Source organism: Mus musculus, chromosome X, assembly GCF_000001635.26.
Source record: "Mus musculus strain C57BL/6J chromosome X, GRCm38.p6 C57BL/6J".
Classification (NCBI taxonomy): domain Eukaryota; kingdom Metazoa; phylum Chordata; class Mammalia; order Rodentia; family Muridae; genus Mus; species Mus musculus.
The window spans coordinates 74,789,879-74,861,739 of NC_000086.7; the positions used below are offsets into that span (position 1 = coordinate 74,789,879).

The 71,861-nt window shown below is 46.7% G+C and overlaps 1 protein-coding gene, 1 long non-coding RNA gene and 3 pseudogenes across 3 annotated transcripts; 2 read left to right on the forward strand and 3 right to left on the reverse strand.

Moving 5' to 3' along the window:
- The window catches only part of Gm8617 (predicted gene 8617), a 2,537-nt pseudogene extending 121 nt beyond the window's left edge, over positions 1-2,416 (reverse strand).
- Positions 14,039-15,740, forward strand: Spin2-ps3 (annotated as a pseudogene).
- On the reverse strand, positions 32,651-42,739 carry Xlr5e-ps (X-linked lymphocyte-regulated 5E, pseudogene; annotated as a pseudogene).
- Gm5936 (predicted gene 5936) lies at positions 46,963-53,491 on the forward strand. Of its 2 annotated transcripts, none has more exons than XM_006528140.4 (4): positions 46,963-47,199; positions 47,490-47,582; positions 48,874-49,038; positions 50,933-53,482. In XM_006528140.4, the coding sequence occupies exon 4, from the start codon at positions 51,118-51,120 to the stop codon at positions 53,302-53,304; it is 2,187 nt and encodes a 728-aa protein (XP_006528203.1). In that variant the 5' UTR covers positions 46,963-47,199; positions 47,490-47,582; positions 48,874-49,038; positions 50,933-51,117; the 3' UTR covers positions 53,305-53,482. The 2 variants fall into 2 exon arrangements, with proteins under 2 accessions (XP_006528203.1, NP_001075139.1); NM_001081670.2 differs by lacking the exon at positions 46,963-47,199 and adding an exon at positions 47,318-47,371 and having other exon boundaries at positions 50,933-53,491.
- A 13,068-nt stretch (positions 53,492-66,559) lies between these two features.
- Gm39521 lies at positions 66,560-70,299 on the reverse strand. Its single transcript, XR_878128.2, has 3 exons — positions 69,816-70,299; positions 69,517-69,715; positions 66,560-66,616 (listed from the first exon to the last, which is right to left on the reverse strand). It is a non-coding gene; the product is annotated as a predicted gene, 39521 (long non-coding RNA).
- Between the last annotated feature and the right edge of the window lie 1,562 nt (positions 70,300-71,861).

A 71,861-nucleotide genomic window follows, 5' to 3' on the forward strand; every position in this document is an offset into this window, starting at 1 on the left:
TTCCTGTCTCCTGTCTTGGGAGCCTCAGGGGTGACAGCTGAAAGGAGGACGATCCCTTCTAAGGAGTGGGCACAGGAGGGTCCCTGGCAGCCCGAATCCTGGCTGCTGACCTCTTCCTGGCCGCCTTTAAGATGGTCTTGTCGAAAAGCACTTTCTCACGGTAGTGCACGGGTGGGCCACGCAGGTACTTCTCTTCTGCCTCCTTGTAGCTGAGCTCATCCAGGGCAGCGATGGAGTAGATGATGGCTTCTGGAAAAAGAACTTCCATGGTAAACCTCACTTTGTCTCCTCTTGCCAGCGAGAGCAGGGCCTCGTCTGCTTCCTTGGCCACTTCTTGCAAATGTCTGGCCACGAGATGCAGCTGGTCATCGTCCTCCAGGTAGGTCTCAATGCAGAAGACTTCCCTCTTTGATTTCCAAAGATCGTCCAGCCACCTGGAGGGTTTTCTGCCCTTCACGATGTCCAGCAGGTGCTGGTCGGCCCCCTTTCTCTTCACGATGAAGTCCATGAGCTTCTGGTTGGCTCTGTCCCAAGCGGCCCTCATGCGGTCGGGCAGGAGTTTCTTGTAGGGCCCCTTCCCACCCAGGGCGGTCTCCTCCTCCCAATCTTCCAATTCAGCATAGCTCACCTTGGGGAAATCGATGTGCAGGTCACCCTCCTGGACGGCTCTCCTTAGCGGGTAACTGGCTTGGGTGGTGTAGTAGTCCATAAAGGAGCCCAGTAAGGAGCCACAGGAGAGGCCCTCTCTGTAGTGGTCGATCACTGAGAAGCACCAGTTGATGCCCTGGGCGTACAGTCTGCTGGCTCTCCTCACAAGTGATACTTTCTCCCCACAGTCCAGGTGCTTCAACTTGCGGAGAGGGACACGGATACCCCTGCGCTCAAACTGCATGTTGCCCTCGATCAACAGCACCCTCGCCATCTTGTCGATTTTGCTGACACTCTTGACCACTGCTGGCCAGAAAGGAAGGTCCTGAAATTTGAACCAGACCAGCATTCCTCGATCAATGGTGCTGGGCTCCTGGCAGAAACCACGTTGGTAGCTTTGGCATCTTTTTGAACTCGGGGCCCTCTCCTCTTGAATCTGGTGTTGGTCACCTTTGAGTGCACTTGGGGTTCCCATTCTGGGAGCCCACACAGGGCACACAGCACATGGGTCTTCTTTTTCCTACTAGCTATGCAGAGTGACCTGCATAGCCTCAGGACTGGAGGCACGCAGGCTGCAGATGCCCCCTTTGAGTCTGGCTTCGGGGTCCCCGGGCCAGGATGGTCCTTGTTCTCTGGGAGGGCGGTCTTCCTTTGGGCTCCAGTTGCCCGGATCTCTAAGCCAGAACACTGAACTCGTTGTTTGAGAGCTTTAGGTGAGATAGAGATGTGCCTCAGTGGCCCAGAGGCAGCCTGCTGTTCATTTTTAGCCCGGGTAGCCTCCCTGGAGCCTGGGGCACTCAAAGACATGAGCTTTCTCTTCCCTGTGCCTGGCTTTCTCTTCCCTAAATTACCGCCAGCTTTTCCCAAGGGTGTCTTCTTCGAGTAACTTGGCCACACTCTGGTGCCTCTTAACACATCCCCTTGCATTTCAGAGCACTGGAGGCCTACAGCAGTGTGGGCCTGGGCTTTCCCCAATCGCACTGAAGGCACATTCTCTGAGCCTATCATCACAGGACCTGAATCCCGGCGGACCTGCTTCCCAGGACTCCTCTGGGAGAGCCCTTGGCCTTTCTGGTTGCACCCCTGGAGGCACAGGTGCAGGTGCAGGTGCAGGTGGAGGTGCAGGTGCAGGCGTAGGCGCAGGCGCAGGCCCAGGCGCAGGTGTAGGTGCAGGCGCTGGCACAGGCTCAGGGGCAGAAGCTGGCGCAGGCGCAGGCGCAGGCGCTGGCCTAGGCTGGAGCTGCTGGAGCTGGCCTGCTGTTTTGGACCGTTTGGAGCCATGGTGCTGGTTCTTCGGTCACCTGCTCTTCCTCCTTGAAATGAGCTGCTTCCCTCACCCAGACCATCCAGGGCCACCTTGAGGGCTCTCCTGGATGCCCTGGTCTGCCCTGGCGAGCCCCTGCCCCATGAATCCTTTCCTGCCAAGGAGGTGATGCTTATGATTTCAGACTTGGATAGGGGCTTCACCTCGGAGCTCCTCAGTCTCCTCTTCTCACCCTCAGGCAGTATTTGGACCTCCAGGAAGGGCACCCCTCTCCTCTTACTATGGGCTGGGGTCCTGGGTCTGGACAACACCCTTGCAGGCCACAGCTGGCCCTTCCAGCCACAGAGTACATACTCTGCAGAGTCCATGGCGATTGGACTCTGGGGCTGTGCTGATCAGGACAGGGTGACTCCTTTGGTTGTTCTGGGCACTGTTGTGACTGCCCGCCGGTCCTCTCTGGCTCTGCTCTCCTGCCTGTGGCGCTGCTCTCCCTCCAGAATCTGGTAGAAAAGTTTGAACTGACTGAAGTCATTCAGGGTGGTGCGCGCTTATCCTGTAGGGTGGGAGAGGGAAGCAGAGCTGCATTAGGAAGGAGATCGCCTTTAGTGGACAAGGAAGCAGCACTTCAGTGAGGCAAGGCATGAGAAATCAAGGGAGCTGACAGAGTCTGTTCTACAGAATGGAGAATGTGGGAGAAGGTATGGAAAGTTCCAGAACATCTGTGGGAGACAGTCACAACAATTTTGTTCCTCGACCTGAGGCTGGGGTGGCGAACATCCTCCCAGAGAGATGGGTGTCTTTACAAGGCTTGTGGTTTTCTTGCCCACCCAGTCAGTGTCTTGGGGCTCACTGGGATTCCCTGGGGGTGGGGGAGCCATCCTCACTGTTTTCTTTCCTAGGGAGTTAGCCCTGTGCTGCTGACACCAGGAGCCCTTGGACTCCTAGGGAACTTGCCTTCCAGGCCAGTGTGTTAGCAGGTTAAAGAGCAATGGGGCTGGGGAAATGTTCATGGTGATTTGCAAGTAAGGGTGGCTGCTGTCATAGCTGCTGGCTTCCTTCTGTCCCAGTCCCTGACCCCAATCCCCACCCCTGTGGCGCCAATCTTTTGGACAGAGCTCTTGTTCCCTACTCCAGCATGGACCTCACTATGGGATCAAGTGTTCGCAGGGCACACCCGGGGAGAGCCCCAAATGTGGGAAGCCGCCCTCACATTCGCCGTTGCAAGATGGCGCTGACAACCTGTGTTCTAAGTGGTAAACAAATAATCTGCGCATGTGCCAAGGGTAGTTCTCCACCCCATGTGCTCTGCCTTCCCTGTGATGACAACTCGGCCAATGGGCTGCAGCCAATCAGGGAGTGACACGTCCTAGGCGGAGGATAATTCTCCTTAAAAGGGACTGGGTTTCACCATTCTCTCTCTTGCTCTCTTGCTCTCTTGCTCTCTTGCTCTCTGGCTCCTAAAGATGTAAGAATAAAGCTTTTGCTGCAGAAGATTCCGGTTTGTTGCGTCTTTCCTGGCCGGTTGAGAACGCGTGTAAGACCCAAAGAGAAAGCACTTCATTGTGGAGAAATGCTTACTAATTGGCATTCTCAGCAGTATCAGGTGGAGCTCAACAGAATAAGCCAGTGCCTCTGTTGGAATCGTGCACCCGCATGCTGCAACCTCAAGTCTGCAGGAGACCCTGCACATCCCTATCTGCCTGTGATGGGCACTGTTCTAACAAGAGACCCCAGACCACAGAACTCTCTTGCACATGAGCTCTGTGGCCTAATCTTAATCCACATGGTCTTAAACATAGGAAATTTATGGCCTGGATGGTACCTTGCCCATCCCTAAGTACATCTGTGCGGTCATATTTATACTCCTTCGTCCCAGGTCCTATCACGTGTTTGCCATATGAAAACATCCTTTCACCTGTGTCTGCTTCAGGAAAACATTCTTCCCTGTGACTGTAGGACCACGAATGGCAGCCTGGTGCCTGTCTGAGCCAAGGCTAGAAACCCCAGTGACCCTAAAAGGGATGGGAGGCATTTTCATCCAGCTCCCAGGGAACCAGGCTCCTGGCACAAGGCTTTCTGTCATAAGGGCAACACCCTGAGCCCCTCCATAGCCTCAAGATAGATCTTCATTTTCATGAGGTACCTAAAGGCCTGGAGGCTTAGCCAATAAACTCTCCTTCCAGACATTCCTCCCTGCAAAAGATATTTAACCTCAGGCTTGCCCTGAGAAATGGGGTACAGTCTTACTCATCCACTTTCCTCCATGACAATTAATGCCTTAAAACCACTGACTGTCTGTCTCTTTTCATCAGAATCTGCCATGGTAAGCCATGGAGAAGGCCTTTACTTCAAGAGCTGCTGTCTAATCTCCAGTAGAACGCCTCTCTGCACTCCCAGCCACAGCAGCCAGCCACCAAGCCCAAGCCAAGCCAGCAGCCTGCCAATGAGCCAAAGACTCTCCTGGAGGGATCCAGCCAGCTGCCAGCTACCATCCTGAGCTCTCCCCTCTTTTGATTCTCTAGATCCAGCCCAAGTGGGGGAGGGGAGAGGAGAGAGGGATGTCACTCCATCCTCAGCTCTTCCACTGCATCTACCAGTGCCTGGGTCTCCCAGAGCCTGAGAACCAGATGGCCCCAGCCTCCTTGCAGGCCTGAGGGGCACCCGTGCCAGCTCTGTCTGTCCTGTGCCTCAGACTGCACTCTGTCACCCCCAGACAGTGTGGGGTAAGCACAGTCAAAACTCCCATGTGCATCCTGCCTCCCCAGGTGGCTGAGCTTGCTGGTGGAGCAGACACAGGACCCTGTGCTTTTAGCAAGACGTCATTTCACCTGTGTGCCCCAGCAAAACATCATTGGACATAACTAACTGTCTAAAGAAACTAGAAGTTTCCACTTCAGGGAGATATGTTTTGCCCCTTTTAATTTGGTTTTTATTATTTAATCTTCAATTGATTTAAAAAAAAAAAAGAAGAAGAGAGGTGTAAAGGCCGTGTATTTGAGACAGTTTATTTTACACAGAGAAGACATTACTGACTATTCCAAAAATATTAAATATTGGCATCTTGTCATCTCTCATATGAAAAGAAAAACAGGGGAATGAAGGGCCCTAAGGGATTTGCCAGCCTTAACACTCCCCTACCTCTACAGCTTCTCTTCCCTCCTGGGATCAAGGCTAGGCCAAGTTCCATTCTTCACCCAGTTCTTGGGAGGAGGTGGAATATTCTTGAGAAAAACTGCAGAATGTACTGACTGATAGTCACCTGACCCTCTGGCAAGTCCCAGGTAGAGTTCAAATGCATGTCATGTTTTGCCCATGCTTGCTTGCCAATAGATTTAAAGGTCAATATACTTAGCCAATAAGTCCAAACCTTGCTGATGTAACCTGTGCCCCTAAAAAGTATAAAAACTGCTTGTACTAGCCATTTGGGGTCGCTTTCTAGTCACTTGTCTTGGGGAACTAATTGAAGGTCGATTCCGACCACCAGAAAATAAACCTCTTGCTTTTGCATCGATCTGTTGCTCTGCTCTTGGTGTCTCAGTTGGGGACATCTCAAAGTAAGTTCCCTGACTGACTGAGGGTCGAGTTCTTACAATAGCAGTGTCAGAGGAGATTTTAAAACAGCCTAGAATTGACTCTGTTGTATAGCTAGTAATAGTCACCCTTTCACTGATTAGTAATGAAAAGGAATGTGCTGAACGAGAAAAAATACAAAATGTGCAGTTTGAGAAGAAAAAGAACTTTCAGGAAATAGAGCTAAATCCTCAAGGAGATAAGAAGTTTAAAGAAAAAGCTGATCCTGGATGGATCAAAGGACTAGTGACCTCAGGGCAAGACTCCACCCAGCTAAGCTTCCAACTTGTGAAGAGGAATTCTTAAGTAGTAAAATCTGATGTAGATGTGATATAAAGAGGAGGCCATGTTCCAGTGTAAGACTCTGTTGAGCCTTAGCTTACTGGGGACTCACTGAATGAACAATGCAAAGCTGGAAATCGATGCAAAAAGCAAGAGAAATTTATTTTTCCAACATGTTGGGGTCGCCTTGCACATGGAGAGAGAGAACAACCATGTGCAGCCCATCCATTTTTCCTTTATAAAGTTCTCCAGGCAGCAGCCATTAGGCACAATGTGATTGGTATGAAATACATTCGTAGATTTTGGTTACTGGTCTAGCCTTTCCATTCTAAAGCAGTTAGAAGCTGACACATTTAAAGTGATTTTAAAAACGGGGGAAAGGAAATGTTACTGTAAATATCCCTGACCTTGCCCTATGACACACTAATCAGTTTGCTGTACTGGAAAAAATAGGACAGGTCATCACTATGCTTGGTTTCTAGTGATCTGTATCAACAATGATTTCCAATGCAATTTCTGGCCTGGATGCAGCTAGGTCAAAACCCATATCCAGGCCAGAAATCGCAACAGAAATCAAGGTCATCTACACATGTGTGTTATACCATATTAAAATTGTGAATGTGAAGGAATAGTCACACATTAAGCTGATCCAATTCTCTGAAGATTTTCGTAACTTTCCAAAAGGACACACAGAACTAGAAATGTTATATGTAGAATGGCAGTTTGAAAATGATACATTTGGGAATCCTTCCAGTCGGAGCCAATGCAGGGCCACCTTGGATTCAAGCTTGGCGAAAAGTCCCAAGGTCCCAAGAGGACTCTCCATTCCCCAGGCACCCTAGCATGCCCAGGATCTTAGGATCACTGGTGAGTGGAATGCAACATCTGTTCCAACACAATTGGGAGTGCCTGGAGCCAACAGGAGCAGGGACACAGGAGCCCCCCTCTCCCCCAACCAGTGGTTTGAGTTCCTTCTGGAAAGCTCTGGACTACATTGGTTTGGAACTCAGCAGTCAGCTCCATGGTCCCCAGAGGAGGTACCACTTCCAGGCACTCTAACAAACCCAGGATTGTAGGACCCCAGGATCCCAGGGGCTTGGTCACACCAGGATCTCAGAGGAATCTTGACTGCCAAGAAATTTGACATACCCAGAATCTCAGGATCAAAGAATCCCGGAATGACAGGATCACAAAGAAAGCTGGCATCTGAGGAGTTCTGACTCAACCAGGATTACAGGAAGGACAGGCTCCAATCAGATATACCAAGGGCAGGAAGCACATGAGGAAATCAGATGGCTGGAGACAAGTGTACTAAAAGAAGCAACAGAAAACAAGGTTACTTGGCATTATCACAATCCAACTCTCTCACCATAGCAAGTGATGGATACGACATCACACCAGAAAAGCAAGATATGGATCTAAAGTCACTTCTCATGGTGATGATGGAGGACTATAAAAAGGACATAACTCTCTTAAAGAAATACAGGAGAACACATGTAAACAGGTAAACAGGTAGAAACCCTTAAGGAGGAAACACAAAAATGCGTTAAAGAATTACAGGAAAACACATACAAAAAGGTGAAAGAATTGAACAAAACCATCCAGCATCTAAAAGTGGAAGTAGAAACAATAAAGAAATCACAAAGGGAGACAACTCTGGAGATGGAAAATCTAGGAAAGAAGTCATGATCCATAGATGCAAGCATCAGAAACAGAATGCAAGAGATAGAAGAGTAAATCTTCGGTCCAGAAGATACTATAGAAAACATTGACACAACAATCAAAGAAAATGCGAAATGCAAAAATATCCTAACCCAAAACATCCAGGAAATCCAGGACACAATGAGAAAACCAAACCTAAAGATAATAGGTATAGACTAGAAGGAAGATTTGCAACATAAAGGCTCAGTAAATATCTTCAACAAAATTATAGAAGAAAATTTCCCCAACCTAAAGAAAGAAATGTCCATGAACATACAAGAAGCCTACAGAACTCCAAATAGGTTGGACAAGAAATGAAATTCCTCTTCTCACATAAAAATCAAAACACAAAGCACACAAAACAAAGAATATTAAAAGCAGTAAGGGGAAAAGGTCAAGTAATATATAAAGAAAGACCTATCAGAATTGCATCTGATTCCACCACCCCGCCCCCAGAGACTATGAAAGCGAGAAGATCCTGGACAGATGTCATACAGAACCTACGAGAACACAAATGCCAGCCCAGGCTACTAAACCCAGCAAAACTCTCAATTAACATAGTTGGACCAAGATATTCCATGACAAAACAAAATGTATACAATATCTTTCCACAAATCCAGCCCTGCAAAGGATAATAAAGGGAAAACTCCAACACAAGGAGGGAAACTACACCTTAGAAAAAGCAAGAAAGTAATCTTTCAACAAACCTAAAAGAGGATAACCACATGAATAGAATTCCAACTCTAACAAAAAAAAAAAAAAACAGGAAAAATCAATGCTTCTTCCTTAATATCTCAATTCCCCAGTAAAAAGACATAGACTAAGAGACTGGTTAGGTAAAAAGGACCCAATATTTTGCTGCATACAGGAAACCTGCCTCAGTGACAATGACAGACACCACCTCAGACTAAAAGGCTAGAAAACAAGTTTCCAAGCAAATGGTCTGTCAGTTAGGGTTTTACTGCTGTGAACGGACACCATGACCAAGACAAGTCTTATAAAAAAAAACAGCATTTACTTGGGGCTGGATTACAGGTTTAGAAGTTCAGTCAATTATCATCATGGTGGGACCATGGCAGTATCCAGGCAGGCATGGCACAGGCAAAGCTGAGAGTTCTATGTCTTCATCCAAAAGCTGCTATTGTAAGACTGACTTCCAGGTAACTAGCGTGAGGATCTTATACCCACACCCAAAGTGACACACCTACTCCAACAAGGTCACACCTATTCCAACAAGGCCACACGTCCACATGGTGCCACTCCCTGGTCCAAGAACATTCAAACCATCACATAGTCGAAAGAAACAAGCTGGAGTAGCCATTCTAATATCGAATAAAATCAACCTAAAGTTATCCAAAATGATAAGGAGGGAAACTTCATACTCATCAAAGGTAAAATTTATGAAGATGAACTCTCAATTGTGAACATCTATGCTCCATAAAGCTCAAAACACACATAGCACCAAACACAATAATAATGGGAGATTTCAACACCTCACTCTCATCAATGGACAGATCCTGGAAACAGAAACTGAACAGAGATAGAGTGAAACTAACAGAAGTTACGAAACAAATGGATTTATCAGATATCTATAGAACATTTTTTCCTAAAACAAAAGGATATACTTTCTTCTCAGCACTTCATGGTACATTCTCTACAAAATTGACCATATAATAGGTCACAAAAAGGGCCTCAACAGATATAAGAAGATTGAAATAATTCCATGCATCCTATCAGATCACCATGGACTAAGGCTGATCTTCATTAACAACATAAATAATAGAAAGCCCACATACACGTGGAAACTGAACAACACTGTAATCAATGATAACTTGGCCAAAGAAGAAATAAAGAAATTAAAGACTTTCTAGAGTTTAATGAAAATGAAGACACAACAAAGGTAAAATTTATGAAGATGAACATACCCAAACTTATGGGATACCTTGAAAGCTGTCCTAAGAAGAAAGCTCATAGCTCTGAGTACCTCCAAAAAGAAACTAGAGAGAGCATACAATAGTGGCTTGACATCACACCTGGAAGCTCTAGAACAAAAAGAAACAAATTCACCCAAGAGGAGTAGACATCAGGAAATAAACAAATTCAGGGCTGAAATCAACCAAGTGTAAACAAAAAGAACTATAGAAAGAATCACCCACACCAAGAGCTGTTTTTTTGAGAAAATTAACAAAATAGACAAACTTTTAGCCAGACTAACTAGAAGGCACGGAGATAGCATCTTAATTAACAAAATCAGAAATGAAAGGGGAGTCATAACAAAAGAAACTGAGGAAATCTAAAAAATCATTAGACCCTACTATAAAAGCCTATATTCAACAAAACTGGAAAACCTGCACGAAATGGACACTTTTCCAGACAGATACCAGGTACCAAAGTTCAATCAGGATCAGATTAATGATTTATACAGTCCCATATCCCCTAAAGAAATAGAAACTGTCATTAATAGTCTCCCAACCAAAAAAAGCCCAGGACCTGATTGGATTATTGGAGAGTTCTATCAAAAATTCAAAGAAGACCTAATACCATTATTCCTCAAACTGTTCCACAAAATAGAACAGAAGGTACTCTACCCAATTCGTTCTATGAAGCCACAATTACTCTAATACCTAAACCACACAAAGACCCCCCAAAAGAACGGGAACTTCAGACCAATTTCCCTTATGAATATTAATGAAAAATACTCAATAAAATTCTCACTATCCAAATCAAAGAACACATCAAAATTATCATCCATCATGTTCAAGTAGGCTTCCTCCCAGGGAAGCAGGGATGGTTCAATATACCGAAATCCATGAACGTAATCCAATATATAAACAAACTCAAAGACAAAAACTACATGATCATCTCATTAGATACTGAGAAAGCATTTGACAAAATCCAACACCCATTCATGATAATTGTCTTGGAAAGATTAGGAATTCAAGGCCCATACCTAAACATTGTAAAAGCAATATACAGCAAACCAGTTGCCAACATCAAACTAAATGGAGAGAAACTTGAAGCAATCCCACTAAAATCAGGAACTTGGCAAGGCTGCCCACTCTCTCCCTACCTATTCAGTATAGTGCTTGAAGTCCTAGCCAGAGCAATTAGACAACAAAAGGAGATCAAAGGGATACAAATTGGAAAGGAAGACGTCAAAGTAACACAATTTGCAGATGATATTGTAGTGTACTTAAGAGACTTTAAACATTTCACCCTAAAACTCCTAAACCTGATAAACAAGTTCAGCAAAGTGACTGTATATAAGATTAATTTAAACAAATCAGTGACCTTCCTCTACACAAACGATAAAAAGGCTGAGAAAGAAATTAGGGAAACAACACTTTTCACAATCATTAAAAATAATATAAAATATCTTGGTGTGAATCTAAGCAAGTGAAAGATCTGTATGATAGAACTTCAAGTCTCTAAAGAAAAAAATCGGAGAAGGTCTCTGAAGATGGAAAGATCTCCCATGCTGATGGATTGGAAGGATTATTATACTCCAAATGGCGATCTTGCCGAAAGCAATCTACAGATTCAATGCAATCCCCATCAAAATTCTAACTTCATTCTTCAAAGAGCTTGAAAGGGCAATTTAACCCAACTTCCTTCCCAGGATTGCAAGCTGGTACAACCACTCTGGAAATCAGTCTGGTGTTTCCTCAGAAAATTGGACATAGTACTACTGGAAGATCCAGCAATACCTCTCCCGGGCATATACACAGAAGATGTTCCAACTGGTAATAAGAACACATGCTCCAAATATGTTCATAGCAGCCTTTTTAATACTAGCCAGAAGCTGGAAAGAACCCAGATGTCCCTCAATAGTGGAATGGATACAGAAAATTTGGTACATTTACACGATGGAGTACTACTCAGCTATTAAAAAGAATGAATTTATGAAATTCCTAGGCAAATGGATGGATCTGGAGGCTATCCTCCTGAGTGATGTAACCCAATCACAAAATAATACACATGATATGCACTCACTGATGGGTGGATATTAGCCCAGAAACTTAGAATACCCAAAATACAATTTGTAAAACACATGAAAATCAAAACGGAAGATCGAAGTGAGAATACTTCATTCCTTCTTAGAATAGGGAACAAAATACCCATGGAAGGAATTGCAGAGACAAAATTCAGAGCAGAGCCTGAAGGAATTTCCATCCAGAGACTGCCCACTTGGGGATCCACCCCATAAACAACCACCGAACCCAGTCACTAGGCAGATGCCAACAAGAGCCTGCTGACAGGACCCTGATACAGCTCTCTCCTGCAAAGCTCTGCCAGTGCATGGCAAATACAGACGTGGATGATCATAAATTAAACAAAGCACAAGGTCCCCAATGAAGGTGCCAGATAAATACCCAGTGAGCTGAAGGGGACTAACGCCCCATAGAGGAATATCAATATGAATTAACCAGTAACCCCAGAGCTCCTTGGAGCTATACTACCAATCAAAGAAATCACATGGTAGAACTTGTGGCTCTAGCTATATATGTAGCAGAGGATGGCCTACTTGGTCATCGATGGGAGGAGAGGACCTTGGTCTTGTTAAGGCTTTATACCCCAATAGAGGGGAATTCTAGGACCAGGAATGGGAGTGGTTGAGTTGGGGAGCCGAGGGACTGGGGAGGGGATAGGGGATTTTCCGTGCGGAAACTAGGAAAGGGAATAACATTTAAAATGTAAATTAAAAATGTCTAATAAAAAATTACAAAAGAAAGACACATTCACAGGCACAATGCATACCATACTCAACAGAAACACACATTTACATCATCACTTGCATCACTGCACTCTACAAAGAAAACACAATCACAAGCCCAATTGGTACCGCACTCTAGAGAAACACATTAAAATATCCACCGTGGTCCTGCTCTCTACAGAAACATACATTCTCATGCACATTACCTAAATAATGCCTGCTTGTTTTTTGCCAAAAATATCGAACAATAAATATTCCATTTGGGGGAGGGACCCCTCCTTAAACGGTTTTACTTAAATTTCATAGAAATCATCCTCATACAACATCTAATATTATTTCCAGAATTACAGACTACATACTGCAAAATATACATAAACAGTAAGTACAGAAATATGAACCTCAAACACATGAATGTGTGAGAAACTAACAGAAATTGGTTACAAATTGAAATAACAATGACAGTGAATTAAAAGTAAAACAAGGCAGAATTTCTTCAAAACCAAGTATTCAAGTACAAAATATGCATGCATGCTGTTTTAAAGAAACATGTAACAGGTATATTTATCATTATGTTATACAAAGAATTATTCCTGTGCCTAATGTAAGTAAAATTAGCTGTACATTTGGGATATATATATATATCCCAAATGTATGTGTGTGTGTGTGTGTATACATATATATATATATATATATATATGAATATCATTTATATATTATATGTAAATTATAAAATATATGTATAATCAGACAAAAATCATTACTAGTGTATATTAATACCTTTATTTTTATGAAGGTGAACATGCTGTGTATGTAAAATGACCTATTAGCAAAATGTACTTATGGCAAAAATTTGTGATCTTTGTGTTTATATGTAAATTTGAGCATGTAAGCTAGGAACACAGTATAGAATGGGCACTCTATGGTTAGTGGTGAAGATTTTTATTGTAGGTAAGAGAACACCCAGAGACATCTGGAAGCATCCAGAACAGTGAGAAAAATAAATGGACATAAGGCAGGAAAAGCAGGATATGGAGCAGTTATATTAGTTATAAGGTAGAAGAGAAGCTGAGGAGTAAAAGCCATGACCTGGACCAGCCTGGGATTTTAGAGTAGAGGAGGGAGTGAGACAGAACAGGATCCTAGCCCTAGCTTTGAGACCTTTAACAAGTGTAAATAGGAACTTAAATAACCTGGAGGACAGCATGGGCTTTGATATGGGATCACAGGTATCTGCCATTTGGAAAAGGAAGGAACTCCTTTTGGCTGCCAAACCAGTTTCTCTAATTCCTGAGGAACTCTGACTTAACCTAACTACCAGCAATCATACAATATAGTTCAGTTTAAGACTACCTTAGATTCAAATTTGGACCAAGTGGCCCTGTGCTTTGAGGGGAAAATGGGGTGCCCTCTAACTATTTGAGAAAGAATTCATAGAATTTCAGAAGCAATGTGCCTGAAGCAAGAAAAAAGAACTGAAGAACTAAACAGGATGAAGAAGCCAGGAGAAGACTTACCAAAAAAGAATACTGAAAGTAAAAGTGTGAGAAAGACTCCAGGCATAAAACAAACCTACCAACAAAATCAAACTAAACCAACCAACCAACCAACCAACCAACCAAAAAACCTAAAACGACACCGGGCAGTGAAGAAACCAGGAAACAATAAAGCTAGAATAACATAAAACAGAGGGCACACTAATAAATACACAGAAAGAAAAATGAGCAGCAGGCTTCCACAGAATCTGCAGGTGGCAGGGGAGTTGTGTGAGCTAGACAGAAGGAAGCACGAGCCCACCAGCAGCACCAGGACAAGCACGAGCCCACCAGCAGCACCAGGACAAGCGCGAGCCCACCAGCAGCACCAGGACAAGCGCGAGCCCACCAGCAGCACCAGGAAACCAGCAACGGTCACTTCAACTGCTCTGCCACCGGCTCACACAACTCTTGCTGGTGAGCTCTCCCTGGGCTGGACTCCTTCACCTCACCTAGGGCTTTTAGCAAAAGTGGCCACAAAGTGTCTGGAGACCCCTCTGGCAGCCACTATCTCTGGCAGCAGGACACCAGAAAGGGTAGGCTAAAAGGTGGGCTTCCTGGAGCGGTGGGGGGTAGGGGGGAGGATGGGACGGAGCCCCACAGGAGAAACTAAGTAGCAGTGGGAACAGGCGCCCAGGGGAAGACAAAGGGAGGGGGGATCTGCAGTGAGCAGCAGGAACTGGGATGTCCTTCAGAGCCAGACTGAGGTTCTGGAAAGAGCAAGGTGGAGCCTGGAGGTAGGTACCTGGAAGCAGCCAGGGAAAGCAGAGAGGACTGGGGGCAGCAGGCAGGGGAGCTCAGGACACTAAAGTGGAGGGAGGAGAGGCACTTTACAGCTCTTCTGGACTTCCAAACAGATTTGCAGCTATCCTATGGGGGCAGGGCTCTAGACTCAGCAGAGCACCTAGTCTCTGGGAACAGAACAGCCAGTCACTGAGGAGAGTCTCTTGTTCCCCTGTTGGGGGATTCCTGATTCTATTGGACACCAGCCACCCCTTCCCCAGTGCACTCTCTAGTACTTCCTTCACAGGGGCGTTAGGGAACCCCAGAGACAGCACCACACAACCAGGTGCCAGGGCAGGTTTCAAGCTTCATCCTCAGGTTCCTGGCACCAGCAGTTAGGGACCAGCATAAAGCATGGAAGCAATCACTAGGAAGAGTTCATCATTTACCCTCATAGTCAACTGTCTCTCCCCTTTCACACTGCAGCCTTGGAGCCCTCCAGGACCCAGGAAGCAGAAGGGCAGCAAAGCTCAGGACATGGAAAGTTCAAAGCTGACCAAGAAAAGAGCTGGTCGGAAGAGGCAGAGGAGCAGATCTCCAGCCCTGCCCAAAAGGAACATCGTGGGCTGCAGAATTTCTCATAAGTGGAAAGAAGGAGATGAGTCTGTCACACAGTGGAATGGAACTGTGCTGGATCAGGTGCCAGTAAACCCTTCCCTGTACCTGGTTAAATACGATGGGATTGACGCTGTGCATGCTCTGGAACTTTACAAAGATAAGAGGGTATTGTCCCTAAAAGTTATCGCCAAGAGGGTGGTATCATCCGGAGTCACTGATTCCAGCTTTGCTGATGCCATAGTGGGCAAAGAAGTTAATCATCTATTTGAGGGTGAGCATGGCTCTAAGGAAGAGTGGAGGGGGATGGTCCTGAGCCAAGCGCCTATCTTGGATAACAGCTTTTATATTACTTATGAGAGAGATCCCATATTATACACGTACCAGCTTCTGGATGACTTTAAAGAGGGTGACCTACAAATCATGGAGGGGTTCAGTGACCCCCCTTCTTTAGACATGGACCTGGAGCTTGTGGATGGCCTGATAGGAAAACACGTGGAATACACAAATGATGACGGCTCCAAGAGGGATGGCCTGATCATTTACCAGATTGAAACCAAACCTAGAGTGTACCTCGTCAAGTATGAAGATGATGTCCATATACATGTCACTCACTTGGAGAAAGAGCTCTAATTATTTATCACAGCATTGTCACAACTGTAGAAATAAAGTTAATTTCTTTGAAAATAAAGTTGAAGTTGTAATTTATAGATGGGCTCAGGTTGCTGTTCTTGAGTGTTTCCTGGGCTCAATGCAGGCATACCAGTTGCCTTGAAGAATGCAGGCTTCTGTGGGTATGGCATAATGTCTGAAGCACTCTGCTGGGTGTGTTTGGTGAGTGGAAAATGGACGGATGGAGCAGCTGTCAATTCAGCCTGTGAGAAAAGTGAGCTAGTATCATAAGCAGTCATCTAAAAATGGAATCGGACTTATCTGGTCTGGTCTTGGTGGGGGAGAGGAGAAGGAACTGGAGATGGGTGGTGGAGGAGGGGGCAGAAGGATATGACTGCCCAAAGAGAGGTAGAAGGAAGCCAAAGAGAGAGGGGTGGCAGAGAGAGGCTCCCTGGAAGAGGAACAGAGTGAAGAAAGAAATATAGATTGGGAAGAGGTATGGAAGCAGGGTGAGGCATGGTGGCACCTTCTGGCTTTCAGGAAAACTAAGGAATTCAGGAAGAAGGATACACACAGCAGTGTAAAGAGGTATGCAGCAAGGGTGGGCAGGGTGAGCCAATCAGAGAGGACCCTGAGGAGAGGCTCAAGGACCTGGGAGTCCAGAAGGACCGATGCATACCTAGTGATGGAGACATTAAAGAGGTAACCCTGGGAGAAGCAATTCCAAGAAGAAAGGCTGTCTCTGGGTGGTGAGAGATAAGGTAGCATGGTGGGTAGGTTTGGGGGGTGGGGGAGCACGAAGGCCCAGGGAAAAAATGGCCTTGTGAGGGCATGCAGGTGCACTGAAGGGACACTAAAGGCCATTTCAACAGGGACTACTTGGACAGTTTCAACCACAAATCAACATTGCATATATCTCAGGCCTTTCTTTTTTCAGAGTCTGTGATAGCCAGCAGCCTGAAAAAGCTAGTAAGAGTTCCTAGCTTGCTCTGGGCAAAGGACAAGTATTTTTTCTGGGAAATGGTCCCTTAGTGGATCCAGGAATAGCAGTCTTGTCACTGTCCTTTTGCTGCTGGAATTGTCCTTGCCTTCCTGGGTGGGAGGGCGTCTGCTGATTGTGCCTGAAGTCTCCATGATATAGAGAGAACTTGCCTATTCATGTTCTGTCACAGCTGCCTGAAGCCACAGGTGGCTCCATTCCTTGCCCAGGCAAAGGGAAGCTGCCCTTTCTGATTAAACTCCCTACAAAACCTATAGCTCCTGACACCTTCTAGGTACCTTTTATTCAAACAAGTTTTCCCTTTCTGCTAAAACTGAGAGCTAACCCTGAAGGAAATGTGTGTACCTCTCTGAAATGGAAACTTATGGGTTCTTTGGACAGTCAGTTGTGTTGCATGGTGTTTGTCTAAGGCAAACAAATGAAAGAACATTTTACTGAAGCAGACACAGGTGAAAGGATGTTCTGCTAAACAAGCACATGAAAGGATGATGTATGATGAGGGACTCTTCACTAATGAAATATGTGTGTTGGTCTGGCTTACATTTTGTAATTATGTGGGAAGCCACATGTGCCGTTGCAGAGTGGCACTGACTACTGCTGGTCACCACGCATAAGTTTGGACAAACAACCAATGTGTACATATGCAGTAAAGTTTTTTGCAAAGACACTGCCTGGGCCGGGCATGATAATGAGGCTTTGAGAGTATAACCAATCAGATGTGAGACATGCAAATGAGGTATGATAATGAGGCTCTGTGAGGTACAGAGAGAGAGAGTAGCCAATCAGATGTGAGACATGCAAATGAGGTATGATAATGAGGCTCTGTGAGGTACAGAGAGAGTAGCCAATCAGATGAGGAACATGCAAATGAGGCGTAGTGCATAACCAATCCGGGTGTGAGACACGCCTCTCGTAGGCCTATCAAAGCAGTACCAGTTCTGGGCTCGGGGTCTTTTCGCCTCTACAATCAAGCTCTCCCAATAAACGTGTGCAGAAGGATCCTGTTGCAGTGTTGTTCTTCCTGGCCAGTTGAGCGCGCGCAAGAAGTGGTGCCGAAAACCCGGGACAAGAAACATCTTCAGGCACGAGCGAAGACCCCCTGCTACAGGGAGGATTCAGAACTGCATCTCGGGGAAGGAGCAGTTAATAAAGTTTCCCACAAAACAGACTGCTGAGAAGGATCCGGCGTGGATTCAGAACTCTTCAGCTGGGGAACGGTGGTAATGAAGTTTCCTGCAAAACAGACTGCTGAGAAGGATCTGGAGTGGATTCAGAACTCTTCAGCTGAGGAACGGTGGTACCGGTAAGTAGAAAGAAATTAATGTGAGAGGCATGCTCTCCTACGAAATAGATCCGATAATTGTTGCTGGGGTTGCTATCTTTCTTGCCTTGATCTTATATCATGGCTTTAATTGTCAACTCCCAAAATGTAAACTTACAAAAAATAGTATAAAAAATAATAAAAAGCAGAAAATTAAGTCAATTTACCCTCCTCTCAAGGACTCTGAGTCGTTAGAATTGTCTAGCTCAGAGGATTCCGAATTATCAACAGGAGAGGAGGAAGATTTGAAGGAGGCTGCTGCGGAGTATGAAGCAGAAAGATCTGTTCCAATAGGGAGGAGTTTCATTGCTCCCCCACATACTCCGCCTTATGCAGATAAGAAAGCAATTGGCAATGTTCACTCTTTTTGCACTCCTAAAGGGTTGCAAAAAATATGTCAGGCTTTTCCTGTTTTTCAGGATCATGCTCAACAGCGATATTATGAGCCAATATCGCATAAACAAGTAAAAGAGCTAGCAGAGTCAGTAAGGACCTATGGAGTTAATGCCTCATTTACTCAGTCCCAAATTGATAGATTGGCTCACAATGCCATGACTCCTTTTGACTGGATGAGTGTGGTAAAGGCATGTCTTATGATGGGACAGTATCTAGATTGGAAGTCTATATGGCATGATCTGTGTTTGAGTCAGGCCCGTGTTAATGCTACTGCAGGGCAACAAGCATGGAGCTTTGAAATGCTTACAGGTCAGGGTATATGGACAAACAATCAATTAGGATACCCAGTGCAGGTCTATGATCAAATTAATCAGGCAGCAGTGAAAGCTTGGAAAGCATTGCCTAATCGAGGAGAGGTATCTGGTAACTTGACAAAAATTATTCAGGGAATTAATGAGCCATTCTCTGAATTTGTGGCTCGCATGATGGAAGCGGCAGGACATATATTTGGTGATTCTGATGCCGCAATGCCATTAATTGAACAATTAGTTTATGAGCAATGTACCAAAGAATGCAGAAATGCTATCACACCATGGAAAGGGAAAGGGCTACAAGCATGGATGAAAGCCTGTAGAGAAATAGGAGGACCTCTTTCAAATGCAGGGCTGGCTGCCGCAGTTTTGATGGCGCAAACAAAAGAGATAACCTGCTATAATTGTGGACAAACAGGTCATATGCAAAAGCAGTGTACAAAGGGTAGAAAGAGTAGGTTTGAAAAGACAGAACCAGGTACTTGCCCAAAATGTGGGAAAGGAAGACATTGGGCAAATGAATGTAGATCAGTCAGAGACATAAAAGGAAGGCCAATACCTCAGTTTAAAGTGCAACAGCCAAAAAACGGAGTGAGGGGCCCCCGTCCCCAGGGCCCCCAAATGTATGGGGCATTTCAGACCACAGTGTCCATGAGGCCACCCAGAGACCGAGGAGAGCCACTCCGGGTTCAGCAGGATTGGACATCTGTGCCACCTCCAGAGTAATTCTTACACCTCAAATGGGGTGCCAACGTATTTCATCAGACTTTAGAGGTCCCTTACCAAAGGATACAGTGGGCCTACTGTTGGGTAGGTCCTCTTCTGCTTTGAAAGGATTGATGATACATCCCGGAGTTATAGACTCAGATTATGAGGGACAAGTTAAGATTATGTGTTCTGCACCCCGAGGTATTGTAGCCATTTCTCCTGGAGATCGCATTGCTCAATTACTGATTCTTCCCAGTTTGCATAACATGTTCCCTAGTAGCCAGGATTCCCGAGGAGATAAGGGACTCGGTTCTACAGGAACTAATGTGGCCTACATATCTTTAGATTTGGATAATCGTCCCACTTTACAATTACAAATAGAAGGAAAAACCTTTCAAGGTATAATGGATACAGGAGCAGATAAAAGCATTATATCCAGTAATTGGTGGCCTGCTTCTTGGCCTGTTAATCAATCGTCACATAGCTTACAAGGATTAGGATATGAGGCTACCCCAACTATAAGTGCAAAATCCTTACAATGGAAAGATAAAGAAGGAAGGACAGGGCTTTTTCAACCTTATGTACTCCCTTTACCTGTAAACTTATGGGGAAGAGATGTGTTGTCAGCCATGAACTTTACATTGACTAATGATTACTCTCAGAAAAGCAAGGAAATGATGAAAGGAATGGGATATATACCTGGACTAGGTCTTGGAAAAAACTTACAAGGTAGAATTTCACCAGTTAAAGCCACAGAAAAAGTAGATAAGAAAGGGCTGAGTTTTTTCTAGGGGCCACTGAGGAGCCTTTGCCCATTCCGTGGCGTACGGAGGACATGGTGTGGGTGCCTCAGTGGCCTTTACCCTCTGAGAAGTTAAAAGCAGCTAAAGAATTAGTACAAAAACAATTAGACCTGGGACATGTGGAACCCACTCAATCACCCTGGAACAACCCTATTTTCGTTGTAAAGAAGAAGTCAGGTAAATGGAGATTGTTACATGACCTAAGAGCCATTAATGCACAAATACAAGTTATGGGTCCTGTAAAAAGAGGACTCCCCCTACTCTCAGCTCTACTAAGGATTGGAGAATTATAGTAGTAGATATTAAGGATTGTTTCTTTTCCATTCCATTAAATAAGAAAGATAAACCTAGATTTGCATTTACCTTGCCTTCTATTAATCATATGGAGCCTGATAAAAGGTACCAATGGCGGGTATTACCCCAAGGAATGGCAAATAGCCCTACAATATGTCAGTTATATGTAGGAAAAGCTTTGCAACCGGTTAGGGATGGTTTCCCCTCCTTAAAAATTTGTCATTATATGGACGATATAGTGATTTGTGGACCTGAAGAAGAAAGTATACAGCAAGCTTATGGCTTGCTTAATGAAACTTTAAAAAATAATGGCTTGATTATTGCACCAGAAAAAGTACAGCAGTCTAATGTTAGTCATTTTTTAGGAGCCACTATTACTTTAAGATGTGTCACCCCACAAAAGATTAGTATAAGAAAAGATCATCTAAAGACATTAAATGATTTTCAAAAATTATTAGGAGATATAAATTGGATTAGACCTTATTTAAGGATCCCTACTTCAGAATTAAAACCTTTATTTCAAATTTTAGAAGGAGAATCACATATTACCTCATTGAGACAATTAACACCTGAGGCTTCTGATGTTCTTAGGAAGGTGGAAAGAGCTATCCAAAAAGCACCGTTAAATCGTATAAATGAGCAAGAACCTTTGTACCTATGCATATTAAGAACCATAAATTTGCCAACTGCTGTGTTATGGCAAGATGATCCTTTAGTATGGATACATCCACATATATCCCCTAATAAGACTATAGAGCATTATCCCACCATGGTAGCAAACATGGCACACAAAGGGATAAAAACTTCAATTACTCACTTTGGAAAAATGCCTGATAGCATAATTGTCCCATATACTGTCGCACAAATGCAAATATTGTGTGCTACTATAGATGAATGGGCCATTCTTAGATGCAGTTATTCTGGTTTAATTGATAATCATTATCCTAAACATCTGTTATTACATTTTATGTTATTACATCCAGTAATATTTCCACAGGTAACGGCTAATACCCCTATAAAAGGAGCCATTGATATTTATACAGATGGATCAAAAACAGGAATTGGAAGTTATGTAATCAATGAAGAGGCTGTAAGGTTGTAATGTATACCAAGAGCCCCTCAATTGGTAGAATGTTTGGTGGTTTTCGAAGTTTTTAAAAGATTTCCTATGCCCATAAATATTATCTCTGATTCTGTTTATGTAGTTAATGCGGTGCTAGCATTAGAGACTGCCGGAAATTTTAAGCAGTCTAGTCCAGTATCTGAAATTTTGAGGAAAATACAAAATTGTATTTTGATGCGTGAGCATCCCTTTTATATTCAACATATTAGAGCACATACATCATTACCTGGACCTGTGGTTATGGGAAATGCAATTGCCGATTCAGCCACCAGAGATATGGTTTTCCTATCACAAAGCTCTATAGACAGTGCTAAGAATTTTCATCAGCTTTATCATGTCCCTGCTTCTACATTACGACAAAAATTTAAGCTCACACGAACAGAAGCCCGAAATATTGTCCTACAGTGTGGTAAATGTGTAGAATTTATTAATGCACCTTCCGTGGGTGTTAATCCTCGCGGATTGCGACCCCTAGATGTTTGGCAAATGGACGTCATGCATATCCCATCTTTTGGGAAATTACAATATGTATATGTATCTATCGATACCAGTTCTGGTGTCCTACATGCCTCTCCCTTGACAGGGGAAAAAGCAGTTCATGTCATATCTCACTGCTTAGAGGCTTGGGCTGCATGGGGCAAGCCCCTAGTGTTAAAGACAGATAATGGTCCTGCATATACTTCTTCTAAATTTATCCAATTTTGCAAACAAATGCAAGTAAAACATATTACTGGATTGCCCTATAATCCACAGGGACAAGGCATCATTGAGAGAGCCCACCGCACTCTGAAACAATATTTGCAAAAACAGAAAGGGGGAATAGAGGCTATGACGCCAAAGATGGCTCTATCCCTTACAATATTTACTCTTAATTTTTAAAAATTGGATGATGCTGGAAGATCACCAGCTGAAAGGCACGGACAATGGCCTCAATCGCCCAATGAAATGGTCAAATGGGAAAATGTCCTTGATAATAAATGTTATGGCCCGGATCCTATCTTAATCAGATCCCGGGGAGCTATTTGTGTTTTTCCACAGGGTGAAGAAAATCCACTTTGGGTCCCGACGCGACTGACAAGGACCGTGAAAGAGCAAGATGAACCCCAAGATGATTCTCCTGCTCCTGATGATTGAAACCAGGATAAGTATACCTTTATGGGCCATAGTAAGATCATGGCCAGTACCTTTACCGGTACATTCCAATTCTTCTATCTAGCCTTTGTTTTTTGCAAAGGAATGTTTTTTGGATGTGCCTTATGCACGACAAACTCCTCAAGAGCCACTGGTGTATAAGAGGGCTAGTTTTCATTTAAATTATACACTATGCTTTGTGCATAATGTAGATAAACCTTTTACACCCTGTATATTTTTTAAGAAAAAGATTATCTCTAATTGGGCAGATCAAATTAATACTGCTGACACTATAAGTCAGATAGCAGAAAAAATGTCTGAGGCATTGCTTACCCTGCAAAGGGTGGATTCTCATATTACCTCAGGGTTAATGTTAGTGAATCAGAGTGGATATTTTACAACATGACATGGAACAGATGATGGATGTCATACAAATGAGTTGAGTGGCATCTACATCGCATGTGTGCATTACTCCCAATAGGTATATTAATAATTCTCTTATTAAAAGTACAGACCTATCGAATTTCCTGAAGGGGAGCTGGTCGCAGGAGCTGGAAAGGTTGCAGACGAGGCTGCAGATACAGGTCCTGAACCTTAATGGGACCAGAGTGGAACCAGTGACCCTCGGAGACTTTACCTCTTGGCTTACCTCTGCTTTTTCTTACTTTAAGGAATGGGTGGGAATGATTTTGTTTGGTGCTGCCATATGCTGTGGACTGGTGTTCATGCTCTGGTTGGTATGCAAATTCAGAACCCAACAAAAACGTGACAAGGTGATTATAACTCAGGCACTTTTAGCTATTGAAAACGGCTCCTCCCCTGAAATTTGGTTATCCATGCTCAAGAATTAGTTGGCATCTGAGTTCTCTACTCTTGCACTCCACAGCACTGAGATGAGAGAGACTCAACGATCATTGATCAGCCCTTGCACATCACTGAGGTTTCCTCATTGCAAGCGATAGAGTGATCATGATTTCACCACTAATTCATTTTTTGGCTGGCCTCTTTTGCAGAGTTTGCCCTAGGTCATTTAGCAGTTATTGTCACACAGCACTGCGGTATCCAGAGACAGGCAACTTTCCTCTTGCACAGTCCAACCTAAGGCATGGGGCCCGGTGGTGATAGGGTTACCCTATGATGGGTAAGGCTGTGACATTAGAGGAACGACCTAAAACAGGAGCCACAGCGGATGGGCATAATTGCACAGGCCTAGTCCAGCCTCATTTTATTAAAAGAAACAGGGGGAGATGTGGGAAGCCACATGTGCTGTTGCAGAGTGGCACTGACTACTGCTGGTCACCACGCATAAGTTTGGACAAACAACCAATGTGTACATATGCAGTAAAGTTTTTTGCAAAGACACTGCCGGGCATGATAATGAGGCTTTGAGAGTATAACCAATCAGATGTGAGACATGCAAATGAGGTATGATAATGAGGCTCTGTGAGGTACAGAGAGAGTAGCCAATCAGATGAGGAACATGCAAATGAGGCGTAGTGCATAACCAATCCGGGTGTGAGACATGCCTCTCCTAGGCCTATAAAAGCAACACCAGTTCTGGGCTCGGGGTCTTTACGCCTCTATAATCAAGCTCTCCCAATAAACGTGTGCAGAAGGATCCTGTTGCAGCGTCCTTCTTCCTGGCCAGTGGAGCGCGCGCAAGATAGTTAGACTTTGTTTGTTGGGACTCTATGGGGAGAAACTCACTGGAGAACTTCTGGTGGTATCCTTTGGCTTCTTACCACTTCTGAGGACTCCAACTGATGGCACAGTTATGTCAGCTGAGGGAGACTCATGCTGAGACAAGAAACATGCTGTGGCAAGGCCCATAGACATGTGATGTTTGGAGGAATTATAAGAAGGGCTAGATGGACAGGGAAGGTGGCTGAGCTTGGCTTACTTACATAGCTAAACACTTCTTGATCTTGTGCCTTTGCTGATGGTATTTTCTTGAGAGAGACACAGTGGGGAACTTTCCTTGGGGTTCTCTTGGTCCTGGTCCCTCTTGCTGACTCATGCCAAGGCTGAGGCCTGGCTCTCTCTGCTAGTTAGTGTCACTGATACTGATTCAGGTTTGCTAGCCCAACTCTATAGAACTGGACTGCTGGTTTATCCATGAAGTGTTTGGGAGTAGACTGAGGTGCAGTTGCTGACCTGTGAACTGAACTACTGATTTCCAGAAAATATTGATGGAAGTTGCTCCAAAGAACTATTCCTAAACAGGTGCACTTCCCCTGTATCCTTTCTTTTCTGCTACTTCTGTTGGGTGGTGGGCTAAAAGGGAGGTTAAAGTATTTATTAACCATCATTAAAAGCAGCCTCTTAAAAAAATTAAAGTTATACCTCTATTTTGGGGAAGGGTTCTATAAATACAAAAGGACTATGGCTGTGAACCGTGGCTTTGTCCAACTAATTTCTTTGACTGTATACTGCTGATTGGAAACGTTTGCTTCCTGGGAAGAAGACTTGTCAATGCCAGCCAAGTGCTTCAGTGCTCTGCCATATATATATTCATGTAGAGTCCAGGGCATGAGTCTCTGTCCTCATGCTTTCTTTGTTTTCCTTTCCCATGCTTCTAAAGCCTCTCTGAGGACTGTGAGTGTGTCCTCTTCCCTCCTTTAGCAAGCTTTGTTATTGCCTCACAAAAGAAGAATGTTTCTTGTTCCTGCTGCTGAGTTCTTCCCAAAGCCACACATGGAAGAAGAAAGGGTCTTCCAGACATTGAAAGAAGGTGTCAAATCTTGTTGGTGTTCACTGCCTACCAAGCATTGACTCAATAAGTTCATTGCATCAAAAATGACAAAAGACCAGCACACCTCACCAGGGCAGCTGTAGTCTTCTTTTCTATATCATGTGTTTTTGCTAAACCAACACCAGCAGTTCCTCTTTCACAGACCCATTTCTGCTAGCTTAGATTGGGTATTTTTGTCATTAGTGTTTTGTTGTATTTAGCATCCAATTTGACTGTTTTTAATTTTAATTTTATTTATTTTTCAAGTATTCACTTTACTTCCTTCTCCCTACTCACCGTCTTTGTCCCTCCTTCCCTTCCACCACAATTCTCCCACTTCCCTTTCTCCTCTGAGTGACTGGGGACCCATTGCATATCCCTCTATCCTGGCACTTCAAGTCTCTGGGAGGCTATGTGCATCCTCTCCTACTAAGGCCAAACAAGGCAGTCCAAGTAGAAAAAAGATAACCCATGGACAGGCAACAGCTTTGTGGGTAGGTCCAGATCCAGTTGTGTGTGACCCACATGAAGGTCAAACAGCACATCCACTAGATATATGTGGGAAGGCCTAGGTTCAGCCGGTATATGTTCTTTGGTTGGTGGTTCAGACTCCAAGATCCTCAAGGTTGCAAGTTAGTTGATTTTGTTTGTCTTCTTGGGGAGTGTCTATACCCTTTGGCCCACAATCCTTTCCCATATAAATCCATGAGTCGTCAAGCTCCATTCATTGTTTGGCTGTGGGTGTCTGTATCTGTCTTAGTAAGCAGCTGGTGGAGCCTCTCAGAGGACAACATGTACCTGTCATGTATGTATATCCTTTTAGGATTTTTTTTTACCTCATTCAGGATGATATACTCAAGTTCCATCCATTCTGGCTACTACAAATAAACCTGCTTTAATCATTGCAGACCAAGTGTCTTTATGGGATGTTGGAGCATCTTTCAGGTATATGCCTAGGAGAGGTATAGCTTGGTCTTGAAATAGAACTATTGCAAGTTTTCTGAGAAGCTGCCAAATTGATTTCTAGAGATTGTTCAAGTTTGCACTCCTACTAGCAATCAAGGAATGTTCCCCTTGCTCAATATCCTTGCCAGTATGTGCTATCTCTTGACTTTTTGATCTTACCATTTCTGATGGATACAAGATGGAACCTCAGAGTTGTTGTGATTTGCATTTCCCTGATGACTAAGGACTTTGAACATTTCTTTAAGTGCTTCTTGGCCATTTGAGATTTCTCTTTTGAGAATTTTCTGTTTAGTTCTGCACTCCATATTTTAATTGAATTATTTGGTTATTTGTGAATATGGATATTAGTCGTCTGTCAGATATAGGGTTGGTGTAGGCCCTTTTCCCATCTATAGGCTGCCGATTTGCCATTTGACACTGTCTTTTGCCTTACAAAAGCTTTTCAGTTTCATGAGGTCCCATTTATCAATATTTGATCTTAGATCCTGAGCCATTGGTATGCTGTTCAGGCTATTGTCTCCTGCAAAAAAGGCATTCAAAGGCCTTTCTACATTCTGTTCTATAAGATTTAGTGCATCCTGTTTTATGTTCAGGTCCTTGATCCACTTGAATTTAAATTTTGTGCAGAGTTATAAATATCAATCAGAGCTGGGGCGTGGTGACACATATCTTTAATCACAGCACTTGGGAGGCAGGGGTAGGCAGATTTCTGAGTTCCAAGTTTGCCTGATATACAAAGTGAGTTCCAGGACATCCAAGGCTACACAGAGAAACCCTGTCTCAAAAACCCCCCCCAAAAAATAAATAAATAAATAAATAAATAAGTAAATATGGATCAATTTTCATTCTACAGGTAGAACAGGACCATTTTTTACCACTTTGTTTTATGTTGCTGTTGTTTTGTTTTGGTTTTGTAAAGATTTATTTATTTATTTTATGTATATTCAGACACACCAGAAGAGGGCATCAAATCTCATTACAGATGGTTATAATCCACCATGTTGTTGCTAGGAATTTAACTCAGGACATCTGGAAGAGCAGTTGGTGCTCTTAACTGCTGAGCCATCTCTCCAGCTCCCTAAAGTTGTTTTTCAGCTGTAGTAGTTCTCTGGTGGAATTTTGGGGGTTACTTATATATACTGTCATATCATCTGAAAATAGTGATACTTTGCCTTAGTCCTTTCCAATTTGTATTCCCTTGATTTCCTTATATTGTCTACTTGTTCTAGCTAGAATTTTGAGTACTGTATTGAATAGATAAGGAAAGAGTGGGCAACCTTGTCTTGTCCGTGGCTTTAGTGGAATTGCTTCAGTTTCTCTCCATTTAATTTCATGTTGCCTGTTTATTATCAGTATATTGCTTTTATTATGTTTAGAAATGAGCCGTGAACTCCTGATCTTTCCAAGACTTTTAACATGAATGGGTGTTACACTTTATTGAAGGCTGTTTCAGCATCTAATGAGATGATCATGTGGTTTCTTTCCTTGGGTTTGTTTATACAGTATATTATGTTGAAGGAGTTGCATATACTGAACAATCCCTGTATGGGATGAAACCCACTTGATCATGGTGAATAAAGGTTTTGATGTATTCTTAGATTCAGTTTGCAAGAATTTTGTTGAGTACTTTTGCATCAATATCTGTCCTGTCCAGCAGACCCAGTTATTCGTGGGTGCAAGGGGGACCACAAACCTGGAAGAGAAATGAGCAAGAAAGAAGAACAGAGACCAAGGAGGATTCCTGTCAAGGTCTCAGTTTATCAGGCTGAAATGCCAGGTTATAAGCACACATCGAGGGGAAATAGGGAGGGGCTGAGGGGTAATTAACAAAGAACAAAGAAGTGGGCATCTGAGGACATGAAGGCCGAATTCAGATTGCAGGCGGGAGGCACTCTGAGTCTTATCTCCGGAATGTAGATTCCTCCTTAACTGTCCTGGGTTTCAGGCTGGGCTCAGCACATAACTCATGTCCTTAGAAGTCTTGGGAGTCAGGAAGAGATAAGGATACTTCAGTCTTTTTAGGGTCTTTGGTGCCAGCATGAGATAGGGAGGAGGAGGCGACCAGCTCCTTAACACAAGGCCATTTGGCTTATTAGGGTGGGAAGCTGCGAAAGGCTTCCTTTCTCACAGTATGGTCTCCAAAAAATATCCATAGGCAAGATTGGTCTGAAGTTCTTGTTCTTTGTTGGGTCTTTGTGTGATTTTAGGTATCAGAGTAATTGTGGCTTCATAGAATAAGATAGGTAGTGTTCCTTTTGTTTCTATTTTGTGGACTGGTAGAATTCTGCACTAAAACTGTCAGGCTTTTTGATTGGGAGATTTTTGATACCTCTATGTATTTCCTTAGGAAATATAGGACTGTTTAGATAATTTACCTGACCTTGATTTCACTTTAGTACAGAAAGCCATCTAGATTTTTCAGTTTTGTAGAGCTAAAGGCTTTTGTAGTAGCTTCAGCTGATTTTTTAAAATTTCCTCAGATTCTGTTGTTATGTCTCCTTTTCATTTCTGATTTTGTTAATTTGCATACTGTCTCTGTGCCCTTTAGTTAGTTTGGCTAAGGGTATATCATATATATCTTGTTGATTTTCTTTAAAAACTAGCTCTTGGTTTTGTTGATTCTTTGTATCATTCTCTTGGTTTCTCCCTGGTTGATTTCAGCCCTGAGCCTCCAACATCCTGACATCTACTCTTCTTTGGTGCACTTTGCTTCTTTCTGTTCTAGAGCATTTAGGTGTGCTTTTAACTCGCTTGTATAGGATCTCTTGAAATTTCTTTAGGAAGGCATTCAGTGCTTTGGATTCTTCACTTAATGCTGTTTTAATTGTGCTCCATGATATTTGGTATGGTATGTTTTCACTTCAGTTGAATTCTATAACTTCTAAAAGGGCAGATAAGTAGCATTGAAAAAGAATCCTGCCAATCAGTTTCTGGTTCAGTACCAAGCCATTCCCAGCATAGAGGCTGGTGTGTAAGATGCTACTTTCTCCTCTATAAAACCAAAGTGGGGAGGTGCGGGGCTGGAGAGCCTTTTGACTAGGGGAGCCAGTCCATAGCAAGGGTGAGGTGGAGACATGTCCAAACCCCGAAAACCTGGTCCTGAGACCACGTGGAGCAGGACTGTCTTCCTCCTTGCTCTGGGCCTGCATGTCCCAGGCGATGGAGACTGTGTGACCCCCTACCTCCCCCACCCTGGAGGTAGTCACACAGCCAGCAGGCCAAAGTTACAGGTCTAACTTCCTCTCTCCTTATAAGTCCATGTCCAGCATGCACCCGGAATTACCCTTCATGCAAATGAAGCATTCCCAGCACCTCAGACAAGGTTGTGCACTCAACCCCAGACCCCTACCCACTCCCCAAGGTTTATATAATCCTTGTTGTTCACTCAACCCCCAGACCCCTACCCACTCCCCAAGGTTTATATAATCCTTGTTAGCCCCCAGTAAAGGAGAACTGCTTCACTGAAAACCTTCTCAGAGAATGCTGTTTGTGTGTCCATCCCACACTCACAGCTGCTGACCGACCAGTACTTTTCTGCTGAAATCCAACTGGCCCACCTAGGTAGGCTACATTCCTTCCAGTTCTGCCCAGTGCACAACACCTGCAACATACTGGTCATTTGTGTAGGTGTATGATGGGCCATGAAGGCACAAGTGCAAGTCTGTCTGGTCCACAGGCCTGCATAAGTGGTGTGAGAGCTTCAGTCATTTCTCCTCCAACAAACAGATTTAATTTAAGACTGCTGTGTCTGCTTTTTCCTGTTCCCTCCTTTCCACGGAGTTCCTTTTGTTTTTCCTTTTGTTTTTCCATAAGCATTCTTGCAGGTAAGCTTTCTGGGATTCATGAAATGCTTGCACACCCAGTCATCTCTAATTCTACATTCACCCATGTTTCTCCATTTCAAAATGTTTCACATTCTCACTTAAGAAAAGACTGGAAAGTTGTGCCTCAGCTAATAATGAGCAGCCAAGAACCTCTTGTGAAGGAAGAGAAGAAGCCACCTAGACCATGTCATGTCTTACTGTCTCCCCACACCTCACAAGCCCATCCCGCACGTCACTGCCTACTTTGAGTCCTTGGCATCACTATTTTATTTTATTTTATTTATTTTACAGAAAGAAATTGCCTGCTAAGGTACATTCATTTCCCTCCTTTGTTCCTTTATGAGATACCAGGATTATTCTATTACAAACAGCGGGCCCCTGTTTCTGTGACTGTGTGGTTCTGGCCCACCTGGACCTGCAAGGTGCCTGTGTGGCAATGAGCTTGCATTCGTTCTTGCATTAGGTAGATCTCTCCAGAGATCTCTAACATCCCCTGTTATGTTACTGAGGCATCTTTCTGAGGCCTATGTTTCAGCCTCCTGAGGCCTGGGCAGGTACTTGGTAGGCTTTCACAATTCTCCTCTGGGTAGTTAACCCTGGGATCAGGAGAATGTGACTGGCCCCAGCCCCCACACCTGGCACGAGAGCTGAGGTGAACAGCAGGACAAACCACCTCTGGACTCTTATCATATGCCATCCTCAGTCTCGGTCCCTGGACTCTTCTACAGTCCCTTTTTCTTGGCCCCAACAAGCTTCAGATGCACAGAGCTACCTGCATCCAGTCACCCTTCTGGGCGATCCTACATAGCCATATTCCCCTTTGAGCCTCCTTCTCTCCCTTGGGGTGAGCATCCATACCTAGTTATACTCTACCTCCCTGGGTGTACATTTTTGATTGCCTGGAAAGAGTTGAATGAGCACTCCTGAGGAGCTTACCAGTGAGGTGGGCCCGGTGGCAGGCCTGCATTCCTGACATGGTCCTAGCATAACCCTTAGCATGAGGTGGCCTGTCAGGTGTAAATGAGCAAGTAGGACCCACAATAAACATGGTGCAAGCTCCAGGTCAGGTGAAAGTGAAGCTCTTAGATATTATCTAGGAGGCCAGTGTGGGCCCTGCTTACTTCTGACCCCACTCTCACCCCTGAAAAGTTTGGATCCATCTTGGCCACTTGGACCCATCTCTGAAACCTCAGCACAGGGTACCCTGATATTCAGTTTCCCACTTGCCATTCTCACTCTACTGCCTCACACAGAACCTTCGTCCTCTGAAAGGGAAGATATGTAACCAATCCCTCTCTACCCCAAGAGTGTATTCCTCTGACTGGCTGGAACAGGGTATATCTGAGGATGCTCTAGCAGGTGGGGCTATCCTTGTTATGGGCCTAGCACATGGCCATGTGAGTGGCTGCGAGCGCAGGCATGTATGACAGAGGCTTTTGTGTGAGCCATTCCTGAGAGAGGCCTACCAGGTGTGGACACATGAGGCAGACCAGATGAATGTGTGAGGGTTCTCCATCAGGTGCTCACAAGGAAGGCTGTCTAGCATGTGCTTACATGCATGAAGCAGGGACCAGCAGGCTCCATGAATTAGGCCTTGTGCAGGCATTCTGAGGCTTGGCTATGAGAGTTTAAAGCAGCAGTTCTCCACCTTCCAAATACAGTTCCTCAGGTTGTGGTGTCCCCAGCATCCATAAAATTATTTCCATTGCCACTTAATAACTGTAATTTTGCTACTGGTAATAATAGTAATGTAAATCTCTGTTTTCCAGTGGTCTTGGGTAACCCCAAGAATTGTCAAAGGCTCCTTCAATCCCAGGTGGGGCATGGCCACTCTCAAAGGGTGCCATCACCAGTTTCAACTCCCTAGTCCAGGCACCAACATGAAGGGCACCAAGTATCATCTACCACCCTGCCAGCCCCACTTCCCTCTTGCTGAAAGTTCCTTACATTCCAACACTCTCTGTAGTGACCTATACGACAACAGCTATCATCTGGCTCACAAGTCACAGAGCATTATGAAAGAAGTGTTGGCTCTTAGGCTAGTGAAAGGTTCTTGAGTTCCCCAAACATTTCCAATTCAAACTCATAGAACGGGAGGAATCCTCTTGCATATTCAATCACATGTCTGCTGCTAGGGATACAATAATGTTGTCATTCTGAGAAATGAACTCACTTGCTGCTGTTCCAGAAGACCCAAGATCAGGTAGCATCACCCACTTTGGGTAGCTCAAGACCACTTTTAACCCAAGGCCCAGGGGAACTCAGCCCCTCTTCTGGCCTTCATGGGTACTGACACACACATGGGAAAGTGCTCACAGAGACTCAACAAGTACACACATTACAACAAAACCCCAAAAACCTCAATTGTGCTGAACACAGACTCTAAGCATTCATTTTAATAAATACAGCATAGGGCAAGGATAAGAGAATGAATGACTAAGGCGTTAGACAAACACACACATACAGGCAGAAGGACTTGATGAATAGTAGACTCTCTAAGGAGAACCCTAGAAAACACTCATGTAAAGACCCCTCCAAAACATTGGAGCCACAAACGCTTACACAGATACAGGCTGATAAAATGCTTTCAATCCAAAGGTAACCAGTGTTGAAGACAGCTTTGAAAATGAGTCTGGGTGTCTTTGGGAAATGCCACAGCCCCACAACTAGCACAGAGTCAACACATTAGGAATGGCTCTGTCGTGGGAATCATGTTAAAAAGATTTTTTTAACATTTCTGAGCACACAAACATGAGTTTGTTCAGCAAGTCTCGGTGGCATGTTGGGTTGATTTTCCCATTGCAATGGAACGGTCTCTGTGACCTCATGAGAAATGAAAGCATGCACAGAAAAATGGGTCCCATCTTTATTCACTTCTTCCTAAAATAAGTAAGGTAATGTTCACTTTGGAACAGTGACAGAGAATCAACCACAAAGTCAAATGACATTTGCTTCCAAAATATAATTGCCACTACTGGGCAGAATGAATCTCCCTTGCTGTCATGGGCCTGGATGATCCACACTTAACTGTCCTCGCTACTCACAGAGCTGCTGGGAGTTCACTTAATGATTAACAGTGTCTCAGTCTCAATTGTAACAAAGTAAAGAGAAAGGAGCTGCACTGGCTACTACCAACATCTTCTTAGCATGGCTAACGCTTCCTTCCCTGTGTATCCTATGTGTGATCTTCAGATGGTTTCTTCAGAGCTTTCATGGATCAGGGACTGAAGGTATGTTTCAACCATGGATATGTCTTGATCTTGCTGTTTGGAAAAAAAAAGGAGATTTAGAGGATCTTCATTACATCTCTGCTAATAGGAAGGCAGCCCAGGGCGTAGTGTTACAGACACACGACTTACGGTTTCCATGATCACTCTGTCCTGCACCTTGGAGATTTCCTTCTCCACAATAGTCTGCTGACCACCAATAAAGGTTTTTCGATGTTTACTCAAGTCGTTGGCTTTCTGGAACAAACCACAACAAAAGAAGGTACTTGAGCAGGAAGCCCCAAGCCCCAACTTGACACCTCACCTCATTTAACTTAAACTACGGACTTTGCGTATCCCAAAGGATCCTTGTTTGGAATCAAAGTAAGTAACAGTGGCTACTTCTTGTGCATCTATATGAACTCTCCACCAAAAGATGCAGTTCCACATTTGAGCTCACTATCATTATGAGAAGAGAACACCACCTAAGGCACTTATCTCAGAATATGGACAGATGGGCAGGTAAAGGCCATATAGACCAGGCATGGAAAGAAAGAGGCACAGGCATGTGCTGGAGACCCCCAAGGTTTCCCAGGGGAAGGAGCCATTCATTTGCTGTGTCCATGGAATGCAATTTTCACAGAGAAGACAGAGCATGCAATCACATGCCCTTTTAAGCTAAGACAAGCTGAAGTGAGGAATGTGATCACATCGCCTCTGATCACATCTCTCAAGGAATGCTGCAGTGGTGGATACAGAGGAGAACAGACTGTGTCACCTGTCCATATACCACAAAATGCCTGTCCATTCTCTGCCCTTTTGCCAGAGCCCAGAGGAGTTTAAGAGCATACGACATGTATGCTGGCTGAAAATGGGTGTGCAAGGGGAGCCTGCTGGCTATGTGACTGAAGACGACACCCATGGCAACTTCCAGCGATGAAAACAGAGGATTTCCATAGGGAAGACAAGGCACGGGGATCTATATCTGGGCCAAGAGCAGAGGCACAGCATGGACAGGGGACAGGAGTCGCTTCAGGGGAAGCTGGTGCATGGCGAGGAGGGAAGACAAGACAGAAGCAGGCAGAGGAGCTTTTGGAGGAGGGGTGTTTGCAGAGGACAGAGCAAAGAGGGAGAATTAAGAAGGAAGGCCACTGGGAACTATGGGAGAGGGAAAGGCCCTGTTTGAGGACAACAACTCCTCAGCACTGAGGTCTAGGGAAGTACAGAAGCTTGAGAGAAGAGGCAGAGGGAGATCGAGAGAGCAAATTCCCAGTCAGCAGCTCCCATGCTACAACACTCTGCACTAAACATCATCACTTTCCCAGGCTAAACAAAACCTAGCTTTTTTCCTACGTGTGGGGAAAATATTCCCATGAGAATGTGAAATTACTTTTCCCACAAACTGAGAAAGGGCCATTTATTCTGTCTCCTGCTTTTAGAGACACATAGTGTGACATAAATATGTGCTCTGTTCTCAAGTTCAATCTACCAGACCTTCAAAAATGTGTCACACATATCTTTAGCGTTTTTGAGCTTGGTTTCATGGTCCTCTATAGCCGTCTGTAAAATCTTCATTTGCTGCTGGGTTATAAACTGAAATAGAGGAAATCAATGATAAGATGTCAGCAAAACTGGACATCCAACCCAGCTGCTTACACCAGTTGCTTCCCATGCTGTTTTGTGGGTTCTATCATTCAAGATCAAGGTTGAAGACATGGCCTTCAATACCAAAAACAACATGACAATGTCTGACCGGTCACAGAGGGAGACATTCTGTGCCATCTGGGCAAAATTCCCATGAAAGAACTACTCATTTTGAAATTAATCTAAGATCCATCTAATCGGTGGATTCCCACCTCAACAAAATAAAGTAAAAAATTAAGGTCTCTTGTGGCTCAGTTTTCTTGTCCAACTCAATGGGCAGGTAGATTAGCTTCCAAGGGAACAACACCTCTTCCCAAAGGAGTTTTTCACCTAAACCTCCCTCATCAGTCAGTGACTCCCTACATTGTGACACCCCATGACTACAGTATCAACCAAATGAGGACAGAGCAGACCAATAGCAACCATATATCAGCTCCTGCTGTTGAGCATTCCACAGCAACAAAAATTTCAAAAGGTGAAATCATTCAATACACAGGTCTAGAAGGCAGGGTTTCTCCACCAGTCTGACTTTACTTCTAGGAAACTGAGGCAGACAAGTTAATGATTTTCCTGAGTTTTCAAAATGAGCAAGCCTCAGGACTATGGCTGCATCCTAATCAGTGGGTTCTGGAGAACATGTTCCTCACCGCCAGACTGGAATCTGTCTCCATCTCCGTCAGTCAGAATCCTCAGGAGACTGCTCCATCCTCCACCAGGAAGAAAGAGCCACCAGAGACAGCACTGAGTCCAGTTACCAGTCCCCCAAAGCCCATTCTCATCTCCAGGCTAAAGGTGACCCTGTCACCATCACAGGTCCATCCATCACTGCATGGGAACCTTTCCCTCTTCTCCTCTGGGACAGGGCCTGTCTGAATTCCAACCACACTGGCAGCTAAGTCTCCACCTGCTTCTCCACAGCCCCATGAACTGCTCTCACTCCTCATCCCTGATCACTGTGTCAGAAGGCTAGGTGGGGCCCTCCTACTCTTTGTCCTCTGTACTGGGTCGATCCTGCAGGGTCCCCTCTCAAAATACAATCCCATACCTCCTTCTGAACTCTGCAGACAGAACCTGCTCATCCCCCCACGCCTGTACCATGCAGACTCCTAACCCATCATTACCCTTGTCATCTTCCCACAGAAGTGGAAAAAAATACCAACTCATGGAGGATGGCCAGTTTCTCCCCTCCACATCAACCACCCTCCTTGTCTTCCAGAGCTCATGTCCTGCCCCTTCCCTCCAGACCTGCTGCAGGAAGTCCTGCCACTAGGGAAACTGACACAGCAGAGGATCTGTTGCTAGCTGAGTCTGCTACTCACACTGAAGTATTCTTCTTGGTCCCTTGTTCTGTCCATCTCACCCAGCCAATTCTGCTACACGGACCCAAACCTTTCACAGTACAGAGACTTAAGCTCCTGCCTGTAAAACACAGTACCGATTACACAGCATGGTCACACTGGGTGAGGGTAAGCCAATGACAAACACTCATAATTTTGAAACAGGAGCTAGGACCAAAAGAGAAAGGGGGCACGAATTACATGTGACTCAGTCCAGAAGAAGTTTGTCTTAAGCTGCTACCAGAGACATCGTTTCACATGTCTTCCCTCTCAAACACTGAGGATGCATTTGTGCATACCTCTCCCAAGATCGCACTTCTGCCTTAAAATTAGACTCATCCTCCATTCCCCTTATGGAGTAACCTATAAATTCTGAGAGCCCAAGTCCTTGTCCTGAAGGCAACATATCCTACAGTGTTTTACAGACAGAAAGTGTGCACAGAACACTTTCCACGGTGGGACTTACATGAGAGAGCTCTGGTGATATCTCCTAAAATGTACAGTTTTGTAGACCATAAAGGACTGGCCTTCTGTTTTCTGAGAGGGGAGAAACAGCTGTCTTGCCTGTCTTGCAGCTGACACATCTGAGTTCCATAAAAGGGGCGGGGGTTCCCATTGGTTATTAATAGGACCGGGTCATAGGGAAAAAGGCAGTGCTCCAGAGATCCCATCAGCTATTCCATTCTGTGCACGATCAAGATGGCAGACAGGAGTGACTCGGGAAGAAGAGGAAAGGCTCTACGGGTGCTCAGAATGTTACCTTGAATTCTGCTGAGCTTTCAAAATGCTCTGGAGGTTTTCATTCAGACTTCTGAAAGAGGCATTTACATCCTCTTCAAACTGTTTCCTCTTTTCCATAAGAAGTCCTGTACCATCATCACCTGTGTGAGAAGGGAAAAGGCATCATTTAAGTCAAATATACAGAGGAAGAAGAAGAGTTGGTTCATCCCAGACACACCACCTACAGGACAGCACGAATAACTATGCATCTGCATCGGTTGTCTTTTTTTTTTTTTTTAAGACAGGGACTCCTGTAGCCTCAGCTGGTCTCAAACTTGCTATGTAACTGAGGCCAACCTCAAGATCCTGATTCTGTCTCTACTCCCTAAGTGCTAGGAATACAGGAGGGGGCATCCTGTTACTAAAGAATGCCACTGAAAAACAATTATATGGACATGTCAAACCCAAGCAGCTCCTCTGCAACCAGAAAGAGCAATACTGTTAGACTTCCTTGCTTGTATGAGCTGGCTCTACACTCTGGCTAAGCATTGATGATGGCTCTCTAGTAATGCTGTCTGGGTTCGACTATACAAGTGAATAAAACCTGCCTCAGCTGGAGGGGCATGTGGTACACTTGGGTTGTTACGGTGGACGACAGAAAACATGCTAGTGTGGCATGCACAATGGGCACAATACAATCTATCTCGCTTTTCTTTCCAGTGCTGACTTCAGAGTTCCCTTACAGGTTCCTAAATGTCTACAGACTAAAGGCTATTTTACCAGCTCTCCTTTGGCAGGGGGTCCTGGAGGAGAGCAACTTTGGAAAGGCATAACAAATGACTTGCTTCAGAACTTGAAAGATAGCTGTTGAAATCTGACATACCACTCCTGCAGTAAGTTAAAGAGCAGAGATATATCTGCTCACCCATCATCTCTAGTGACAGTCTCCAGCCTTGCAGGAAGCAGGAAGCAGCCTGGGCTACAGCTCCAACATTTCCCCTGCTCACATCAGCATGTTAAAAGTTAAGGTAAAGGAAACCCCCGAAGGCCAAAGGACAACTTAGTCTTCAGAAATATCCTCTGAGCCACAGAACTGTTCCAGAGTTCTGTTGTCTCTCAGTGACCACGTTCTCACTGTGCGTAAGTCAGAGGGTTGGAAAGAAAGTTCTGGGACTACCAAGGTCTGCTCAAACCTACCTTTGAAATCCTGCATCTTCTTCTGAACAGGCTCCCTGTGGGTAAAACAACACAGAATTCTGTTTTTTAATTAGGTATTTATTTCATTTACATTTCCAATGCTATCCCAAAAGTTGCCCACCCACTCCCCCATGCTGCCCCACCCACCCACTCCCACATCTTGGCCCTGGCATTCCCCTGTACTGAGGCATATAAAGTTTTCATGACCAATGGGCCTTTCTTTCCACTGATGGCTGACTAGGCCATCTTCTGATACATATGCAGCTAGAGACATGAGCTCTGGGGGGTACTGGGTAGTGCATATTGTTGTTCCACCTATAGGGTTGCAGATCCCTTTAGCTCAGAATTCTTAATTGAGGACAAGCATCCTAACTTTGCTTTGAAGGAAAAGGAGAGGCGTGCCGTTTTGCAGAGGCTAGAGCTCATGTGGGGTAAAGTCGGGTTTTCCTCTCTGGGTCAATAATTTTATTACTTTGTCCTTGTTTTCGTACTGAGCCAAAGCGTCCTTTGCAGATAGATACATATGGGTGCATGGCTAAGGGTTACTTCTTGTAGCACAATTGACTGAGAGCCTACTGTAGTCCCAGGAATCCCACCCCAGCTGGGTTTGGGTGACTCATGGGAAATCACACCCCAGGTGTTCCCTGCCCAACTGCAGGCAGCTGCACAGAAGTAGGGGATTTTATAGTAAATGTTCACCAGGATCCTTTCACAGTGCAGCACAGGGTTTCATAAAGGCATCCTCACCCATGTGTCCTGCACTCCAGCCACATTCACTCTCCTTCTTCCTCAAGCCCCTCCTGCAGCTATTCCTCCTACATCACCCAGACAGTGTCTCCTTAACTTTTATCCCAGGTGACCACCGTGTGCCACCCCCAGAGTCTGCCTCGAACCACCTCCCCTCAACTCCTGCAAACCTTCCCCTCAACTGGGTATTGCCTGCCTCTTGCCACTCTCCCCTCTGAGTTCAGGTTGTATCATTTTAGGGACCTACTTGTAATCCAGGATCCTCAGAGGAGAGACAACAGGAGGCAGTATTCTCTCTGATGCTGGCCTATTTCACTTAATAGCAGACCCCGCCGTGCCCCAGCCCCCGCCACTTAGATCCACTTCCTGGGAGAGGGAACTTTTTGCTTTCTGTATCTGCATACAACCACACTGAAACTACCTCATGTGGGGAAGGCTAACCCTTGAAGACCTCACCTGGCCTCTTGCATGTCTGATCCTGAAGAATGGCTGCCCATCCCACTGGTACCAACTGCTGGTTTGTCCACTGAGTGGAGGGGGAAGGAAAAACAGTTGCAAATGAAGCATGCTGCTCTCATCATCCTGCATGGGAAACAGCTCCACTCAAGAGTTGTTTGAGCCCAGATCCAACACAATGATTTAGAAGCAGTCTTCCAGGAACTCACACTTCACCCCCCACCCCCACAGGTGACACTAGGTTTGGCCCCAGTATAGGGACAGCAGATACATGTACATGCACGAGCCTTACAAGAAAATTCCCTGTGACCCCTGGGCTTCTTCAGAGGCATGTTGGTGTCTGTGAGCCTTGTATCTATCTCTGCCACGGGCTGAGAATGTCATGTGGGGACCAAAACCCAGAGAATGCATGAGAATCAGAGGTCAGAGTCTGAATCGCCCCACGCCCCACCCTGTCCTCCATACCAGCCCAGCTTCAATACCATGGAATGGCCTGATGAGTATCAGACTGCCCCCATGTTCCCTGTGCCAAGTAGTAGAGTGTCCCCACGGTGGGGCACAGCCCCAAAAGCCCCATATCAGTTGTTACCGGGGTTAACTTCATCTGAGTTCTTGAAGTCATTTGATGGGAGGGTCTTATGTACCCTCTGGTGCTTGCCACTTTTCTTCATGGCCCAGTATTCCTTGTTTGACATGGCTGGAACCTTCCTGGGTCAGACAGGACTCCTGAAAGTAAAGATACTGACCTGCATGGGAAATGGCTCCACTCAAGTGTTGGTTGAGCCCAGATCCAACACAAAGGTTTAGAAGCAGTCTTCCAGGAACTCACACCCCTCCCCCCACCCCCACAGGTGAAACTCGGCTTGCCCCAGTCTAGGGACAACAGATACATGTATATGCCTGAAAATTTCATGACCCTAAATGAAAACAGGGATCAAGACTCTACAGGATGTGGCCACGTGTGCTGGAGCAAAGAGGAGGTGGGAGTGTGACATCAATATCCCGCCAGGTCCAATCACATCCTGCCCCATTTTTCTGGCTGAACGCAGATCTGCCACAAGCGAGTAGCCCTCAGTCTCAGCTCTTTCCCCTGATTCCTTGTCACCAGGTTAGGACAAGCTGGACTAGACCCCTAGATCCAATGTTGGTGTCTAGTCACAAACACCAATCCACTGGTGGCCAAAGAGGTCACTGGAGCCGTGCCCTGGCAAGCAATGGTTGAGCCCTGCTGCGCAGTCAGGGGAATTTCGAACCACTCTCAGTCTAGATGCTTTGGAAGAAACTCAGGGACCCAAGCCTCCAGGAGAGACCCAAAAGAATACACCAGAGGAAAATGCAGAGATTCCCCGATGCAGTCACCCAAGATGACACACAGCCTGTGGAGGGCATGAAGTCTCTCTGCTCACAGACAAGGAATGTGAAGGGATGTGAAGCATGCAGGCAGGCTTGTCTCTTCAACAGAAGGAATGTATATGCCTCTTTTCCACCCAGAAGGCTGGGAATGGATTTTGTTAATAACCTGGTGGTCTGTGCCACCTGTGTGGTCAGGTCACACCCAAATCCCCCTGACTTTTACATTTCTCTCAGCCTCTCCCCTCCCTCCCTCACCCCCACCAGGCCCTCATCCTCAGTTTTGTTTGTCAGTCAGTAGAGCCCTGTGGGACATGTGGAGCTGTGTCACCAGACAAAAACTGGGAAGGCTGAGCGCATACAGAAGTCCCTGTAAATTCTCATGTAGGAGAGTGGGAGGCATCCACCATGTTCCTGTACTGGAACACGTGACCACAACACCCCCACGTGGATATTGTGAGCACTAGTCACATAGCCCAGAACACCTAGTGCTCCATGCTAACGAGGTATCCAGATGGACGGGCCCCGGAGTGTTTAGCCAATAAGCTGCCCTTCACCAACATTCCTTCCTGCGAGATGTATTTAATCTCTGGTCAACCATGAGTGAGTTGCATGCACCCATCTTCCACAATGAACAGTGAATAAACAGTGTGGACAAGCAGAGATTGTCTCATCAGGAAGGGCTGTGGGTGGGGGGAAGCCTTCTTCATACAGAGTCCTTGCCTTCTAAGTCTCCTGCAGAAGGACCCTCTGACCTTTGGACAAGGATACTCCGTGGCCCTGGCCCTGGGCTCATCACTGGCTTGTGCAGTTCCCTCTTTCCAGACTCTAAGATGTTCTCAGTGGTGACTTGATGACTGGGATTTGGGGGACCCCTTCTCACTGTCCTCATCCTCACAGCAACTCCTACCCCCTCCAACTCCCTCATGACCTCGAGGGTCCTCACAGCTGGTGAGATGCCACTTTCGGAAGTGTATCACCATGTGTCTTGGGATGCAGAGGCACTAAGGAAGGGAAATAGGCTCAAAGCAGTGCCCGGGAAGACCCTCTTCCCTGGAGGGTAGTAAAAGCTAAGGAGACATCCTTCCTGGAAGGGTTCTAAGATACCTTGTGTCTCAGCTGGGAAGAACCTCCCCAAGGCGGTCTGTGTCAACCTTGATACCAGCCAGGGAGAAGTCACTTGCAGAAGTGACTGCAGAGCGTCCCAGATATCTCGACACCCTAGGGAAGTACACCTCCTAAAATCCCCCAAAACAAACCCGTTACCCTCCAGAGTGGGTACGGACATTGCATGTTACTTCCCGGAGGGTCTACCTTGGGTCTCAAGATATCTCCTCACTCAGCTGGGGAATTAAACCTCCTACACTTCTCCCCCCACGCCCCCCACCCCACCCCGCCGCCAACCTGTTTCCCTGGAAACTGCTTGCAGTGCTCCTCCACCACTTAAGGAATGGTTACCTCCCATGGGGCCTATGATAGATACCTTGTCGCTCTGCTAAGGACATACATCTCTTCCAACCCCCTCCCCCCACGCCCCTTGGACCCTTGAGAGAAGGCTGACACATTCCAAGTCAATTCCGGAAGGGGTTTCTCTTCACTGCTGTGATACCTTGTCACTTAGATATGTAATTACACCTCCTACAATCCACCCACAATCCACCCACAATCCTCCCCTCCTCCCCTCCTCCCCTCCTCCTTTCCTACCCTCCTACCCTTGGGCCTCTCCTGGAGATACCTGGCCGCTCAGTGAGGGAACTAAACCTCTGAAGATCCCACAAAGCCCACTCACCCTCGCGGGTGGGCACGGTCATTGGATATCACTTCCGGAAGGGTTTTACCTTGGGTTTCTCAATACCTTGTTCCTCAGCTAGGGAATTGCACCCCCCACAGTCCCACCGAACCCCTCTTACTCTCCAGGGTGGGCCGGCCATGGCATGCCGGGGAGGGGAGATGATGCTTCCGGAAGGGCTTTATCTTAAGTCTCGAGATACCTTGTCGCCCACCTAGGGAAATGCACCCCCACAGTCCCACCGAAGTTCTCTTACCCTCGAGGGAGGTCACAGCCAGTGCAAAGTCACTTCCAGAAGTGCTGTGCCAGGATGGAAAATGTGTGCACATGCATGAGACTCGCCAACTTGGTTCCAGGCAGAGGCCTGTCCAGCAATCATGCATGTGTGACTTGGGGCTTGGGGTTAAGCCTATGTCCACCAAAAAATCCGCTGTCTTAAGGTTTTCAAGGGACCCGAAGAACCCACACTGTTTTCAAATAGCCCAGCTGTAGACACGCGGACCCAGAGAACTTGTGCTGTAACCTAAGACCCCAGAGAGACCCATGCAGAAGGTCCCAAGTCTTTCCCCACGCACCCCTGCTGCCCGGTTCACTCCTCTCAGTCACTGCGACCCTCAGAGGACATTGTTAGACAGTCCTCCGGGGGCCTCGGCCCCTCGCTGTGGAATTCGGTCACCAGACATTACCTCGCAGAGGCTATCCTGGGTCTTAATATCTGCTCAATTATCTAGAAGACACACACCTCGCCACCGTTGCCCAGAGCCCTGCTTCCCCTGGAGGGTGGTCACAGCTGGTTGGCCCTCATTTTCAGAGAGTATTCGCCCTCTGCAGACAAGCGTGGGCACATGCGTGCTCCTGTCCAGTCCTTGTCCTTGGTTAGGCTTGTTGGAGTTCAAGAATCCGCACACAAACCACGTGAACCACTGACCTCAGTTAAGTAAGAATAGTTTACGGAAAGCACACCACAGTGCTGGTCAGACCAGGGACATAACTCAGGGTTATCTGAACTATGACAACGGATATGTTTTTCTGTCAGCTCATAAAGGAAAAGAAAGCACACAAAACCCACAATGAGTTCATATGCAGGTGCAGGAAGTGCTGCCTGGTGGTCAGCTCTGACTCAAGACTTTTCACATAACAGTTCATATTGACTTTTGATTTGATGGGGCCTACGTAAAGCTTTGTGGAATTTCTTCAGATTAGCGGATCTCATCCAGAACAAATCTGGCTATGTGGCCAGCCTGTCCTTGCCCTGAGCCAAGTCGCTTCTCCTTGTCAATGACTGGCAGGCATGTTAAAGCCACACTATGAAATAGCTGCCAGGCATGGAACAAAATGGCTACAGCTATTCTGGGCATGGGTGATCAGACAATAATTGGCCCACCGGCAACCGTGCATGCTTGTGTGGACAAACGGTGCCCTTGAGGCCTGGGAGGACCTGAAACACCCACACACCTACCTGTTTTGAGTAGGCCCAACTGTGGTAGTGTGGACCTGGATGAATGTCTCCTGTGCCCAAGGACTTCAGACAGGGCCATGTGGCAGATCCCTAGTCCTTCTGCAAACACACGGGCTGTCCTGCCCACCCTTCTCAGTCCCTGCTTCCTTGTATCAAAGCTTTCCCACACCACCCTTTCCCGCCTCCTCCACTCCTCCACTCCTCCACTCCACTGTGGAATTCGGGCTCCAGAACTTGACCTCAGTCAGGACTCTCCTGGCTCTCCATATGTGATCATTTCACCTACTTCACCTACAGGGACACATATAGCTCACCACAATCTCTAAGACCCTCTTTCTCCTCCAGGGTGGTCCCAAGTATTCCTCACTTCCTCTTGCCCTGTGGAAAACCATGTCTGCCCTGTGTGAGCCTGGCCAGTGTGCACCTCTGCCATAGCCGGCACGGCCTGTAATAGCGCACGAGTGACTTGGAGCTTTCAGTTGTGCATGCATAAACCTGGAACTCACCTAGGAAGAGCCTAGTGTGTCAGGAACATCTCCGCTCCCTGTTTTCAGTCACCCTTAAAGTCTGACTTCATGGAACTTGTGTTCTGATCCCCCAAGCTTCGTGTGTGCGCATCCCATGATGTGATGATGAAGCATGGTCAATATGGGTCCGCAGCCCTTGGGTGAGGACCGGGACAGTAGGACCATGAAGTGTTCCTGCAAGACAGCAGGAAGCATGGACCTGTGCAGAATTTCGAGGTTACAGAAAGGGTACTGAAAGGGTCATGCGGAAGGTTCCTTGTCTCTGTAGAGGCAGACATATTGTCCTACATAGACACATTCCTTAGAGTCCCTATCACCTTGACAAAGCTTTCCAAGGGTGGCCCTCTGGGCTTTTTCCACTCCAGTGTGGGCTTGAGGCCCGCGGTGCCACCTCATTGGCCCTAATAACTAGTTGCTCACACAAACATTATTCGCTCAGTCATCCGAAACCCTGTCCTCACACACAGAAATTAAGGAATGCTAGCCTCCCCAGAAAGGCAGAAAGGTACTTCCGGCCTTTCCTAGGCTACTTTCCAGTTCACGCATGCACAACTGAAAGCTCCACGTCATGCATAAGACTGGATGAACTGATGCCCACCAAACAATCACACGACTGTAACTTGACACTTGAAGATGATGTGCATGCTGGACTGGTGTCTATAGCTATGCCTGCACACTGGGCCGCAGTAAGCCCCTCCTGTCTAAGTGTCCCTTGTGGCTGCTTCTCTGGAGGACTCGGGCGGCCAGTGATGACTGCAAAAGTACACAAGGGGCAGAAACAGGAGGCCCCTCGTCCCATGCCCACGGTACAGACTCCTGACCAGCCTCTTTAGGACTGCAGTACTCAGGGCCCCCTTTCTGATCGCCTTCCAGAGCTTTGTGTTATCTACTGTACAAGTGAGACACCTGGCTATCACAGTATTGTTCAGCTCCGGCTCTGACACTTCATGGTCCTACTGTCTTCTTCCAAGGGATGTGCATCTATGTCGACCACACTTCACCGCCACATCATCTGTGCATGCGCATCTGTGTGTGGGGGCTCAGAAAGCACATTCCATGAAGTCAGACCTTTGAGGATGCAGGAAACAAAGAAGGACAGGAGTTAAATCCAGCCAGCCGCCACTTGACTATTTAGGAAGGGAATTAAGAATAACTGTGAAGGCCCTGTTGCTGTGGGAATTTTCAATGTTTTATCTACTGTGGGGAGGACCTTTGTGTCCATCAAAATGGGAAATGCTGCATCAGCCCATCACAGGGTCCCGCCACCTCTAGGTAAGTGCAGCTTCCCCATATAGAGGCATCCAAGTGAATATAGGCGTGTCAAAGCTCAAGACAGCTGAAATCACAGTGGGAAAGTCCCGATTTAATCCTATGACGAAGAGATGGGCCAAGCATTCTACAACCACACAGCAGGATATTATACAAGCTCTCAGAAGGAAATGCATTGTCTCTTTATGGACATGAGAAGCATTTTCAGTGAAATCGCTTCAACAAAAGTCACTTTGTGTAAGGATCCATGCATGAGCCATGAGCAGAGTAGAAAAATCCCTAAGAACTGTGTGTCCAAACTGATGTCATCTAATCTGGTGAGAAAACATCTCACTGGGTGAGGGCATGGCTGCCTAGAGTGGCAAGCATGCCTTGGGACAGCTTAGTGGAACACAGTTTCCTCTATGCCTGTGAATGAGGGTGGGTGTATGCATGTATTCCCCTCTCCTCCCCTCCCTCTCCCTCCCCCTCTCCCTTTCCTTCTCTCTCTTTCTCCCCTCTCTCTAGCCCTCTCCCTCCCTCTCTCTCTCCTCTCCCTGTCTCCTCCCTCCCCCTCTCCACCCCTACCCCTGTCTCCCTCTCCCCCTCCCTTTCCCTCCCTCTCCCTCTCCTCTCCCTCTCTCCCCCTCTCCCTCTCTCCCTCTCCCTCCCCCTTTACCCCCTCTCTCCCTCCCCCTCCCCCTCTCCCTCCCTCTCTCCCTCCCCCATCCCCCTCTCCCTCCCCCTCTCCCTCCCCCCTCCATTCCCTTCTCCCCCTCTCTGTCCCCCTCTCCTATTCTCCCCCTTCCCCCCCCTCTCTCTCTGTGTGTGTGTGTGTGTGTGTGTGTGTGTGTGTGTATGTGTGTGTATGCACATGGTTGGTAGTGGTAGTGGTTTGAATTAAGTATCTTCTGCAGCCTGGGGTGTTTGAATTCTTGTTTCCTAGTAGATGGTGCTATTTTGGGTGGACTAGGGAGGTGTTGCAGTGCTAGAGAAAATGTTTCACTGGGAGGGGGCAGCGGGCTTTGGGGTGACAGGGATGTAAGTGAACAGTCAGCCTCCTGGGTGGGTGGATTAGTACTTCCTGATTTCCTCAGCGAACTGGCTAGTAGGAGAGAATGTTTTCTGATGACACTGTGGTTGCCATGACAACGGGGACAAACCATTCTTTCCTGGTTACAGATACATTTGTGAAGGACACTCACAGGCTGGAGAGGTAGAATGACTAGACAGACACGCAAGGCATGTAGGTAGGTGCCTGCAGCCAACCTGCTTGTGAGAGCTGAGTCTGCAAGTGTGCCTTGGGAGCTTGTTTGCTCTACCCCACCCCCACCCCGGACAGGGGAGGTTCTCTCACTACTACTGATTGAAGAGAAGCCCCAAGGACTGGCTGCTCACTCAGCCCTGTCTCTTTGTCCTCAGGTGACACTTCTTTGCTGCTAGCTTTATCTTTTTCAGGCCCTGAGAGCATAGTTCACCATTGTAAATGGACACCTCCTCTCTGTTTGGCAATGATTGTCACATGTGCTCTTCTTGACAGGATGACCCTGTTTGTGTGACAGCACCTTACCCTGGATAGTTGCTGCTCACTCCTGTTGTCTGAGAGAGAAGCTGGGAGGCATTTGAGGAGGAGGTAAACCTGGCTAAGGGTAGGGTGTGGGTGGGGGAAACCTGCAATTCCCTTGGAGAATGGTTGAAGCCCAGTGGTGACAATACTCTCTTGGCCCGGAGGCCTGCCTGACACAGGAAGTAAAAAATGCCTCCCAAAGACAGCTGTCTCTATCTGACCACTAGTCTCAGTTAGACAGAAGGAGATAAAGATCAGCGTGGCATGAACCCCCAAGAAAGGGGCAGAGTCTGTTCCCTAGGCAGGTAATTAGTTTGCTTCTGTGTCTGACTGAGTCTTTACCTTGCTCACTTCACACAGTTGGGTGGAGCATCAGCTGGGTTTTACCTGGTGTGCGGCAGGGGCTGCTCTCTGACCCACCAGCACATCTGGATCACCGTGTATCTCTGCCCCCCCCCCAACCCCCGTGTGAGAGCAATAGGCGTTGTACTCTTCTTGCACCCCCTCATCAGACTGTCCCCCGCCTGTCTGTCTTACTGCAGGGAGGGAAGCCATTGTTCCCATCTGGAGAAAATGTGAAAAGACACATCACAGAGGGAATGTGTGCAAGTTCTTGATAGAAGGCCTTTGGTCCCAGGGCCAAAGTGTGTGTTGAGACAGAGATTTCAGGATTCCACCTCCCAAACTTCTCTGTGTGCCCCTGGGGAAGATAGTGTGCCCTTTTCATCAGAAAGGCAACTCTCACAGAAATTTCGGGGAACCTTTTGAAAGTAGTGCACTAGAGGCGGCACCTGGAAACAGTGGAGGCAGGTGGCCATACTGCTAACATCTAACCAGGATGTAGGAAGCATAAGGACTTTTATGTACCCAGGAGCAGTAGGCATGCACAGATGGAATACACACTGGGGGGAGCTTGGCCTGATATGAGTGCAGACACATTTCTTTATGACTGAGTTATAGATGCTACACGGATACTCTGGTTTGTGGGCTTGAACACATACTTGGTATTCTCAGGTATGCTTTCTAACTGAAATTAGAATTATTTGGGGCTGAGAATGAATTATGTGGGGCTGAGAATGCCCCACGTGAGGGAAGCAGAAGCATGTGCAAGCCTGAGAAGGGTAGAAGGCGTCGTGTACTCGATAGGTGTGCCTCAGGCATCTGTGGTTTCCAAGGGTATCCTTTGAGGGGTGGGTGGGCTCTCACGTGTTCGAGGCATGATGCCTGGATGGTGGAGAGGCATGGTTGAACTTGATGGGGGTTCATTTAGCCTTGCTGGAAAGCATGCACAAGGAAGGTCCAGCAGAAGGCAGCATAAAAGTAACTGAAGCGTTCATGTTTTCCTCCGTTTCCTCAGGAGATATCCGTGTGACAAGGCCCAGGACTCCAAGGGGGTTGGATCAGAGGAAACCAACACCAGGAGATGACACAGCCTCCTAGGATGAAGAGCCACTGTCTCTGTGATCCCTAAGTTGAACTCCATACCTCCACAGTACACGTGTGCTATTGCATCATCCAGAAGGTGTGCCCTGAGACATTCCTAGACTGCTTTATGTAGAAAACCACTTTAGGCATCATGAACTTAGATTTGAAGTCAGTAAGACATGGGTGGGAATACAACAGAAGGGACACTGCACGTTTGTGGAGTGAATTGGGAGCTAGAGTGTACCAGCAGGTGTTTGTGGATACAGAGGGAGGGAAGGGAAGGACCGAGGGGATCAGGAGAATATCATCTGTCCTCCCCGCCCCCCATGTTTCTGCATGGTTGGAAATTCCTACAGATAAGGTCTGGAGTGCCATGATGAGCTCCATTGGCCCATGCTCACAGAAGGGACAAGGGGTAACAGGAGTTCACAAGAAGAGCAGCGTCCTTAGGAAGCTGTTTCAGGAGGCCAGAGTCCACCAGTGCTCTGCCTCACTGTGCTTGCTGGGGCCCAGGTCATGACCTGGATCGCTTGCTTCCTGGCATAAACAGTGAGCAGCGGTGGCATGTGAGCCCATCCTGATCCTTCCTCCGTGTTGTAGTCCATACCTATCAGCAAGCACAGTGGGCCTCTTTTGAGGATCAGACAGGTGAGGAATTTGTTTCACACAGGCATGCATGACATACACACTGCTGATAGGAACCAGACTGGTTCAAGGCAGAGGCAGTCAGTAACACAGTAGCCAACCTGCCCTTCACACCCCCATACAAACCAGACACAACACACACACACACACACACACACACACACACACACACACACACGAGAGAGAGAGAGAGAGAGAGAGAGAGAGAGAGAGAGAGAGAGAGGGAGGGAGGGAGAGGGAGAGAGAGGGAGAGGGAGAGAGAGAGAGAGAGGGAGAGAGAGAGAGAGAGAGGGAGAGAAGAACGTAAAGAGATTCCACTAAGATGGCTGTGAAGGAGGAACTCTGTTGAGAGGCAGAGTATGGGGGAACATGAACAGAAGAGCTATTTTACAGATGAGTGTGAACACCCCTGGAGTTAGGGATGGGCAAGGTACCATCCAGGCCATTAATTTTCTATGTGTTTAAGACCATGTGGATCAAAATTAGGCCACAGAGCTCGTGTGCAAGAGAGCTCTGTGGTCTGGGGTCTCTTGTTAGAACAGTGCCCATCACAGGCAGATAGGGATGTGCAGGGTCTCCTGCAGACTTGAGGTTGCAGCATGCGGGTGCACAATTCCAACAGAGGCACTGGCTTATTCTGTTGAGCTCCACCTGATACTGCTGAGAATGCCAATTAGTAAGCATTTCTCCACAATGAAGTGCTTTCTCTTTGGGGCTCTCCCCGGGTGTGCCCTGCAAACACTTGATCCCATAGTGAGGTCCATGCTGGAGTAGGGAACAAGAGCTCTGACCAACAGATTGGCGTCACAGGGGTGGGGATTAGGGTCGGGGACTGGGACAGAAGGAAGCCAGCAGCTATGACAGCAGCCACACTTACTTGCAAATCACCATGAACATTTCCCCAGCCCCATTGCTCTTTAACCTGCTAACACACTGGCCTGGAAGGCAAGTTCCCTAGGAGTCCAAGGGCTCCTGGTGTCAGCAGCACAGGGCTACCTCCCTAGGAAAGAAAACAGTGAGGATGGCTCCCCCACACCCAGGGAATCCCAGTGAGCCCCAAGACACTGACTGGGTGGGCAAGAAAACCACAAGCCTTGTAAAGACACCCATCTCTCTGGGAGGATGTTCGCCACCCCAGCCTCAGGTCGAGGAACAAAATTGTTGTGACTGTCTCCCACAGATGCTCTGGAACCTTCCATACCTTCTCCCACATCCTCCATTCTGTAGAACAGACTCTGTCAGCTCCCTTGATTTCTCATGCCTTGCCTCACTGAGGTGCTGCTTCCTTGTCCACTAAAGGCGATCTCCTTCCTAATGCAGCTCTGCTTCCCTCTCCCACCCTACAGGATAAGCGCGTACCACCCTGAGCGACTTCGGTCAGTTCAAACTTCTCTACCAGATTCTGGAGGGAGAGCAGCGCCACAGGCAGGAGAGCAGAGCCAGAGAGGACCGGCGGGCAGTCACAACAGTGCCCAGAACAACCAAAGGAGTCACCCTGTCCTGATCAGCACAGCCCCAGAGTTCAGTCACCATGGACTCGTCAGAATATGTACTCTGTGGCTGGAAGAGCCAGCTGTGTCCTGCAAGGGTGTTGTCCAGACCCAGGACCCCAGCCCATAGTAAAAGGAGAGGGGTGCCCTTCCTGGAGGTCCAAATACTGCCTGTGGGTGAGAAGAGGAGAGTGAGGAGCTCCAAGGTGAGGCCCCTAGCCAAGTCTGAAATCATAAGCATCAACTCCTTGGCAGGAAAGGAGTCACGGGGCAGGGGCTCGCCAGGGCAGACCAGGGCATCCAGGAGAGCCCTCAAGGTGGCCCTGGATGGTCTGGGTGAGGGAAGCAGCTTCTTTCAAGGAGGAAGAGCAGGTAGCCGAAGAACCAGCACCTTGGCTCCAAAGGTTCCAAAAGAGCAGGCCAGCTCCAGCAGCTCCAGCCTAGGTCAGCGCCTGTGCCTGCGCCTGCGCCAGCTTCTGCCCCTGAGCCTGTGCCAGCGACTGCACCTACACCTGCGCCTGCGTCTGCACCTGCACATGCACCTGTGCCTCCAGGGGCGCAACCAGAAAGGCCAAGGGCTCTCCCAGAGGAGTCCTGGGAAGCGGGTCCGCCCGGATCCAGGTCCTGTGATGATGGGCTCGCAGAATGTGCCTGCAGTGCCTGTGGGGAAAGCCCAGGCCCACACTGCTGTAGGCCTCCCGCGCTCTGAAATGGAAGGGGATGTGTTAAGAGGCACCAGAGTGTGGCCAAGTTACTCAAAGAAGACACCCTTGGGAAAAGCTGGCGGTAATCCAGGGAAGAGAAAGCCAGGCACAGGGAAGAGAAAGCTCAGGTCTTTGAGTGCCCCAGCCTCCAGAAAGGGTACCCGATTTAAAACCGAGCAGCAGGCTGCCTCTGGGCCACCGAGGCACATCTCTATCTCACCCAAAGCCCTCAAACAACGAGTTCGGTGTGCTGGCTTAGAGATCCGGGCAGCTGGAGCCCAAAGAAAGACCGCCCTCGCAGAGAACAAGGACCATCCTGGCTTGGGGACCCCGAAGCCAGACTCAAAGCGGGCATCTGCAGCCTGCATGCCCCCAGTCCTGAGGCTACGCAGGTCACTCCGCATAGCTAGTCGAAAAAAGAAGACCCATGTGCTGTGTGCCCTGTGTGGGCTCCCAGAATGGGAACCCCAAGTGCACTCAAAGGTGACCAACACCAGGTTCAAGAGGAGAGGGGCCCGAGTTCAGAAAGATGCCAAAGCCACCAATGTGGTTTCTGCCCAGGAGCCCAGCACCATTGAGCAAGGAACGCTGGTTTGGTTCAAATTTCAGGACCTTCCTTTCTGGCCAGCAGTGGTCAAGAGTGTCAGCAAAATCGATAAGATGGCGAGGGTGCTGTTGATCGAGGGCAACATGCAGTTTGAGCGCAGGGGTATCCGTGTCCCTCTCCGCAAGTTGAAGCACCTGGACTGTGGGGAGAAAGTATCACTTGTGAGGAGAGCCAGCAGACTGTACGCCCAGGGCATCAACTGGTGCTTCTCAGTGATCGACCACTACAGAGAGGGCCTCTCCCGTGGCTCCTTACTGGGCTCCTTTATGGACTACTACACCACCCAAGCCAGTTACCCGCTAAGGAGAGCCGTCCAGGAGGGTGACCTGCACATCGATTTCCCCAAGGTGAGCTATGCTGAATTGGAAGATTGGGAGGAGGAGACCGCCCTGGGTGGGAAGGGGCCCTACAAGAAACTCCTGCCCGACCGCATGAGGGCCGCTTGGGACAGAGCCAACCAGAAGCTCGTGGACTTCATCGTGAAGAGAAAGGGGGCCGACCAGCACCTGCTGGACATCGTGAAGGGCAGAAAACCGTCCAGGTGGCTGGACGATCTTTGGAAATCAAAGAGGGAAGTCTTCTGCATTGAGACCTACCTGGAGGACGATGACCAGCTGCATCTCGTGGCCAGACATTTGCAAGAAGTGGCCAAGGAAGCAGACGAGGCCCTGCTCTCGCTGGCAAGAGGAGACAAAGTGAGGTTTACCATGGAAGTTCTTTTTCCAGAAGCCATCATCTACTCCATCGCTGCCCTGGATGAGCTCAGCTACAAGGAGGCAGAAGAGAAGTACCTGCGTGGCCCACCCGTGCACTACCGTGAGAAAGAGCTATTCGACAAGACCATCTTAAAGGCGGCCAGGAAGAGGTCAGCAGCCAGGATTCGGGCTGCCAGGGACCCTCCTGTGCCCACTCCTTAGAAGGGATCGTCCTCCTTTCAGCTGTCACCCCTGAGGCTCCCAAGACAGGAGACAGGAAGTGCCTCCAAACTGGAACATCTGGGAGACCGTGGGGGCACACAATGGCTGCTGTCAAAGCTCCTCACTAAGTGTTTCTTTACCCCCTCGAAATAAATGTTCACGTTCCTGCTTGACAGTGTAGATGTCTAAGACCGCTCTACTGATCCTGTAAGCTTCAGTCCAGGCCTGGCCTTTTGGCTCTCTTTCGCCGGTGCCCCAACACGTACAAGTCCCGTGGGGGTGCCTCTCTGGAAAGTCATTAGCCCTGTGTGGAGTGTTGGTGAGCTAGAGCACAGGCTGCCGCCTCTGCACGGACCCCATGCACCTAGACAGCACAGCAGGTTCCTGACGACACTGTGTCTCTGGCATGTGTTCCCCTCTCCAATCTTCTTTCTCTCTAGGGTGCTGTATGGATGGGGCTGGGCTCCACTCTTTTCTCCATTACTTCCTCCTTCACTCACTCATGCCAAGGGAGAGAACAGATGTGTGTTTTGAGGCTGTGCTTTGAAGCCATAGAAGGGGTTGGAAATGTTGTGACCCTGGAACAACAACAATGCAAAGAACAAGAGGCAACAAACACACAAGAAAACAGTCTATTGTGCTTTACAATGTCTTTCTCTCTCCTGCGTGTGTGTGTATCTGTCTGTCTGTCTCCCCCCAACTCTGTGTGTGTGTGTGTGTGTGTGTGTCTCTCTCTCACCTGTGTGTGTGTATCTGTCTGTCTCTCTCCCCAACTGTGTGTGTGTGTGTGTGTCTGTTTTTCTCTCTCCCTGTCTCTCTGTGTATCTCTCCATATTAATGTACAAGTGTGTGCATGCACAAGTGTGCGGGAGTCATATGTCAAGATCTGATGTCTTCTTCAGTTATTCTCTTGAGTTTTTGAGACAGGATCTCTGACTGAACCTGCTGCTCGCTGATTTTTCTAGAATTGTGGCTTGCCAGGCTGCTCTTTTGATCCCCCTGTCTCTGTTACCCCAGTGCTGAGATTGAACATGCCTGTCTGCATACCTTTTTCCCCCTTTTGTATGAGTACTGGGTAATGAACTCAGGTTTTCACCCCATGCAGGAAGCACTTTACATCCTCAGCCATCCTCCACATGCCAGAGACTTCATACTCTTAGAGAGAGAGAGAGAGAGAGAGAGAGAGAGAGAGAGACAGAGACAGAGACAGAGACAGAGACAGAGGGAGGGAGGGAGGGAGGGAGAGAGAGATTTGCTGACCTTGTGGGCTGTCTGCAGCCCTGCACCAGGCATTGGCATCTCAGCTTTTCTCACATTTCTGAGATCAGAGACTTCTGGTGTTTGTAGGAAAGGGAAAAGGCCTGCCTTTCTTTGGAGTCACTGTTCCTGGGGTGTACTGATGAGAAGCAGCCCTGACATGCCTCCCAGAAGGTCCTGTTTCCTCCTCTTATGGTCTGTATCCTTGAATTTCCTTGGGAACATGGGACTCCATTCTTGTCCCAGGGGTCTCTGAAGTCCTCTCCCCAGTAAATTAATTTTCAGTGTTCCTCTGTTTATTTTTAACCCAGATGACCTCTGTATTGGTGGTGACTGGTATTGAAGTCACTCACTATCTGCGTACTGGTCTTTAACTGTGGCTTTTCATTTTTCCATGAAATTATGTATGCCTGTATTTGCTATAAACGGGGGTGGGCTGTTTAGCTGCGTTGTCACAGTGACAGCAATACTATCAAATCTAGGTGCAGAGAAGAATGTCAGTAAAGCAGACCAGTATGCATTCCCCAGGACTGTAGCCTGTGCCTCATGACCTCATGACCCTAAGCCAAATCCATGTTTGTGAGTGTGTGTGTGTGTGTGTGTGTGTGTTTGTTTGTTGTTGTTGATCCCTGGGCCATCTCTCCATCTCAAGGAAGCTAATTGAAAAATAGCTCTTTTGGTTAGGTGGTGGCTTAGAGGCACAGAGGAAAAAGATACTGAAGCACACACCCCAGGGACCAACAGCTGTCATCACAGTACTAAATGTTGTTACCTACACTGCAGAGTGCATCTTGATTGGGTGGTGGGAACTGTATTTGTGTTGGAATTACATGGTATTAATGGAAGTAGAAATGTCATGAGTAGTAGCATGAAGTGAAATCCATACACAGGCTGCAAGCATGTGCCCTCAATCCTTAAGAAAGTTTGACTAGTAGTGTGAGCAGAATTCACAGCCCTGCCACGAAGCGTTCCCAGAGGTGTGACCCAAATCAGTCCAGGCCTTACAAAGAACCCCCTTGAATCATGTCCAACCCTATTCCTGAAATACTGCACAGAGGCAGAATTGCTTCTGCTACCAGACCCACAAAAAATTCCATGCAGGTACCTAAGTAACACCTGCCATCCAGGAAAAGATCTCCTAGAGACCCTGTCTCATTCGTGAATCCTAGAATTTCTTACAGATACACCAGCTTATACTAGAAGGTTTCTATGTGGCTTTGTGTTTTGTTGTGTGTGTGTGTGTGTGTGTCTGTGTTTCTGTTTTCTATGTGTGTGTTTGTGTGTGTGTTTGCATGCGCATGCATGTGTGCTCTGATGTGTCCAGGTTTGTCCTTATGTGTCATTGGGAATACATGCTTGTGAAGAGTTGTGTAGTGGCCAGAGGTCAAGTTCAGGTAACATTCCTCAAGAACTGTCTACATTGTTTTCTCCTATAACATCTCTCATGGCCCTAAGATTCCATGAGAACACAAGGCTAGTTGACCAGGGAGCTCCAGGGACCCAGCTGGCTCTGCCTTCTCAAAGCTGAGATCAAAGTGAGAGCCACCCTGTCCAGCTTTCCAAATGGGTGCTGGGGATTAAACTCAAGTCCTGGGGCTTTCAGGCCAAGGACTTTACACGCTGCTCTGACACTGTACCTTGGCGATGGGAATTACTAAAACCCTTTGTTATTTGCAGACTGAGCTACATTTCTTAATTTGAAAGTTGACATAAAACCACCAGAACAGAACATTTTGTTTCTTCATTATGCCTGAGACAGGAGTGAAAGACTAAACAGTCTTCTGCCTGTTTTTCTTTTACACATTGAAAGGACTAACGAGCACCAAAGGGCCATCAAGTATTTCATTGTGGTATCTGGACGTGTCTGAGGAGTCTGCATCCATGACAACCCCATGGGAAACAAACTCTCCAGGAATCTCTTCTCTCTCTCTCTCTCTCTCTCTCTCTCTCTCTCTCTCTCTCTCTCTCTCTCTCTCCTCTGTCTCTCTCCTCTCTCTTCTCTCTCTCTCTCCTCTCTCTTTCTCTCTCTCTCTTTCTTTCTCCTCTCTCTCTTCTCTCTCTTCTCTCTCTCTTCTCTCTCTCTCTCTCTTTCTCTCTCTCTCTCTCTTCTCTCTCTCTCAAAATGCTCTGGAGGTTTTCATTCAGACTTCTGAAAGAGGCATTTACATCCTCTTCAAACTGTTTCCTCTTTTCCATAAGAAGTCCTGTACCATCATCACCTGTGTGAGAAGGGAAAAGGCATCATTTAAGTCAAATATACAGAGGAAGAAGAAGAGTTGGTTCATCCCAGACACACCACCTACAGGACAGCACGAATAACTATGCATCTGCATAGGTTGTCTTTTTTTTCTTTTTTAAGATAGGGTCTCTTGTAGTCTAAGCTGGTCTCAAACTTGCTAGTAACTGAGGCCAACTTCAAGATCCTGATTCTGTATCTACTTCCTACGTGCTAGGAATACAGGAGGGGGCATCCTGTTACTAAAGAATGCCACTGACAAACAATTTTCTGGACTTGTCAAACCCAAGCAGTTCCTCTGCAACCAGAAAGAGCAATGCTGTCAGACATCCTTGCTTGTATGAGGTGACTCTACACTCTGACTAAGAATTGATGATGGCTCTCTAGTAATGCTGTAGGGATTCGCCTATACAAGTGAATAAAACCTGCCTCGGTTGGAGGGGCATGTGGTACACTGGGGTTGTTACCTTGGACGACAGAAAACAAGCTAGTGTGGCATGCATGATGTGCACAATACACTCTATCTTGCTTTTCTTCCCAGTGCTGCCTTCAGAGTTCCCTGACAGGTTCCTAAATGTCTACAGACTAAAGGCTATTTTCCCAGCTCTCCTTTGGCAGGGGGTCCTGGAGGAGAGCAACTTTGGAAAGGCATAACAAATGACTTGCTTCAGAACTTGAAAGAAAGCTGTTGAAATCTGACATACCACTCCTGCAGTAAGTTAAAGAGCAGAGATATATCTGCTCACCCATCATCTCTAGTGTCAGTCTCCAGCCATGCAGGAAGCAGGAAGCAGCCTGGGCTACAGCTCCAACATTTCTCCTGCTCACATCAGCGTGTTAAAAGTTAAGGTAAAGGAAACCCCCGAAGGCCAAAGGACAACTTAGTCTTCACAAATATCATCTGAGAAACAGAACTGTTCCAGAGTTCTGTTTTCTCTCAGTGACCACATTCTCACTGTGCGTAAGTCAGAGGGTTGAAAAGAAAGTTCTGGGACTGCCAAGGTCTGCTCAAACCTACCTTTGAAATTCTGCATCTTCTTCTGAACAGGCTCCCTGTGGGTAAAACAACACAGAATTCTGTTTTTTAATTACGTATTTATTTCATTTACATTTCCAATGCTATCCCAAAAGTCCCCCATCCACTCCCCCACCCACCCACTCCAACTTCGTGGCCCTGGTGTTCCCCTGTACTGAGGCACATACAGTTTGCAATACCAATGGGCCTCTCTTTCCACTGATGGCTGACTAGGCCATCTTCTGATACATATGCAGCTAGAGATATGAGCTCTGGGGGATTCTGGTTAGTTCATATTTTTGTTCCACCAATAGGGTTGCAGATCCCTTTAGCTCAGAATTCTTAATTGAGGACAAGCATCCTAAGTTTGCTTTAAAGGGAAAGGAGAAAATTGTGCTGTATTGCAGAGGCTAGAGCTCGGGTTTTCCTCTCTTTGGGTCATTAATTTTATTCCTTTGTCCTTGTTTTCGTACTGAGCCAAAGCGTCCTTTGCAGATAGATACATATGGGTGCATGGCTAAGGGTTACTTCTTGTAGCACAATTGACTGAGAGCCTACTGTAGTCCCAGGAATCCAACCCCAGCTGGGTTTGGGTGACTCATGGGAAATCACAACCCAGGTGTTCCCTTCCCAACTGCAGGCAGCTGCACAGAAGTAGGGGATTTTATAGTAAATGTTCACCAGGATCCTTTCACAGTGCAGCACAGGGTTTCATAAAGGCATCTTCACCCATGTGTCCTGCACTCCAGCCACATTCACTCTCCTTCTTCCTCAAGCCCCTCCTGCAGCTATTCCTCCTACATCACCCAGACAGTGTCTCCTTAACTTTTATCCCAGGTGACCGTGTGCCACCCCCAGAGTCTGCCTCGAACCACCTCCCCTCAACTCCTGCAAACCTTCCCCTCAACTGGGTATTGCCTGCCTCTTTCCACTCTCCCCTCTGAGTTCAGGTTGTATCATTTTAGGGACCTACTTGTAATCCAGGATCCTCAGAGGAGAGACAACAGGAGGCAGTAGTCTCTTTGATGTTGCCCTATTTCACTTACACACACACACACACACACACACACACACACACAAACCTGCGCACACACACCTGACACTTAGATCCATTTCCTGGTACAGGTAAGAAAAATTTTTGCAAATGAAGCATGCTGCTCTCATCATCCTGCATAGGAAACAGCTCCACTCAAGATTTGGTTGAGCCCAGATCAAACACAAAGGTTTAGAAGCAGTCTTCTAGGAACTCACACCCCTCCCCCCACAACCACCCCCACCCCCACAGGTGACACTCGGCTTGGCCCCAGTCTAGGGACAGCAGATACATGTACTTGCATAAGCCTTACAAGAAAATTCCCTGTGACCCCTGGGCTTCTTCAGAGGCATGTTGATCTCTGTGAGCCTTGTATCTATCTCTGCCACGGGCTGAGAATGTCACGTGGGGACCAAAACCCAGAGCATGCTTGAGAATCAGAGGTCAGAGTCTGAATCCCCCACGTCCCATCCCGTCCTCCATGCCCACGCAGCTGCAATACCATGGAATGGCCTGATGAGTATCAAACTGTCCCCATGTTCCCTGTGCCAAGTAGTAGAGTGTCCCCACGGTGGGGCCCAGCCCCATAAGCTCCATATCAGTTGTTACCAGGGTTAACTGCATCTGAGTTCTTGAAGTCATTTGATGGGAGGGTCTTATGTACCCTCTGGTGCTTGCCACTTTTCTTCATGGCCCAATATTCCTTGTTTGACATGGCTGGAAACTTCCTGGGTCAGACAGGACTCCTGAAAGTAAAGACACTGAATTTAATGACCCTAAATGAAAACAGGGACCAGGACTCCACAGGATGTGGCCACATGTGCTGGAGCAAAGAGGAGGTGGGAGTGTGACATCAATATCCCTCCGGGCCCAATCACATCCTTTCCCATTTTTCTGGCTGAACGAAGAGCTCTCCACAACCTAGTAGTCCCCAGGCTTAGCTCCTTCTCCTCATTTCTTGTCACCAGGTTAGGACAAGCTTGACTAGACCCAGGAATCCAATATGGGTGTCTAGTCACAAACACCAATCCACTGGTGGCCAATGAGGTCACTGGAGCCTTGCCCTGGCAAGCAATGGTTGAGCCCTGCTGCGCAGTCAGAGGAATTTCGAACCACTCTCAGTCTAGATGCTTTGGAAGAAACTCAGGGACCCAAGACTCCAGGAGAGACCCAAAAGAATACACCAGAGGCAAATGCAGAGATTCCCTGATGCACTCACCCAAGATGACACACAGCCTGTGGAAGGCATGAAGTCTCTCTGCTCACAGACAAGGAATGTGAAGGGATGTGAAGCATGCAGGCAGGCTTGTCTCTTCTACACAAGGAATGTATATGCCTCTTTACAACCAAGAAGTTTGGGAGTAGATTTTTTTAATAGCCTGGTGGTCTGTGCCACCTGTGTGGTCAGGTCACATGAGAATCCCCCCTCCCACTCCACCCCACAATACCCCACCCCACCCCTGTTTATCTTAGACTCTCCCTCCCTAGACTTTCATCTGCAGTTTTGTTCTCAGTCAGTAGACTGAGATGTCAACAAGTATTTTATAGCCTGGTGACCTCAACACTATCTGCATGACAGAAACCACACCAGATCCTAGGGCCCTAAGCAGTAGAAAGAATCCTCATGGTAAAAGTCACCTATACTTTGCAAAAGGCTTTCCATGTATTTAGGCCCAAATATTCCTTCTCCACATGGAATTGAGAATACTGTTACAAGGGAACTTATCTTTCCCAAAATTGCACTGTACTTAAATATGTCCTAAATAAACTGCCCAGGGTCAGACCCTAGAAGTTTGAACCAACAGGCTAGAAGGGAGCATTTAAAAACCATCATTCAAAGAAGGTTTTGAAAAAAATTAAAGTTACAAATTCCCAGTCTTTACAAATTAAAACACTAAAATATCAGTCCCTTTAAAATAGCCAATCTCTTAAAACCCAAAGTCTTTTAAAACTCAAATTCTCTCAAATGTGGGCTCCAGTAAAATACTTTCTTAATTCAAGAAGAAAAAATCAGGGCATAGTCACAATCAAATCAAAATCAAACTCCAATCTTCTAGTGTCTGGGATCCACTCACGATCCTCTGGGTACCTCTAAAGCACTTGGGTCACTCCTCCAGCTCTGTCCTCTACAGCACACACAGCTTGTCTTCTAAGCTCTGGCTGGCTTCACTCCACTGCTGCTGCTGTTCTTGGTGGTCATCCCATGGTACTGGCATCTCCAAAATGCTGGGGTCTTGCTGCAACTGGGCTGTACTTTCACCAACAGCCTCTTTTTACCAATAGGCTCTTTTCTCATATGATGCCAAGCCTCATCTCCTTTGTATGACCCCTTAAGTCCTGGGCCTTCAACTGCCACTGAGGCTGCACCTTCACCAATGGCCTCTCCTGGCCTCTCACAGTGCCAAGCATCAGCTGTTCTTCATGATGGACTGTAATGCCCTTCATGTAACCCCTTCATGCCTTCAAAGCCAGTACCATCTGTGTGACTCTTACACATTTCCAAGTCCAGCTGCCAGCACGAGGTACAACCGTGGCTGCCTCTGGAGCACAGCTTCTCTGTGCTCTCAGAAAACACTTCCCAGAAGATTTTACTGCAGTGATGCTGGTCTTTTTCTAATCAATGCTAATTTCTTAGGTCCAGATGACCAGCATCAACTGCCCCAGTAATGTAAATGTTTCACTTCAGTAGTTCTGGTATCTTGTTCAGCCTCACCCAGCTAACCAGAACCACAGAATCTTAAATCAAAACAGCAAATGTCCCTGATAGGGTCTTTAAACTTCCCTCTGAAATTTCATAAGCCAGTCCTCCATCTTCTGTACTGCTCTCAACATTATTCTTTTTTAATTTTTAATATTATACAAATACATTTTATTCATCAAACATATTAATGACATTGAGTATTTTGAGAATCAAATAATACATAAAAATTTGTTCAACTTCTATATTCACATCCTTTCATATGCTAAAAATATTGTTAATGAACATTTAATATTATATCTAATTTTGAATACTAAATTGTTTCAGAACATACAAAATATTCTTTGGGAATTAAGCATAGTAAAACGCCATAATATACTAAAAATAAATCATTGAAAAATATATTCAAAAGCTCTTATATTGTACCACCTGACATAGTGAGAGAGCAATAAAAATGCACTATATAAGTGACCTCATGGTGTATTAACGCTGACTGTGAAGTCCAGTAAAAGTTCCAGTCTCCTAGAATGTAAAAGATATTTTCATATCACATTGCCACAGAAGAAAAGGGCCATCTAAGCCATTTAACATCAGACATGGAGCTTCCAGATTTGGAGTTTGCACTGCTGGATTTAGGTCTGGTTTTGGTCCAGTATTTCCTCACTGTGATGGTTTGTATAAGCATGGCCCAGGGAGTGACACTATTAGAAGGTGTGACTTATTGGAATAGGTGTGTCACTATGGGCGTGGGCTTCAAGACCCTTGTCCTAGTTGACTTGTCCTTTGGAACAAGATCTAGAACTCTTCCTACATCATGTTGGCCTGGATGCTGCCATGCTCCCACTTAGATGATAACGGACTGGACCGTGGAACCTGTAAGCCAGCCCCAATTAAATGTTGTCCTTATAAGAGTTGCCTTGGTCATGGTGTCTATTCACAGCAGTAAAACCCTAACTAAGACACTCATTAAGCCTCCTTACCTCCTGGTTGGAATGTTAATAACTATTCTGTGCCGTTATATTTGGTCTTAAGCTGGGATTGTTCCCTGACTCACTCACAACTCAATTATCCCTTTTATCCTATTCTATGCCTGCCACATGGCGGTTACCTCTCTTTGGTTTCATATGTCCAGCTTCCTCTGAGTCAGGGTGGTGAATATCCTGAGCCTCACTATTTCTCAGAGACTCTCTCTCTCTCTCTCACTCTCTCTCTCTGTCTCTCTCTCTCCCTCCCTCCCTCCCTCCCTCCCTCCCTCCCTCCCTCCCTCTCCCTCCCTCCCTCCCTCCCTCCCTCCCTCTCCCTCTCTCCCTATCTTTCTCTCCCTGGATGTCCTGCCTTCTAATCCTGCCTCAGCTTATTGCCCATCAGATTTTGATTGACAGGTAATACTTCTACACAGTACACAAGAGATTATCCCTACAATGTAGTTTACCTTTTTGATCTCACAGGGAATTACAAAAGAGATTATCTTGAATCTCAGAAGAGACTTGGGGCTTTTAAACTGTGTTGAGACTGTGAAAGTCGATGGGAAATTTAGAAATAGACTAAATGCATTTTGCACTGTAATATGTCGATAAGACTAATGCAAGTTGGGGGTTGGAATGTGGTGATTTGATGAGAATGGCCCCAAGTAGGCTCCTATGTTTGAATGCTTGGTCCCCAGTTGGTGGAACTGTTTGGAAAGCATTATGTGTGGCCTTGTTAGAGGAGATGTGTCACTTAGGGTAGGCATTCAGGTTTCAAGAGACTCACACCATCCTCAGTGTCTCATTCTCTGCCTCCTAGTTACAGATCAAGATGTAAATTTTCACGCTGGGCAGTGGTGGCACACGCCTTTAATCCCAGCACTTGGGAGGCAGAGACAGGCAGATTTCTAAGTTTGAGGCCAGCCTGGTCTACAGAGCAAGTTCTAGGACAGCTAGAGCTACACAGAGAAACCCTGTCTCAGAAAAAAAAAGAGAGAGAGAGATGTAAACTTACAGATGTTTTTGTCCCTGTGCCTTTGCTTTGTGACATAATGGACTCTAAATCTCTGAAGCCATATCCAAAAATTAAACTCTTCTATAAGTTACTTTGGTTATGGTGTCTTATCCCAGTCATTAAAGAGTAATTAGGATGGTAGTCTACTTTTATTTTCTGCAGTAGCAAACAATTAAGCAGTCCCCTCTTTGAGCAACAGCGCAAGAATAGGGAAGAAAGTCCTATAAGACCAATGCAGGTCAGTTGTTAGGCTTCCAAGATAAAGTAGAAGCCAGTGGAACATATGATCCCAGAAGAAAGATCTACTAACTTGAAGAATGTTAAGTTATACTTAGCTACATTTGCGTGGCTGGGACATAGCACAGAATGCACTGAAAAGTCAGAGGGTCAACACACACATGCTAACCTAGTCCAGATAAGAGGTGCTGTAAATATTGAGTTTGCTAAGATCTTGTGAAAAATGAAGATTAAAAAATGAAAGCTGCATTTGCTGCTCATGTTGGTGCTTTACTTACTTCCTTTTTTTTTTTTTTTTTTTTTTTGAGACAGGGTTTCTCAGTGTAACCAGCTCTGGCTATCCTGCTTTGTAGACCAGGCTGGCCTCAAACAAGTGTTGGGATTAAAGGAAGGCATGTGCCAGCATTCCTAGGTTTGGGTTTTTTTTGGGGGGGTGCATGCTTTGTACCTTTAATACCAATTCCTGGGAGGCAGAGGCAGGCAGACCTCTGTGAGTTTGATGGCAGCCTTGTCTATATAGAGAGTTCCAGAACAGCCAGGGTTTCCTAGAGAAACACTATCTGAAATATACAAATTATAAAATACAAAAAATGAAATAAAGGTGAGTGTAGATCCCTTTGGTGGAAACAGGTCCAGTGTATCTTCCTGGATCTTATCTTTTCTGACCTCCTTGTTCTTGTCATGTCTTATAAGGATTCTCTGATGGGGACAGACCACCATGGCCAATCCAGACACCCGTATACCAGACATCATCAGTATATCACTAGACACTGTGAGTTCTCTCTAAACTGTCCCCTGAAGATGGGTGAGACACACGAAGACCACATCTACTTCCATGTTCAGCAAGAAAGGTAAGATGGCAATGGTAAAAGTCTGGTTAAGGTACCATTTGCCACAAAACACTGCCTGTGTTCCAGGCCTTCCCATCACAAAAAGGCTTGTGTTAACCCAGGCTGCCCTCTCGTCTCTGTCCCGATTTCACCATTCAAGTGTGCCTCTGGTTCCCAATAGACCAATCCCCCAGCCATGAAAGTTCCCACTATTTTCTTGGATGGGTTCCCCTAGGAGTCCTTCACATTTTCCATGAACCCCACTCTCCAGTGAACACCCCACCACCACCACCACCACCACCCCCAGACTGTATGGAATCACACAAGTGAAGCAATCTGCTCTGACTCTCTTGCTGTGACCCTGCAGAATCCATCCAGCCCTACTCAGCCTATGGACCAAACCACCCTCTGGAGAGTCCAACTAGGACTGTTCAAAATGCCCTCTGAGTCCTGAGGAACTGTATTGTCCAGAGTCAGGCAGACACCACTATACAAGCTGGGGACATGAGGTACCAATGAGTCCCTATAGCCTGGGTCTCCTGGGTCTCTTGTGACCACCCAGGTCACATGGGACTTTGAGGATGACCATATCACCAGGATGGTCTTTTTGTGTCTTGTCTTGTCTTACTCTCTGATCTCAGCAGTGCCTATCAATTCATCTGCAACCTGCATGGCCACTGGATCATCCACTTTGTGAGGCCATATAGTCCCTCACCAATTCAGCACCACCAGATAGCAGGAAACACCACTTCTAGGCACCAGTTTCAGCCCTGCCCTTCAAGAGCATGAACAAAGCATGCTTTATTCACCCATAAAGCATATCTTTCTTCACTGTAAATGGGAAAACCACCTACACTCCCCAGTTTCCTGCCACGGACTCCAACCTAAGGCCACTGCCCTTGCAGATGGTTCCTCAATGCCATGCCTCATGTTGTGTCAAATGATTCCCAGGGCTTTGAAAACACCGTTAGTGTCCACAGGACAAGTGCTCCTGTGATCATCCTGCTGACAATTCCTCCGTCCATCGCCCAGTTCTGGGAGGGAAGCAAATGCCTCTGAGCCAATCCCATCCCATGCCATCCCATCCCCAGCACAGGGTCCAGCCTTAGGAATGTGAATGAGTACCATACCGGGAGGCGATGAAGATCTGTCTCTGATCTCGGCCAGCAGTGAGGGCTGTGTTGGGCTTTCTCTTTCAGCCACACTAATCTGTGTCATTAAGGGATGCCCGCCTGGTGACAGGTATGGGGTATCATTGTGTGCAAGGGTCTGACTTCAGGGGGTGTGAGGAGCCGCCCTCACAGTTGCCATTACAAGATGGCGCTGACATCCGTTGCTCATAGTAAAATGTGCGCAGGCGTCAGGGTATCATTCCATTACCTGAGCCCTGCCTTTCTCATGGAGTTAACTGACTGATAGTGGGCAGCCAATCCTTGTGGTGCACGTCTCCAACCGTTTTTTCGCAGCCTATAAAAGGGAAGGGTTTTCTGCCCTCTGGGTCTCCTCTCCTGAAGCTGATCATCTATCTCTCGAGATGTATTAAAGCTATACTGCAGAAGGATCTGAGTGGCCTGCGTGCGTTTTGCTGGCGAGATGGTAGCATGGGTCATCTGGTGCTGGAATCCCGGGAATTAACATGGCCTGCTTTGGGGAGAACCCCCGGAGACGGGGCGGATTCAGAACTGCAGGGAAAAGGTAAGTTTGGAGAGATATATCTGATCGTGAACCTCTTATCCCTTTTGATTTTGGTCTTCACCCTAAGAAGGGGCGGTAGAAACTCTAGTCTTGTTTGCTGTCCACCGAGGCTGTTGCTGAAATTTGCTATCCATTGAGGCTGGTGCTGAAAATTACTATTCATCGAGGCTGGTGCTAAAATTTTCTGTCCATTTAGGCTGGTGATGAAATTTTCTGTCCATCGAGGCTGGTGCTGAAATTCTTATTTTGTCCATCGAGGCTGGTGTTGAAATTTGAGGTGTGGTCAGTCCGACGTAGATAAGCGGCAGCACCAAGGTATCTTGTAAGCCTCCTGTAGATAAGGGAACAGAGCACCGTGTTTACTTTCGGCTTTGCTTAAGGAGTACCATAAGTTGGGCGTAGATCAGCCACAGGTACTCATTCTATCATTGGCTCTTCACAGTTAGTGATCACCGCATTACAGGCAGTGCTAAAGCAACGCGATCTGCAGGTCACCTCCCGTAAGCTGCAGAATTTTGTTAAGGAGGTGGATCGCGTTGCTCCCTGGTATGCCTGTTCGGGGTCTCTAACTGTAGTCTTATGGAATATGCTAGGAAGGGACCTTGACTGTGAGCATGAAGAGGGAGACTTACGCCTAGGCACCAAGGCAATTTGGAAGCTGATAAAAAACTGTCTAGAGGATGAAACCTGCCGACCTGCCATTGTGGAGGGACAGGGAACACTAGAAGAGGTTCAGGACAGTATGTCAGAAACCGAACGGAGCGAGAGAATAAGAGCTCAAAATAAGACATGTCTAAGAAAAAAAGGACCTCCCCGGGATTCAGAAGGAAGGGGAGAGAAAAAGAAGGGCAGTGAAACTGAGCCCTCTACTAAGAAAAAGCCTTATATTAATTTTTATCCTATCCATGACTTGGAGGCCTTAGAGATTGATAGTTCAGTGTCCGAAGATCTAGACCCCAGTGAGGAGGCTAAATTAGAGGAGGAGGCAGCAAAATATAAAGAACAAAGATATAACCCTGACCGATGGTCGCGATCAAGAAGTAACAAAAAGGGTAGCATATCAGCTACTGTGCCCACAGCGCCACCACTTTATGAATTGCAGTATAGTGCTAACTCTTTTTTTCCTCAGGAAGAGTTAAAAAAGATACAGATGGCATTTCCAGTCTTTGATACTGGGGAGGCGGGGCTTATGCATGTCCCAGTGGACTGTAAACAACTTAAAGAACTTGGTGAATCTGTCCATAACTATGGGGTCAGTGCCAATTTTACTCTGTTTCAGGTCGAGAGATTCGCCAATATGGCCATGACCCCATCAGATTGGCAAATGATAGCAAAGGTTACACTCCCTAATATGGGATAATATATGGAATGGAAAAGGGGGAGTCGACGAGGCTCTGCCCTTAACACAGAGAGTGGCTGTCTCCTTGGCACTCTTTACTCTTAATTTTTTGAATCTTGATGAACACGGCCGCACTGCGGATGATCGTCACTGTTCGGAACCAAACAGACCTAGAGAAATGATCAAATGGAAGGATGTCTTAACCGGAAAATGGAGAGGCCCGGATCCTATTTTAATAAGATCCAGGGGAGCTATTTGTGTTTTTCCACAGGAAGAAGACAATCCTCTTTGGGTTCCAGAACGCCTCACCCGAAGGATCTCTCCTTCAGAAGATGTGGACAAAAGAGGGAACACTGAAACAACGATGGATACTGACCCTTGTACTGGAGATCCTGGTTCCTAGTATATCAGGGGAATTGTGTTGGGTATTATGTCCACCTTTCCCCTGCCCATGCCTGTCATGCACAGTGCACAAGTGAGCAGTTTAAGCTTATTTAAAGAAAAGAGAGATTTTAGAATTTCTGCTATTATAGTTGGCTTGGTAGCAACAGCAGCAATAGCTGCCTCTATCACTGCTTCGGCCCTTGCCTTGTCTGCTACAGTTCAGACAACGCAAACCATCAATGACCTTTCGGCAAGAGTGACATCGGCCCTGGACAGGCAGGCCACGGCCAACTCCCAGATATAGGGAGGCCTCATGTTGGTAAACCAACGGATCGATCTGGTCCAAGAACAGGTGGATATCCTGTGGCAAATGACTTAGCTGAGTTGCGAACATAAGCTGCCTAGCCTCAGTATCACCTCAGTACAATTTGAGAATTTTATAAGAGCAACTAACCTGTCAAAGGCTTTGTTTCATTATTTGTTACAGAATTGGACCATAGAATTTGAACAGACACTCCGGGAGCTGAGGATCGCTGTCTTACAAGTCAATTCGACACGTCTTGACCTGTCATTGACGGAAGGACCTGGATTTCTGCAGCATTTTCCTACTTCAAGGAATGGGTGGGGGTGGATTTGTTTGGAGTGGGTGTGTATGGTGGAGTACTGCTCCTACTATGGATGATCTGCAAACTTAAAACCAAAACAAGGGGGGAACAGGATGGTAGCAACCCAGGCACTTGTTGCTTTGGAGCATGGTGCCTCCCCCAATATACGATTATTGATACTTAAGCAATAGGTCGCTGGCCGCTCAGCTCTTGCACCCCACGAGGCTAGTCTCATTGCACAGGATAGAGTGAGTGTGCTTCAGCAGCCTGGGAGAGTTGTACGGCTAAGCACTGCAGTAGAAAGGCTCTGTGGCATAAGATGAGCCTATTCTAGGGAGACATGTCATCTTTTATGAAGGTTGAGTGTCCAAGTGTCCTTCCCCCAGGAAAAAAACGACACGGGAGGGGACCAAAGCCCCTCTGGGTGAAGAGCCTGGGAGGAGGTTTTGTGTAAGGCCCCTATGCTTGCACACTAGGGATTTGACCTCTATCTCCACTCTCAGTACTGGGTGGCCTGTTGCTATTAAAATAAAAGAAAAGGGGGAGATGTGAGGAGCCGCCCTCACAGTAGCCTTTACAAGATGGTGCTGACATCCGTTGGTCATAGTAAAATGTGCGCAGGCGTCAGGGTATTGTTCCATTACCTGAGCCCTGCCTTTGTCGTGGTGTTAACTGACTGAGAGTGGGCAGCCAATCCCAGGGGTGCACGTCTCCAACCGTTTTTTCGCAGATTATAAAAGGGAAGGGTTTTCTGCTCTCTGGGTTTCCTCTCCTGAAGCTGATCATCTATCTCTCGAGATGTATTAAAGCTGTACTGCAGGAGGATCTGAGTGGCCTGCGTGCGTATTGCTGGCGAGACAGTAGCATGGGTCAAGGGGGGAAAGTTTGGGCAGACTATCTCACCGGAACCATCTCTCAGGGTCCCAACAGCTATGTTTATCCTGGGGACAGGCTGGCCGTGCTCGCGCAGGTGCTCTTGCAGCACCATGCACTACTGCTGCCACAGTGAGCTCCTGAAGCTTCAGACTTTCTGTGTCCCACCCTCGATGGTGGAGAAACTTGAGGGAATTGTACATTGAAAAGTTCCATCAGTACAAGCCACCTAGGAGAGGAGCAGAGTGAGGGAGCAGGAGTTATAGGGCCCCCAGAGAAACCCATCAAGAGTCAGGCTCAGCTGGGAACCAACCCTCGAGAGAACTTACTTGCTCAAGCGCAGTGCGCACGCAAGTGGTGTGATGGGTGTTAGCGGGTTGTAACCCCCACCTCACCTCCATAGCTGAGCCTGAGTGGTACAGCTGCTTGAGCTGGGGTCGCTGAGTGGAAAGTCATAATTGCCATGCAGGATCCTGGTGAGGACGACGCAAGTGGCAGTATAGGGGTTGATGAAGGCAGCAAGGATGGGCAGCATAGGCCTCAAGCCGCAGATGCCCAGGCTAGCTCTCAGAGTTTGGCGACTGAGGATGACCACGACAACTCCCCTCCTGAGAGTGGCCTACAGGATGCCTGCAGTGAGGCTGCTCCAGGCAACTCCTGCTCAGGGAGCCCTGTAGTATCAGGAATGTCAGCTGAAGAGGCAGCTGTCCTTCCTCAGGAAGAGCAGGTGCCACTTCTCCCTGGGCCCAGCGGAGATGCTGCTGCGACAACTGCAAGTCGACTCCTGGAGTTGTATCCTTTCCCGGAAGACACTTAGCAGGGCCTATGGGAAGATAGGAAGGATAAAACGAGAAACGGGGTGGGGGGCGGGGGCTTTTGAGTGAGTGAGCGGGAAGACTGACAGCAGGGTGGGGAAGAGACAGAGTGGTACACTCTGGGCTCTCCATCCAAGAAGTAATGTCGTGCTGGCAGGACAGGGAGACCTCTAAAGCAGGGAAGATTTCAGGGTGTAGGTGAAAATCTGAACTACTGGGGAGGTGGGAGGTGGGTGAGGCTTGTTTCACATAGTCAGAAACATGGTTTAGGGGTAGTCCTGGTCTTGGGTGACAGAAGATGGTAGTGCCAGGCAGATCTTAGAAGTGTACCAGGCCACATAGCAATAGGAAACCCAAAGGTGGATGGTACCTTAACCATAACCTCCTTCCAGCTCTGTGAGAGTGCCTTTCTCTTCTGCTGTGGAGGCAGACATGGCCCGCAGGTCCCTGGTCGCCAACACCCAGCATCAGCTCTTAATGGTTCCACAGGAGTACACTGTGAATGACAGTATCTTAGCTGTGTCAGTTTTCCAAAACTCTGGAGTGGGGGTGGCCTCAGGGTTGGGAGGCAGTGTACACTGTAGGGGCTTGCTAGTGGAGATGTGGGTGAGTTAGGTGTAAGTGGGAAGGCATGGTGTGATGGGCCTGAGCAGACTCCTTCATCGTTTCCCTCATGGTATCTCTCTCTCACATTTAGTAGGTGGACTACAGAAGACCCCGTTCTCTTCCGAATTTCCATCAATAACTTCCTTGATCAACTCTCCCTGGTCATGAGAAACATTCAACACCTTCAGTTTGTGGCTTTTAAACGAAGAAGAGAAAGAAGTCGTAATAACTGATCTGTTACCTGTTACAGGACAAGACAGAAGCATTTCATGCTTTTGGTAATTGTCACCTTGCTTTCAAAGTTCAATGTTTTTGTCGCTCATATGCCCTCTATAAGTCTCTTGATAGGCTTGTTTCACTATTGCTAAAGGAACAGGTACTTAAACATTCATTGCTGAGCAAAATACAACTGACCTACTACGCTTTTTTTGTTTGTTTGTATGACTTAACTTTTGTTTGTCTATGGCAGAAATCTCTACTCTTTTTTTTTTCCCCACATGTGTGCTTCTGTGAAGAAGTTCTGGCATTCAGAACTTCTTGCAGTCTAAACTAATTTAATTCTAAAGATTTCTTGCGATCTAAAGTAATTTAAGACAGTTTAGGAAATGGAAGAAAAAGGAATTTAGTTAAGGCCATTTATTAAGCACTAAATACAGTAATGTTTGAAATAAGAAGAGTTTAATGTGAAAAACAGTGCTTACCTTGTGATCAGGAGATAATGCAGAGTACCATTCAACAAAGAAAAAAAATTGTGTGACTTCATTGTTTTCTTTGACATATCTTTGTCCTGTTTGTTGTTGCTGTTGTTGTTGTTGTTGCTGTTGTTGTTGCTGCTGTCTTGGTTTTGGTGGTGGTGGTGTTTGTTTTAGAAACCTCTTCTGGTTTGGAGAGATAGAGGACTCATCAGTTAAGAGCACAGGCTACACTACATAAGGATATAGGTCCTATTCCTAG

Coding starts and splice junctions, on each gene's coding strand:
- Gm5936 (XM_006528140.4), top strand. CDS start 51,118: ATGGACTCGTCAGAATATGTACTCTGTGGCTGGAAGAGCCAGCTGTGT.